Here is a 72,089-nt window from a genome sequence, read left to right as displayed (position 1 = left end):
TGGTGCATGCAGGGAAGAAGAGAGAGAGGGAGAGGAGGGGGAGAGAAGGGAAGGAAGGAAATTCCCCTGGCAGGAAGGAGACTAGTGATGCTTGACCCAGGTTGGATACTTGTCAGCTTCCCTCAAGTTTTGATGGGAAATGTAGGCGTCCTGGTCTTGCAGCTGTAATGGAGAGCCAAGCTGTAAAACCAGGACACCTACATTTCCCATCAAAACTTGAGGGAAGCTGACAAGTGTCCAACCTGGGTAAGGCGTCACTTGTAGCTTGGCTCTGATAGCAGCCTATTTACCTAACTGACTCTATGGTTGTTGCCTTCCTTCTTCTCTGCTGGCAGAGAAGGCCTGAGCAAGAGATATCGCCAGTTCCTTCTTCTAACAAAAGCCCCCACTAGGAATAAAAGTAGCTTGAGGGTAGAAAAAAGCCACAACAGGAAAATAGCCATCTACTTTGCACTAGTCTATTCCTTTAAATGAAGCTGTAGTCTGTAGCATGGCTGTAATCTGTTTTAAAAATCTCTGGGGGGGAAACAAGAATCATAGAACAGAATGTATTAGTTACAATTCTGATTTGTAAGATCTGGACTTAGCCAGCCATCTGTTTAATAAAGAATGGCCATTTAGGAATAAATGTCATATTCAGAACAAATTGTTTTATATTTAAAATGCTCATCACTGTAACTGTAGTATTTTACTGCTGTGGTGTAATGGATAATTATTGTTGCAGCTTTGTTTTGTTGGTTTTCAGATCTGATGCAGGGTCTGCTGTTTTGTTTCTGAATCAGAGGACTTCCTTTCCCTATTTGGAGCCAAATGAGACCTTAAGAATTAATAGTATAATTTAATATAAAAATATAAAACTCTTACAAAACATAAAATACACAATTAACTGTTCCAAATCCTCAAAATTCCCCTGAATAAATATTAAGAAAAAGCTCTTCAGAACACAACTTAGCACGCTCTACGAGCAGAACTACAAGTGACAAAAGGCACAGGTTGGACACTTGTCAGCTTCCCTCAAGTTTTGATGGGAAATGTAGGCATCCTAGTCTTGCAGCTTGGCTCTCTCTTTTTTTCACATTTACTAATACATTAATGAGCAATCCTATCGATTACAATATTAATAATAAATATTACTACTGCCAAAATATTGATAATTAATTATTAATAGGAATTATTGTTATGACTAGAAGTTATATTGACAGAGGGTAGAAATGTAACTATGTCAAAATCTATTTTATAAATACAGAGAAATAATTGCACAGCAAGACTTCTTGGGAAGGTAGAGTTCCCTCCCTAAACCCAGACAAACCTTCTTCTATTTCCTCTTCAATAATATTTTGTCCCCTTTTTGTTATTTATATGTTCATTTATTTATTTTAATATAAGATAAATAAAAGAATAATTGTGAGATACTGAACAGAAGAGAAAAAAATAACCCCACCCCAATTTCCCTCCCCCTCCCACCAATCCCTCCCCTTTGTCTTATTCTATAAGTTAATGAGACTTAAATAAGGTAAAATAGTAACAATCCGTAACTGTCATGCTCAGGTTAAGCAAGACAGTTATCAGCCTAAACTAACTACTTTAATTGTTACTTAGTGAAAGGAGCTTAGAACTATTCTAATTATTCTAAATTGGTCCTCCCAACCCCTATCCCATAACCTCTAAGAAGTATTTAAATTTACAAAGATACATATAACATCTATAAAGGTATATTAACAAAGATTACTACAGCTTCAGTAAGAGTCAGATGTGTTAGTTAAGGAATGTTAAGGAACTTTAATGGATGAAGGTGATAATGTAGGAAGCATTTTGCGCTTCTGCGAAGCTCTGTCATACTCCATGGGTGAAACAAAGTTCAGAGTTTGTAGGAATTGCTTCCCCGATAATTCATTTTCAATTATAACATGTTTTCCCTGTGATTGGACAAGCAGGTTTGTGTAGTTCACCCACCTGTAATTTATATTTGCCTCACGCAGCACCACAGTTATTGATTTCAAAGCTCTTCTTTTTTCTAAAATCTCAGCTGGAAGGTCAGTGAGAATGATGAGTGGAGTACCTTTATAAGATATAGAGTCATTCTTTCTTGCTTCATTAAGGATTTTCACTCGTACTCTTTGATCAGGGATTTCAATTAGCACATCCTTTGGACTTTCTTTTTTTGTGTGTTTAAGAGAGCCAATCCGGTAAACCTTTGTCATTATTGGTGAAACCTCCAATTGGAGTTGATGGGAGAGCCATGTGGCTATAAAGGCTGTAAGGTCGACATTACATGTAACTTCCTCATTCAAGCCCCTAATCTTGATGTTCCGCTGCCAGGAGAGCAAGTCTAATTTTAACATTTTTTCTTTAAGCATATCAATTGATGCCTGCTGCTCCCTCAGATTGTTTTCTGCCACAGTGCTCTTACTAAGTGCCATATCAGCTTTTGAATTCACTATCTGTAAGTCATGTCAGATTTCAGCGATCTGATCTGCTAGGGGCTTGATAATTAGTGACATCTGATTCAAAATATTATTTTCTAGCCTTGCTAGTTTAGTGTCCAGAGACTCAGATGTTAAATCCTGTGGTGAAACAGCAGTTAAAGGAGCGGTTGCCATTTTAGTTTGAAGTGAGATAGAGCTGGTCTCCGTCTCTAGCAAGTCTAATGACTGAAATAGATTTTTAGTTTTCCTTACTGTCTTAATAGATTGTTTACTCTTTTCTGAATCAGATTTTCCCATTGTACATGAAATTGACTGAGTCTGATGCGATGTTTTTGAGGTTTAAGGGTTCAGGGTTGGAGAGCAAGTTCAGTTGGCTTCCATATTCTCTGGTTCCGAAGCCAAGCCCCCACAGCTTGGCTCTCTGACTGTCCAATGGGCTTTTCAACTGTCACTTGTCCAACATTCCGCCAAGCTGCCTACCTTCCCCATCAAAACTTGAGGGAAGCTGACAAGTGTCCAACCTGTGCCTTTTGTCACTTAGACTGAGGGTGCATTGCACACTGTCACTGGATGCTCATCCCACAGAGCACAGGCAGCAATGGAAAAGGCTTGTGATATAGGAAAAGGAACACATGCCTCACAAAGTGAGGAACTAGCAAAAAGGGCCACAATCTGTAGATAGGATTATACAGGAGGAAATGGTCTTTCAGGCAGTGAAGGGTTTTAAAGGTAAGAACCAGCGCTCTGAACTATGCCTGGAAGCAAATAAATAATCATTGCTGAAACTGTATATTTACTATAATAACCCTTTGAACAACCTCTGCTATGTTCTGCTTGTTATCAGGAGACAATTGGAAGAGAATATTGAAATATGAAATGTTGTATTTTTCTATATAGAATTTCCCATACAAATTATGCTCTTGCACTTATTTCTCACTCTGACATGGATAACCCAGGCAAGCCCGATCTCAGAAACTAATCAGGGTTGGTCTTGGTTAGTAATTGGATGGGAGACTGCCAAAGAAGACCAGGATTGCAGAGAAAGGCAATGGCAAACCACCTCTGTTAGTCTGCTGCCCTGAAAACCCCAACAAGGCTCGCTATAAGTCAGTTTAGACTTGATGCCACTTTCCAGCACCACCACTTATTTCTCACATGACAGGTGCAAATATTACTTAAAAGAGAAGTAGCAATGGGAGATTTGTCAAGGGATGGTAGAGGAGTGTACATGAGCCCTCACCTCAGCCCAGATACCAGCCGGGGCAGTACCTCAGGAGCAAAGTCAGGGAGCTAGCCACACCTAGCTCCAAGGGACAGGCAGCCCAGGCGCCAGCTGGAAGGGCACCTTGTGAGCAGAGACAGCCAAGGCACAGCACCTGGAAAGGCCCTACCAGCCCAGTCCTGGTAGGTTGAAGGAGAATAAGGGAGGGAGAGAAGAAGGTACACCTGGAGGAAACCTCAGCTGGGACACCTTTACATTCAGCCTCACCCTGCTAGAGAGGCAGGGAAGGGTTAACGAAAGAGAAGGAACACCTGAGAGCAGACACAGCTGGGCAGTCTCAGGGGAGAAAAGGTGCTTGGAAGGAAGGGCAGAGGCAGCCAAGGAAAACCCTATAAAAGCTGGCTCAGGAGAGCATTCAGGGTGGGTTGAGTAGGAGCAATGGAGTGGAGCAGAAGGGTCAATGAAGGAGGAGATGGTGGAGATCAAAGGGGGTGAGTGGCACAGGTTGAGCAGGCCAGTGAGTGGACTGAGGGGGAGTCTGGGTGAGGTATACCATCCCTCCTTCCACAGAGCAGGGTCCTGCAGCATCCCTGGCACCCCTTTGATGTCAGGGCTGGTCAGACTGGTGCCCCCCCCCCCAGCGGTGGCCGCCATGAGCCCTGACAGAGTGATCAGAGTGCTCCATATTAAGGGTTTTATGTGTGTAAATTTAATTAATGTGAGTCTTCCTGTTCAATGATTACACACATAGAATTCTTCTTTTAGAATGCAAGCATCATGTGATATGTTACTGTTGGAATTTCATCTGTGCCCTTAAGTATTTGTTCAGGAAGATAATTCTACAATAGAGTGAGACTTAATGCAGGTTCTTCTCTTTCCCATCTCTGTCTAAGCTTATGCAAGTGTGCAATGCATGGAATATTTTTTCCAGAGATCAAGTACAGTCATTGGAAACTATGGGATGAATCCAGTAGAAAGCTCTAATGGCTGCAGACCTTTGCCACTTCCCCTGCTTCCAGATTATTCCTGGTGTCATAAGACTTCCTGAAGTAATAGTGACACAGATCAGTGGGCTGCAGTGAGGAGGGGGAAGGAGGCAAAAATCACATATTTTGTCACATATAAACCCAAGCTGTCTCCAAGAGGACTCAAGTCTGGCATCTACACTTCCTTGGAAGGGCAATATATGACACTTCTGCTCTCTTCCATCAACAAAGCTCTGGGGTGGAAGAATTAAGTGATTTCTTCTCCTTCTTCCTCCTTACTGAAGTTCACCAACCATGTGGTTATTGCTTTGGGTCCCATGATTCCAAGAATCAACTCCTTCAGGATTGCTGGTGGGAGAGGAAGGCAGAGAAGGTTCATGACCCATGTGCTTGATTCAACCCTGTGCTTCTGATGTACCTATTTCCCCCTCCCCTTCACCAAATATTTTAGTGGAAAAGCTTTGTTGGTCATAACTGTCTCTTATTGTCTACTGACTTGCAGTAAATAATTAGGAGCATGAACTGTAATAAGTCTAAATGAGAATGTGTAAAGGCAAACTGTCAGTAGTTGACTGAAAAAAAATGCTGGTTGAGAAGAAATATATGTTTAGTGCAGCTTCAACAGCCTTGACCTCAAATGTGTGGCTCTTTGCCCAGGGAGTGAAATCTAGCCTAACGATAAATCACCAGAATTTGTACTATTTGACTTTGTTAAAGAAATAGGCTGTTAAAAGCTAAGACCACCAACTAGGTTTTTGCTGCAGCATGCATCTTCCAGAACCAAACCACTGTAGCTTTTAAAATCAAAGTTATTATTGATATTATGGAGGACATTATTCAGCAAGAATGAAAGCTGTGGTCATTATTCAACAATCTGTGCTTAATTTTCGGTACTACCTTATCTAGTTTCTCTGACACATGTTTTGCCAAACTCTATTGGAAACATATTTAGTTGATCTCACATGTCGCAAATTTGGTATGAATATTATAATAAACATTTCCAGAAAAAATGTAGAGCTCAGATAAAACGTTACATAACTGTGCTATCAGAGGAAAAAATAGAGTTTAGCTTTTAATCCGGTGTTTCTAGACTTGAGAGAATAAAGAAGTATGCCCTTGATTTAGACACAAAAGCAGATGGATACTCTAATGTAAAAGAAGAAGGGCCTCCCCAAAAAGAGAGGGTTTCCCCAACAACCATTTCTCTGGTCTGACCAGTAAAATCGCTTTCTATCAGGTAACAAATACTGGGATCTGAAAAGCTAGAAACTCCAGATGCATCACCTCTAATCTGCTAATATCCCTGTCATGGAGAGGAGCCAAAGCCTCTACTCCAGTTGTTCAGCCTGCCAGTATGTACTACCAAAGCCTTCTCTCTTGTCTTGCAGGCGTAGCCCCAGAGAAAGGAACAGCTAACAAACAATTGATCTAGGATATATATAGGATCAGAAAGCTCTCCTATAGTTCCTGATTGATAGAAAGTGGAAACATTGTACACAGAAACACCAATTAGTCAGACTGGTTTGCCAGGGAGTTAGGCATAATTTTTCGACTTCGCCAATCACACGGCTGCTGATTCACACCCTTTTCTGCCCTTCCTCCTTCTGCTGGCCAGAACAATGAAACCAGACAGTGAACATAATGTACTATGTTGTTTGACACCAGCTCACAATGTATATGATTTGTAATAATGGGCGGACACATGATCAGAGCAAGGATGTAATCTGCTTTATTTAAGTCACACTACACAAGGCCATCCATCTCTGGAAATCACTTCACAAGTTCCATCTTTCCCAGGAGCATGCCTAGTTTGGCTTCTAAACATAACTATCTGCAACATGGCCGCAAGGTAGAAACTGTTAAACTTATATTACATGATTTTTTTTAAAAAAACAACACCAGTAGCATGTTACCACTCAGCACTGACATGTATCAAAGCATTCAGTTCCAAAGGCTTTATGGCAATCAATTTTTCAGAAAAGGGGATGGCAGTTTCTACTGATCCTGCTCCCACTGCAGCTCCCTACTGCACTTGCTGAGGAAAAGCTGACCTCCTTGATCAGAATTTCAGTGGGCACAGTGTACTGCAGTGTGAGGGGAAAGAACAACAGTTCTGCTCCTTACAGTCTGTGGGTGGTTGGATATACCCCAATATGCTTGGGTCACATAGCCTTGTTCTTGAAAGCTAAGGCACTGAAGTTTTTTCTTTCTTTCTTGCATTTAATTATGGTTTTAGTTCTTCCCCGATGCAAAAAGTAATCCCCTTGTATAATTAGACTAGCTCTAATGGCAGAGCTAGACATCTCAATCATTTAAGTACCACAGGTACTTAATGATGTGTCCCAAATCACATGTGAGTTGATTTTAAGGCAACTTTACTTTGCTAATTTTGGTCCACTGAACATATGGTAAACACATTCTAGACCTTGCTTTCCAATGTGCACGCAAAATATGCCAGTTCAAAATTTGCATGCTGAAGTGTTATGTGTAAACATGTCCATTTCTACTTGGAAAAAGCACTTGATTGCTTAAAAGCTAGGCACACAGAAAACATATGGCACATCAGTAGCTGTTTTGTTAGCACAAATGGATTTTGTGTAAACAGAATCAACGCTTAGCTCAGTGCAAGGGCAAACACTATTCTTATATATATATGTATCCCTGTCCGCCTTCAGCTATGTTCATACTTTGCTACCAAATGTTATATTTTTATATCCCATCATTATAAATGAGTTTATAAGCAGTTGTTGATTTGGTTTTGAGAAAATATGTCAACAAAATTATTTGAGTGACATGATAAGTTAATTAGTATAATTAACTAAGGATTTGTCTATGCCACACAGATGCAACTGCTTCTTAGGTTATTAAATATAACGGTTTTATCCTGGAGAGACTGATTTCTCCTTCAGTGCCTGAAGTCAGACATACCCGAGTCCTCAAGCTGAGATAAACAAATATTTGCAAAGAGTAGCTATGGCCAAGGGACTCCATGCTCACAGTTCTTTTTTTTCAGTTTTTTACTTTTGGCAGTCTATGGCCAAATCCTGTGCAAGGTTTCTCGGAAGTAAGTCCCACAGAGTACAATGGGCCCTTTTCTCTTATTTTATACAGTAAGCTGCCTTGAGCTCCTTTTTGGTGGAAAGGCAGCTAATAAATATTTTACATACATAAAATTAAATAAATCCTATAGCTGTAGACCATAGTCATAACAAGCACACTTACTCCAAATAACCATAATTAGGAAAGCTCACCTACTATCTCAGCTCATGTCCTGTTTTCCAGTCATGAACAGAGAGCTGATTTTTTCAGTGATGTTCATCTTTTCACTGACCTGTTCATGATTGATTGGCAGGTTGCCTCACTATATCCCTTCCTAACCTTGCAGTACAGAGCAGTTGGTGTTTCATGTATGCCATGTTCTCACATGCCTAATTAAGTTCTACTGTCCTTCCCATCCTTGCTGAACAATTGTTCCACTCAGCAGACAATTGTTTAAATGGACAAATAAATCCATCACCAATTATATAAATTAGTCATAAATGAATACTTTGTTTTAATAAAACCCTGCCCTTCAGTATTCCTCTACCTAGCCCCTAGTGACGTAAAGATTGCTGATTGGTTTGAATCAGCAGCATCTTTATGCATGCAGAGTTTTGCAAAACCCTGATATATAAACTGTTCAGCAGGCATTTGTGGCTGTTCAGCAAATGATCTCAAAAGGAACCAGATGTACTTTATTTAATTAATTTATTTATGTTATTTATAATGCCTTTCTTACTGAGACTCAAAGCGGATTACACAATGTAGGATTAATTTGATCAATGGCTGGGACACTCAATAAACAGTACAACAGGGTATGGAGAGCAGAAATCCTCATACAAGCATAAATCTGAATCCAGAGTTGAACAAAGCTGAAACATTACATAAGAAATTTGACATGACATATTAAACAATGCAGAAAGTAACCAGTAGGGGCATTCCTACATCAACAGACAGTGTAGTATAGTCTATAGTCCCTTTATCACAAGCATCTCTATGACCTCTCAGCATAGTCCTATTACCTGTGTAAAAAAGCTCTCCTGAATAATTCAGTTTTGCATAATTTGTGGAGAGCCAAGAGAATGGGAGCTTTCCTGAAATTGTATGTATGTGCAGCTGTCAATTTTGCCCATTTGCAGGGTGGTACATGCAGAAGGCCCTGTTCAGACAAGTGAAGCTGCCATGGCAGAACTTAGGGAGAACAATGGTCTGCAGTTATGAGGGGTCAAGGCCATGAAGGGCTTTGGTTCTAATAGCCAATATACAAGATACACACAATACACAATATTGTATTTCATTTTGTGGTTGGGAGTCAAGATAGATTGGATAGTTTCAAAATCTGAATCTCCACATTCCTGGAGGCATGAGAATTTTGTGATGAAACTTGCAGGGTTGCACAGAAATTTTTTTTCATGCAAAAGTTGGGGGAGGGGAAAGCGTTTTGGAGATAAAGGACAAAATGCACCCCCTTGTAAATTCATATATTTAATTTACTGATTTTGTGGTTGTTTGCAGCCACAGTATTTCTCCTTTCTACTGCTCCTTTGGCATCATTTTATGTTCTTCATCACATGGTCCCAACTAAGCATGGTTCATGTTGTGGGCATGATGCCATCATGACTTTTTGGAGGAAAGGGAATACACCCTGTTGCCTAAGCAATTGGGTCAAAGGTTCCTGACTTGTCATGTTGTGATGAAACCACCACAATGAAAGTTTGGCAAGATTTGGGCATTATTTTATTGTGAAACTATGCTGTTGCAGGTTTGTCTCAAAATGAAAAAAACCTGAGCCTTGAACCAGTTGCCTAGGAAACAGGAATTTTCACACCATTTGAGGATTCCCTGGGGGGGTGTATTTTACATCATTTTAAATTCACACTTGGAGCCAGCCTGGTGCAGTGATTAAAGAGTCAAATTTGGCCTGGGAGATCCACATTCATAACAATGAAGCCAGCCTGACAAAATAGAAATGGAAGGACATATATGCTGCCATGGAGAAGCGGGCTGGATGGCTATATGGAATCATGGGCACAAAAGTGAAAAGAATAATGTGATGTTCCCTTGTCCTTAAACCACAGTAATGGCACCAGATGCATTTATTAGAACTCAAAAATAACAAAGGAGTTTATTAACATTAATGGGGAAAGGTTGGCTAGGTGAAGTCAGGAGTTGAAGCTTTTTGAGGTAAAATTCAATATATATATATACATCTAGATCACGGAGGTAACATTCAGAACACGCATAGACTTCAGGTTTTAGGCTCTTCACGGATACTTAAGGCTTCTGTTATTAGGTTTTGTTTCCCTTGTTTCTTCCTCCAAGCACTTGAGTATACTTTCTTTTTAGTATTCTCCTTCACTTCTGGAGTTAGGAAGGCTGGTACCCTCTTTTTAGTATCCCAAGCTCCTTCTCTGCACAGACTGGGTGCATTCCTTTAGTCCTCAACTGAATCTGGAAATCTCCTTAGGCAGTTATCCACCACACCTGACCAGGGATTTCTCTTCTCTATAGAGCTGTCTCCCTGTCTAACTGGGAAGAGACAATCTCCTCTCCTTTAGAAGATCTACCCCTTTCTTTTTGGTCCATTTGGGAGTCAGCACTACTACCCAAATTTCCTGCCAACTTTCCCGGTTCTCCTTGAACGGCTTTTCCTGAGGACTCCATCTCTCCACTCCTTCACACACTCCAATCTCTCCCTCTGCCAGGACTCAAAAACCCTCCTCTCTCAGCTCAGCTAATCAATCAGAGGCCCTGGAGCAGCCTGCTATTCACAGCTCTCTGATTCTGAGAGAGGTTAACTCTTAACAATCCTGCAAAATGTGAGTCTACACAGCCCTTCCAGGAATCTCTAAAACTTGCAGACCATTACGAATACTTTAACTTTGATCTTACAGCTGTGAAATTAACATAAATTGTTTGGATGTTCTTGCTATACTTAAAACTATGAGGTGAAACCTTAGATCCAAGTTACATAGTTTTATCAAGTTGATAGCTCATCTCTATTGTCTAACATGTACTTTGATGGCCCATATTAATTGCTAATAACACTGAGACTTGTCTGCACCCTGCTGCCTGCCTTTCTATGCTTGCCCCTTGACTCACAATGAGACAAAACACTGTGAGGAGGCACCGTGTGTACACTAGAATGACCCTTTAGACTTGAGTTGCCAAGATTGGCTAGCACCACCACCAAACAGCTTTATGTTTGGCTTGTCCAAAGAAAGGTGGTCTGTAAACATTTTAATAAATAGCGAACTGAGAAAACTGGGTAACTGAAAAGCAACAACACAACGGTTCATCGGATCAGCATGAAGGACACCATTCCTGGAGCAATGGCACAAGTGGCCTTCATAGCAGTACTAACATACAAAGCCAAACAGATCTCTGGCACCATAGGACACATGCTTATCCCTCAAATACATTGTTTATATAGTACACAGGGGAGCTCGTACAACACTGGCAAGGCACAAAGGGACAGGATTCAGGATGTCTTCATGGTACAGCATCTTAAGAGCTGTTGGGAGGCCTCCAAAGACAAACTAGTAACCAGGTACTTCAGTATTTTTTTAAAAACACACACACAAACAGGAATGTTATGCAATTGTTGCTTCTGGAGGACAATCCACTGCTCTCATTGCAGTTTTATAGAAGCGACTTAGCTGTTTGTGTTTGAATTGTTAAGTATTTTTTTTAATTCCGTTCCCTAATGATTACTTGTGCAACATCAAAGACACATAATAGTACAGCTGAGTGTGCTCTTCATTCATCAGTTTTATAAGGAGAAGGATGCATGAAGGAAGAAAAAGGAGATATTGCAAAGATCTTTAAAATTTGTCAGATTAATACATACAGAAGTGAGTAGCTCAAAATGTACAGGATTTCCCTATACAGTGAAAGTCAGGGTAAAAATGCAGCCTTACAGACCTGTCTAGGCTAGGATGTGTAGTCACATATTTACTAACTGTGATTCAGCCTAAAACACACCTGGCTCAGCAATGCTCCAAATCAAATAGAGGAGCAGGGAGAAGCCTTCTGATCTGACCTTCATTCCATGTATCTGGTACATTTTCCTCTCATGCCTCTTCCAAAAAGCTCAGGGAGGCATACAGGGTTCTCCATCCCCATTTTTATCCTCACAACAACCCTTGAACTAGACTAGGTTGGGTGAGTGTGACTGGCCCACTAGATCATCTAGTGAACTTTTACAGCAGTCCAGAGATCTGGACCCAGGTCTCCCCAGGTCTTAGTCTGATGCAGTCCACTACACAATACTGATTCAAGTTTTAAGAACAGCATAAGAACTGAGTCCAAACCTCTTACAGTATGCTTCAAAGAAAATATGAATAAAATACAGGTATAAGCAGTTGGGTACCTTGGGGTTTAAAATACTTTCATGCATCTCTTACCTTTATTGTACCCAGATCTGGATTATAACAAGCTGAAGCTCTAATGTTAACTTTTAAAGTCCCCTAGAATGTGCATTATTTTAAAACTGAAATCTGGTAATTTCAACCTTTGGGAGCATTGGAAGGGACTGAAAAAAATCACTGTCATGGAATGCCAACCTCCCACCCACCCTTTAAAAAAATATATTTTGCTGCTCCTCCGAACAGCAGTGGGAACCCAGAGCAGGAGGAAGGAGGTTGCCTGCTATGGCTGGTAACCTGGCCTCTCTATTGGAGGCCTCAGATAATCTGATGACCTAAACTGTGCATGTGTAACCCATTCAAGCACTGTGTATCTCAGAAGATGAGGAACAGCTAGCTTCCATGTCTATAACAGTTGGAGGCTCTGCTGGAGTTCAACAGGGAAAAGCTAGTTTTTCCTGTTTTGTATTATACTGGTTGCAGCCTAGACAAATCTAGAAGCATTTCCTGGTTTTGAGGGAATAATACTACAAATTCTGCCTATGGACCAGAATAGAATTGTTTGCTTAGATTGGTCTGCAGGCGTCCCTCCACCTTAGCATCAAAATTGTCTTATGCCGACTCTTTATTGAAAGGAGCATTTCTATTCAGTAATTGTAATTCTGGATATTTGTCTCTTCTTGAGAAAGCTTAGAACTCAATTACTTACTTAAAATATTTGTTTCCTAGTTTTGTCTCTAAAGGGACCTTACAATAAAAAAAAAATAGAGTCAAGAGGCATGAACTAAAAGCCTTTTCCCTCATGCCCAAGGGCTCACAGCTCTGGCCACAACCAAAATAAATACCTGAAGACAAAAAGAGCAAACAAAAACTCAGCAAAATGTTCCAGCAGGAGACAATGTTCCCCCTAATCTGCTCTCCTCTTCCAACCAAGGCCCTATTTTTCAAAAAACCTCTGTCCTCCTACCATCCTCACTTCATTTGCTTGCACTTCCTTTTCTTCTGATTTGCTGTTACCTTCCCTTCCCTACTGAGTTATCGATCTCACCGCCCTATATCGTATGTTGTAAACACTCTGTACACTCTTTTGTACTAGGACTTCAATTGCAGCAATAAAAGTAACAGTAGGTGATAAAAGGTGTAGTGTGAACACCACTAGCTGGAGATTATAAGTCGGCCATGTACTTTTAAAAACAGAGAACAGGTTTTCCAATTTTTGGTTAGAAAGTACTGAAAACTACTGAATGTTAACTGCACAGCATCTATTAATGATTTTCATTTTATAACAGAGGCTGATACTAGAAGACAGAGACTGACTTATAAAGGCATGCTTCTGTGGGTGACTGCCCCTCCCCATGACCCAAGTTCAAGTCCAGACAGGAGTTATTTACATGTACTTTAAGATCTTACAGTCTTGCAGCCATGCAGAAATTCATACAACAGGCAATTAGGGATGGTTAAATGGTCTACAGAAAAGCACCAGCCTCTAGAGACAGAGAGCCATCAGTAAAGAAATATGGAGAATAACCCCTTTGGACTTCAAGGAATGATACTCCAGAATCACAGCGGTCCTCAGCCTTAGGCCAGCCACCATGTTCAGCATATAAAACTTTGGAATGATTTGAGGATCGAGTTTCAAAGGAATGGCTTAGGGGGATATAAAGTCTTGAAGACAAGTTTAATCAGCAGAGAATGAAATTAATTCTCTTATTTTACTTGGCAGAGGTGTTGCAATATTATGCAATATCATTATCACTGCTTTATAGTTAACATTGGCTGAGGACCGTGCTGGACTGGTTATGGTAAAAAGAAATGTAATGGCTGGGGGTAAAAGAAGCTTAATTAGTAATATAATTCTTTCTAGAAGTAATTCTGTTAATGTTGATATTTTATTTATTGCCTTCACTTATATCCCACCTTTCTTCCCAGCATGGATCCCAAGATGCTTACATCATTCTCTTCTTCTCTGTTTTGTCTTTACAACAACCCTGTGAGGTAGATTAGATTACGTGTGTATGACTGGCCCAAGGTTGCCTAGCAAGCTTCCATGGCAGTGTGGGGATGTGAACCGGGGTCTTCTGTATCCTAGCCAGACACGCCAACCACTGTCATGCTCTAGCTCTCAATTATTGTATCTTGCAATAATGCCTGAACATTTTAGTGATTTATTATCATTTTCATTATTAATATTGTCATTTTTTTCTGGTCTTCTTTTTGTACCGATGGAAACAGAAACTTTTCTGGTAAATGGCAGAAAGTGTAATTTTGCCTTCTCTCTTTCTCTACCCTCTTTCTCAAGCTCTCAACTCCCAGGATGTTATTTACATGCAATCCCACCTTTCCCATTGTGATGGACTGCACTTGAGGGCAGGTTTCTGAAGTGCAGCAACCAGAGAACTGGGAAGGTTTCAAGGGCAGTCCCTCACACCCATCTTTCTCCTTAGCTTATTTTTAAGGCTTCCGTGTCCTAGCACTGTTGGGCCAAAGTCAGCCCCCTGTGTGATTGCCCATCACCATGCTTAGGGCAGGAGTAGGCAGAATGATACAAAACTCTGTTGCAACCAAGGAGAGAAGCTCTCAAAAGCAAGCCACCATGCTCCTCTGTTTTGGGTCAGAATATTCACACCTTTTATAATGCTACTAGTTTGGTGTAGTGGTTAAGAGCACGAAACTGTAATCTGGAGAGCCGGGTTTGATTCCCCACTCCTCCACTCGAAGCCAGCTGGGTGACCTTGGGCAAGTCACAGTTCCCTGGAGCTCTCTCAGCCCCACCCACCTCACAGGGTGTTTTGTTGTGGGGATAATAATGACATACTTTGTAAACCGCTCTGAGTGGGCATTAAGTTGTCCTGAAGTGGTATATAAATTGAATGTTGTTGTTGTTGTTGTTGTTGTTGTTATCATTATTATTATTATTACTACTACTACTACAGTAAGGCATACGTGTCTTTTGTGGTTGGGTGTCATGCTCCAAACCCATGACTTCTCCTATGCATACCTCCTCATGTACAGCCTATGGATTTTGTGATGTCTTGTTGCAAAGTCTATTACCATTATAAACTATTAGCTAAAGTAAGGCTGTTCATTACTACATATACTGTTAGCTATGCCACAAAGCAATACCAAACAAAGGGGAGGAACCTCCAATGAAAAGCAAGGAAAAAGGGCAGAAAAACTGCAAATGGAGGGGAAAGGTACAAAGTCAAACCTATAATAGTGCTCAATAAACACATACAAGTAAATCTATGAAACCATCTAACACGTATATCATAACATTAAATCCACAGTCATCATCATGGTAAATAAATAGGTAGTAAGAAACAGGCAAGCCACTCCAAGGTACACAATGTTAATCCAACCGGTGAAGTCCAGCCAATTTCTGGTCTCCACACTAGCTGGTTACTATCATATACTATTAGTTATTGCTACAAGAATTACTGTAACTATTGCTGCAAGGAAAACTGCTGCTCCATAGTATCAAATAGTGGGTGATTAGCCATCAGATCTATCAGCACCTATATACATTTCTATCCTGCCTTGGTACCACAGCTCATTCTGCCTATGTACAGGCAGCAACCATACCTTGTAAATGAGGATTTAATTTCAGATGGCCACAACAGCTTTCCATCTAGTGAAATTAAGAAAGAATTCATCAATTATCTTTTCCCCCCCTCAAGATTCACCTTCAAGAGCAACCTAATATAGGGCAAACTGATAACCTTCAAGTATACTTTCCTCCCTCCTTTCCTTCTTCCTTGTTCCTTCTTTGAACTGAGATATCACATTATCTTGCCTTTAGTTTCTTTGTCCAGAACCAATGACCCAGCAATGCCCCATACAAAAAGCTAATACCTGAAGTTTCTATTAAGAAATATGTAAGGAATATATGAACATTCTCTTCTGCTCTGGGCTTACTGACCATGAATAGAAGGATTATGACTTCATTTTATACCACAAAAAGACAAGTGTTCTAAGGTTCCGCAGATGTAGCTTAGGCTAAACCATGGTTTAAAAGTGGCATTTAGCACAACATTGGCCCCAAAATAGATGAAATACTTGTATTCATGCCTTAGCTTAAATTAACATGCCAAAACCAACTCTGCTGAATGAGCCTGGGGATAACTGTATTGCATTTGTTGTTGGTAATGTTATCCTATTGCAGGGTAATTGATTTCTGGTGTGCAGGGAGAAGAAACCTCAAAAACATTTATCGTACATTAAAAGACCAGTATAATACAGTTATACAACCAGTAAACACTAGCTCAGAGTTAAATGATTCTGAAAAAGCACTCACAAAACAGAAATCTCAATTTAAAACTGGTTTTACTTTTACTAATAAACTCTCAGTTACTGATACAGTTGGGGCAGTGAATGCAGGCCTGAAATCCCTAGACTTTTGCAGATATACTGGCATGTGTGAGGCTGGTGTAGCAGGCAAATAGCTCACTTCCCCATATAAGCTTGGGAGAAAACAGGCCTCAGTTTTATTGATTACAGTTATTGGAACTTTGCCAGGCATGGATGCCTGGCATCGACTGACCCACTTGCCATTTGGTGGAACGCCCTCCCCAGCCCCCCTGGCTAGGCACCAAAAGTGGGATGGCAGAAGGTGTAACACCTATCCTAAGCACAGCCCTGATGATTTCCTGCCATCCAGAGGGAAGCTTGTCATGAGCCACTGAGCTGGGCATGTACCCTTCAGATCCCCCCCAATCCCTTAAGGGGGCCTCAAAAGGGGTGAGCCACACAGCCAGTATGAACTCACCCTAGTGGATCTGGCCCAATGCTCCCCAGACCACCAACAAATTGTGAGAGAAACCCCAGCTGATAGTGGCAACCATCTCTTTCATGACTTTTGCAACTGATTTACGTTTACAAGGTCTGCACTCCCTGCGCCCTCTCCTCCCTCCTCTACCTATATATCTCTGGCCAGTTTCTTCGTACCCTCCATGCATCTGATGAAGAGAGTTGTGGTTCTTGAAAGCCTATGCTACAATAAAATTGGTTAGTCTTTAAGGTGCTACTGAACTCTTTACTATTATGAAAAAACCATGGTGGAGTAAGATGGGTGTGGTTGCCTGCCAGGGCAGTGAGCAAATTCCTGCCCTGGGTTCCATATCCCACCAGGCCTCTTTGCTCCAGGGGTAATGTCACATGATGTTGCACAATGTCATGATGACATCACTCAGTGTTATACCAAGAAAGGACATCACAATACTCTCAGAACTGCACATCCGTTTTCCTGGGAGAGAGCCAGCCTGAATTTAGTTGGACTTACTTGTGAACAGGCTTACTTAGATTGCTTCAACAATGTACCTTACTCCTTCTTTACATGCTTAGAAAGAACTATTGTTTATACTTCACCAAAGTGTGATAGGCCTTTGAACTAGCAGATCTATACCTGTTCAACTTGTAAACAAGCTCAATACAGACCACTAGACCTTTATTGTAGCACACCAAGGGTTTCATAATCCTGACTGAGCTGCCAAGGTGAGACTAAAAAAAAAAACAAGTGTTATCAAGAACCTGAAAAGCTACAATACCTGACTGGTGGGCTATAAGGTTGCCAACAGCCTGGGAAACAGAGGCTTAATGTGTGGAAATGGACTGTTGAAGTTTTTCATGGCAAGGAGGTAAATAACATCACCGGATTAATAACATCTCATTGAGTCTCTCTGTTAAGTCTTTCTTCAGTTTGTTGGCAACAGTACATCCTATTTTGCAATCAGTTCAGTCTTGTTATGTGAATAGGCTTGTACTTAGGAATGCTCCACACCTACTTGACTCTGCCATGCTGTTTTTAACCTTTTCTATTACTCAGGCTCTCCAATGCCTTGCAATTCTCTTTTCCAAGGTTTTGTACCTGTACAAATTCCTGAATGTTTTGCTTCACTGACGATTGTCAAAATAAGCATGAACTGGCATATTGTTGTGTGATACTGCCCATGTTTGTATTCTGCTGTCAAACAAACAGGAATCTGGACCATGGAGCTGAACTTTAGGACAGTCTGAGGCCGTACCTAAGATCACTTGCAGATACACATGTGGAGATCACAGTTTCAGCCCTCCAGGTTTCTTGATGTGCTGTTCATTCCCATCGAGCTTGGAACAGGTTCATGCTAAAGCAAAATAACTTGTTTTCCTTTAAGAGTTGTATCATCTAATTGATCACAAAGCTCTTCCAATGGTTTGCGCTGCATAGCTTGCATTCTCTGATGGGCATTTTTGTTAGCCCTTTCTGAGCTCAGAGGTTTTTACAGCCAGTTATCTTGTAATTTAATTCATGTCAATTAGTGATCAGTCCAGACAAAAGCTCTGTTACGCTCTTTGTAAATGTAAGCCCTAGTAAATCCTATGTGCACTCTATCAGCACATCTGCTCAGGGTTCCCCCTCCCTCCTTTCCTTTTCTACATAACGAAGCTGCTGTCTGTAGCTTATATCAACAGGTCATCCCAGGAGCAAACCCTTTTACATTCTGACTTAATTTTAAAATGTCTTTTCCACTCGAAAGTAATTTATCCTGATTATAAGTGGGAAGGACTGCACCGGGAAAAAAGGGCACCTCTGTTCAGAGCTAAGAAAATCATGACACTTTAGCAAAGTCTTGGCAGAATGATCATGAGCTGGGACTTGCCCTGCTGCCCTCACTAACTGTGCTGAATGCGATCTTATTTCATGTGTTTGGCTAACACAATAGTTCTCAAAATGTGGCTTTGGACCTGACAGAACTAATTCTTTTTTGAGATTATACAACATGAGCTGGTAGAACTAGTGTGGTAAGATGGTTCTTGCAGTCTCGAGAGACTGGGGTTCAAGTCTCCACACAGCCGTGAAGGTCATGGGGCGAATTTTTGGCCAGTTATTCTGCCTCAGCCAAACTAACACCACAGAGTTGTTATTAAGACAAAAGGAAGAAAGAAGATGAAAGAAAAGATCCTGAATTTTACCACTGCAAGGGTTCACATATCTAAATGTCCCCCAATTTAAAACACATTCCCATCGAAGTAATTAGTACATTAAGCATCATGCTGCATCTTTCTTTCTAAGGTTGTAACTCACAGTACAGAGAATGTATTTTAATGAATATTTTAAAAATATATACTTCCCACATCTGCAGTCTGAACTACACTCCAAAACTCTACTGACTCATTCTATTGCTTTATTTTGCATAATGCAAAGATCAGCCTAGAGATTTATATTTCTCCATCACGTGTAAGATAGAATGTCCTAATTTCCAAATGCTGAAGAATAGGTAAGATTTAAGTTGCCCCAAGAGTTTGCCCATTTCACTACAGGGAATGTTGTGAAAATTCCATTTCAAACATGATAGAGAATAATCTTGAAAAAGAAATACGTTTCTGCCTCATATTCTCACCATAGTTCTGTTGTATCTGACAATCAGCAGCTAAAGGACAAATCACTTGCTTTGTGATCCCTTCCAGTATGGCTGAGCCAACAAAAAAACCCTGCTTAAATCCATATCTAACAATCAGTTCAATAACTGTGGCTGTGCTTCATCAATTGACAATGCAGAGTAGTAACTTTGCCAAGTTTCAGAAGTGGTTCCCCTCTTCTTCCAGTATGGAAAACAAGCACTTAATGATAATTTTGGCTCAGCTTCTAAATCAAACGGGCCATTCCAAGCTTTCCCCATACCCTTTCCCTTTCACCAAACTTCCCTTCCAACAGAAGTATTGAGGAGCAGCACTAGGCTTGCTAGCCATTGGCTGCCATTAGCTGGCAACTGGTGAGAGTGTGGAGGGGACATGTGGGGCACTGTTGGCTGCTGGTGTTACATCACATCAAGGGAAAACCTGGAAAAGACCAGTCCATTTTAGGAATCACCAGAAATTCTATGGTTTTACCAATGAGTTTCCAGCAATTCCTAAAGCAGACTTAGGTCAATTCCAGGTTTTTCCTGGAAGTGACGTAATGCTGTTGGCCAAGATTGATTTTTTAAACTCCCCCCTCTCCAATCAGCTGCTGGAGTGGCAGCAGGAAACAAGATCCTGATGGGAACTTGGCAGTCCTAAAGACTTCACCTTGGGCATTCATTAAGCCAGAAAGACTTCAACAGGAATTTTATGGTGCAAAGAACCCTGGGAATTTTGACAGGACTTCTGAAAATCCCAAATCGGAAGCATCTTTGCAATAGGAATTTCCTCTTGGTAAAGCTTTCAGGCCTAAGGACAGCCTGAGGAGCCCCCTGTCTGTTTATTCTTCATATAAGGTTTCCAGAAAATGGCAGGAAATTTTACAGGTGGGGTCTGGGGAGGATGCAGCTTTAGGAGGAAGTGACAGCATTTCTGGATGACATTCTAGGAGTTTTCCTAAATCTCTCTGGTCAAGATTATAGAGACTAGGCGAAATTTCTAGAGCACCTACACCAATACCATTTTTCTCCCCGTTTTCTCCCACTCTTCAAATTATTGAGGTTGGGGACTGCCCACTGCCACCAGGCATATGACAAGTCTATCCTCATATCAATGCTGTTGACAGGTAAGACTTTGGGAAATAATGGGCATGAAGGTCACAAGAGGAGCAAAACCAGCTTCAGGGATTGCTGGATACAGTGGAGGGATGGCTGCAAAATGTTCTATTCCTGTTCTTATCTTGTGGTGGTGGTGATCTCTTTACAATAAGATTTTTTTAAAAAAATCACAGAGGAGCATTCAAACAGGAGATGACACACTTGCAGCTTAAAGTGGTACAGTCCATTCTATTAGCTAAGCCCTCTTCATCTTCTTATTGCCTCAGTCTGGTGCACAAATAGACCACAGCTGTTTCTGCACTTCCTAACATCGTGCAACCCTCATGGAACGAGGGCATCTTCATGACTTGATTTCTGATGTTATTGCACCACAATTTCATCTTTGTGGCTCAATGACGTCAGAAATCATGAAGATGCCCTCATTCATGAAGCTGTCCTCATTCTGTGAGGGTTGCGCAACATTAGGATGTGCGGAAACAACCCACATTTCTGAATAAGAGATTCAGATCTACTTAAGAGATCTAGATGGCAATGCAAATGAACAAGGAGTTAGCTAAGCCCACACAAATGTCTGGACAATGCTAGTTAATTCCACTCATTGCATCTGAAGATGTGGACTCTAGTTCATAACAGCTTCTTCTGGAATAAAATATTGTTAGTTTTTGGAGTGCCACAAATCAGCTTATTTTTGCTGAAGCAAATTAATACAGCTACCCCTCTAGAATTTTAAAATGCAGTAAACATGCATTTTAAAAATCTTCCTGCCTTTATGGTGACAAGTAAATGAGCCCATATGGTAATTGAAGCAGGAATTTCCACTAGGTTGTTGTTAGTAGTAAAAGGTGACATGACCTTTTGTAGTTGGTGAAAGGGGCCTTTCATTGAATAGGGAAAATTGTGCTATTGATTGATACAATATGAAAAAATGACATGAATAATTAGTGCAATTCTTCAGTTTCATTCATTGTTTAGAAGTAAAGATAGGAACACTTTTAGATGCGTATAAATCTGCTGTGTTGATAACTGGTGTTGATGGCCTTCTCAGTCTCAAAGAATAAGAGAGTTGCTAACAGATGCTTTGAGGCAGAAGTAATTTCTAAATAGTTGCAGCCAAGGGGGATATCCAGACACATGGACAACAGCTGGAATTTTTTTTTAAAAAAATTAAAACTTCAATATGCATTTAAATTGCAACACACCCCAGCCTCTAGGGATGGAGTGGGTTAGACAACCTGATACAGAAATAAATACATAAATAAAATGTACCCATATATTACTGACCTTTCAATACTTGCTCAGACATAATACTCTTTTAGATGATCAGACTGAAACTGCAGTGCATCTGATGGCAAGTCTGCAAATTTGACAGGATGGGTGCTAGAGTTATCCTTACATGAGATAAGTGCCAATAACCAAGCTGTGCCAACAAAAGACAAATGGACTGACTTATTTACTTTGCTGACTTCTATGTGTTGTCCAGGTCTTTGTTGACTCCATCCCATCCCAGAACACACTGTTCCCGATGAAAGATTGATAATGTGCCACCTCAGAACAATGGATCCCTGTGGACTGCTCACAGCCTCTCTTAGGCCCAGTTAAGGGAGTGGCATGGTCATGACGACTCCTCCACGGCTTCATTCCACATTATTCCCATAATAAAAGAATGCTGAAACTGTAACAGAAGGTGGTCAGAATAAAGCTAGGGTTGTTTTCTCCGTATGGTCCATACTTTGATGCTGTCATTGTTCTTCTGATGGGACTTCAGCCCTACTTTTCTGTGTCACCTGACTAGCACACAGAAGTGGTTCCATGCTGTTCCTGTAATATAAAATACCAGCACATGGGTCACGGTTGTTTGCTTCCCCCTTTTGTAAATAAATGTTTTACCAAGACTTCAGCAGAACTGACTATTCAAAACTTGATAGATTTTCTAATTTTCCTATTGTGATTTTTTTTTTTTTAGAAATTTTGAAGCCAAATTCAGAAATTGGATTTTGTGAAATTTTCATCTCATAATGTGAATACTTAGTGCTTCTTGGCAACTTTTAATTATTCTGAGTCAGACCATTGGTCTGAAGGTCAGAACTGTCTACTCTGACAGTGGCTTTCCAGGGCCTCAGGCAAAAGTCTTTCATATCATCTATTACCTGACTTTCATAAGTGTGCATGTAGGAAACTGAACCTGGGACCTTCTGCATGTGAAACTGATACTCTGTCACAGAGCCACTTCAAATATAATATAATATTTCATGTCATCAACAGTTAAATATTATGATTTAAAATATTTATATCCTGTGTATTTAATCTGAAATTTTACAAGAAAGTCAAGAAGTCAATAATATACCATCTGCAATACAACAACCAAATATAAAACATACATCATCGTATCAAAGTATCAGTGGAGAATAAATTAGATTCTTATAATACCCTTGAAAGCAAACCCCATATAAAATTGTTTAAAACTTGAAGAGAAAGCAGCCAAACCAACAAGACTGGAAGCAACATGCATAATTAAAACAGCATAAAATTCTTACAACAGTGACTGAAACCAATTAAACAAAATCAGTAGCAAAAAAACGTAAGGACAAAATGAACAGAGGTAGCTCTTTCCTTTGCAGTGGCTGCTTCCGAGCAGTGCCTGTGAAGAAGATCATTTGAATTTATGGGTAGGTATATATATGAGTGGTTGGTTTAGTACCTTTACATATCACCTCTCATTTGCCATAAGGTTAAAATACAATTTAAAATCAACTATTGAATATTATCATTACATACAATAGTGATGTCTGACCCTACACAGATCATGGAATTAGTGCAATGGGTACAGACATGAAGTGCAGGGAGGTAAATGCACACATGGGAAAAATCCAAAGGTAAGCAGGGGAATGTTATTTTCCCTTGCTACTCCCATTTTGAACATGAGGTAGGGTCTTAAAAGTGGATGAATGGATATTGTACCTGTGCATGGAAACATGTAGGAGCAATCTTTTCTAGAGAGCTGGCTTGCCTCACTGGGCCAGGTCATTATTATGTCCAGGCCATTCCCAAACCTTAGAGGGATTACATTGCTAAAAGGAATGATGCAGCATATCCCTGTTCCTGTTGCTGCAGTGGCCAGGTGGGCCAGGCTCTGCCACCACACCTGACCAAGAGTTGCAACTTGTCACCTCTGGCTAGACATGGGCATGAATAGAAAAAAAAGAACATGGTGTTCATTGTTCATTGCCATCCACGAACAACGAACATTGATGAACATGACCTGTTCACAAACATGTTCGTTGTTCGTGGGGGGCAGCAGGCTCTCCTCCAGCCATCATCCAAGTTTGATCAAGATCCCTACTGCACCACTCCCAGCAACCTGACCTGAACAGGCCCTAGGAAAGGTACCAATAATAAATAATAACTTGGCCCCAGAGCCTGGCATCAGCCCTGGAACCTGAAGGGATAGATCCCTACCGCACCACTCTCAGAAACCTTACCTGAGCAGGCAACAGGAAAGGTACCAGTAATGAATAATAGCTTGGCCCAGAGCCTGGCAGCAGCCCTGGAACTTGAAGAGGCAGATCCCTATCCCACCACACACAAAGAAAATTCAAGCTTCAATGCACTCTCCCTGTCTCTCTCTCAAAATGCCAACAACAAATGTCTCTCCCTCTCCGCTGTCTGCAAAACCAGAGCTGGGAGCCCCCTCCCCTCTGCTCTTTGCTTCCTTGTAACAAATTTGGAGTTCCACACTTGAAAGGAAGACCTATCAAGCTAAATTGGTCTTAGATTGGGGTTTCCAAGGCAACAGCATTAGTTCAGCCAGAGTTCAGCCAGTCCCTGCCTCCGGTTGCCAAGGGAATTGAATGGAGGTGCCAGACTGTCTGGCTTGACGAACAGCAATGAAGGAGGCTTGCAACGACCACCTGTTTGTTTAGAGTTTGTTTAGAATGGGGCCCCACGAACAGCTTGCTCGTTCGCAAACAGCTGATTGGGCTGTTCGTGGCTTTTTTTAGTTTGTATTGCTGTTTGTGCACATTTCTACCTCTGGCTACAGGCTGCTGCAACTCGTCTTCCTTCTCCACTCTTTGTAATTGCAAAGGAAATGAGCTGTAAGTCAGGAAATCCCCACTTCAGAAGTTACCTTTCATCCACCTTTAAGATTAGTCACCTAGCCTGCATTGTTATAAAGATAAGTGAAGTCCTCAATAAAGCAGTCCCTTGCAACCTACCAGGCCTATCTCCCCTCCTCTGAAGTGCACAAAAATCTTAACAAAACTCTTGCCCCCAATCCATGACTATCTTACAAGACTCCAGATATTTTTCCAAAGTCAACATGAAGCTTATGTAGTGAAGAAACTCTAGAGCCAATCATCCATCACTCCATCTACTGCACTGAAGAATTGGAAGAGAAGATCCCCTCCCTCCATGATTCCTCATGATCACCCACTTCTCTTGTTATTCCGGCATACTCTTTACAAACACTTACCTCCTTGTGGTCAAAAAATCCCTCAGGCTAGGTCCTTGATATCATCCAGTGATAGCTTAGAGTTGCTTCCCTCTTTCCTACAGGGAAGGCATTCCTTTGTAGGAAATAATGGGAAAGTGATATGTGTAAGAGTGGAATACACCCCATGGTTCATCAGCCAATGACATCACTGAACAATACTAAAAGGGTCCACAGTCCTTGCTGTAGTATAAAGTCAGACCTAGATTCTGTCCTGTTTCTCTTACACTAATGAGTCTAAAGCACGAAGACTTGCTTGTTAATTGTTCATGCCTTAGAAATGTATCTTTCCCCTATATGTGTCAGAAGCTCTCAAGTTGCTCATTCTGTGAAACTGGGAGTACATGCAGCATGTATGTCTGTGTAGTGCAATCACAATGCATGATGTGGAGAAGTCCATTTTATTTAAGAAACACCCTGTTCACCTTTATTTTCTTTTACCCATTTTCAAAGTAATTTGTTCCAAATCTGCCTATAACTGCTTTGATAAGTAAAGTGGACTGAATTGAGGTATATCATCAGATGTGTTCCTTCAGCTTATGAAGTCAACTGTGTGTGTAAATGATCTAAATTTTCATATAATGCCAAGTGCCAGTCATTATATTATGTTTACAGAAGAATGCTGAAGGGAGTTTAAGAAATGGATCGAGGAATATTTAAACAGGAAATGTCTTTCCAGATTCTGGAAACAGCACAGGAAGAGCTGATTTGGTTATTTGTTCACAAGGGTCCAAATAACTTTTCTGCATCTCACACTAAAATCCTCATGGAGTTCATTGTTTGAAAACTATGATTGAGTGTGTTGAGAGAACTGACCTAAAAAAACACACTGGGCTTTATATAAACATGCCGCGCCAACTTTAACTGTTGTAAAGAATAAGCAGTGGAGATGTTTAGAGCAATGCATGATTAACTCTTACATTCTTTGAAGGGGGTGCATGTTTGTGTCTAATCAATTTGTGCTGTTTTTCTCACCCCAGCTTTGCTTTGTGGGCAAGGGCTACCAAGAACCACCACCACCAACTTCCACTGGATCTCCCCTCTCACAACCCAGAACTAACCCACACTTCATATAGAAACACATCTCTTGCTATTAACCTAAATAGGCTAATAAATGGCTATTTTTGGTGTGCACCTTACATTTTGCTCTGTTCCTTTCCTCATTTATACCCCTCCCCTCTGCCATGGAGTTTAGAAGAGTAAACATATTCCTCCCATATTATTTTCACAAAACCCATGTGAAGTAGCCACACTTCCCACTTTCCTTTTCCCCTCAATAAAAGAGCGGCCACCTTTATCACTGTACACTTGGCCTGACTAGGACCTCAGAATTATATACCTCTATTGTCCCCCATCTCAGCAGCCTTGTTTATGGATTTTTTTTTAAAAAACCCTCACTTCTATTATTAGTATTTTCTATATAGTTGAAATACTGCAACTAGAAGTTATCAGAAAACTCTTTTTGCAAGTCACAGCACCCAACTTGCCTAACAAGCATGCTCTGTAAATGTTCTGAGTAAATTGGTGCTGATGGCACTTTCCACTACCACCAACACCACAATATTGTAACTTCAGATATGCTGAAAACTGACCCCACTGCTTTCTCTTTAGGTTACAGTGTACGTATATGACTTGCTGCATCTGTTTCAACATAATGATTCAAGGAGGCATTGTGGATTTCAACAAGGACCTTCCCTAAGCCTCAAGGAAACATCTTTATACTATGTTCACCTCATGCTTTATACATACTATGGGGTACTCTTTAGATAATGACTTCATGACATGCCTAGCTTTTGATTGCAAGAAGTTATAATGAAAAGTAACACTTTCCTCAAGTAGAAAAGGGAGCAGAACATACATGCTGATTCAGCTAGAATAGAAAAAAATGTATAGCAACCCCCCCCCCACACACACACAACAATCTATAACAGAATAATTTCCTAGGCATGATAAATCATAAAGTGTGAGAGTGATAGCAGTTATAGGCAACACTGTCTTTTTACCCTAATGGGGGGATCACCTTGTGAGTTGGGAGAATTAGCATTAAAGAAGATGCAGCAAGGGGGGGAGGTAAATGGGATTTCTCCTCCTACGTATACCAGGACTATTCCCTTAGAGAACTCTCAAATAATCAGGCAGATGTACAACAGGAAAGGCTTCTTTATTTAAAGAAGAATAAAAGGCAATCAAGCAAGCATAGAACACACACAGCACACATACGTGACTAGCTAGAAAACAGAGAAGAAAGTGGGAGAGAGTAGTTGGGATGGGGTGATATTTACCAGTTCTGAAGAGAAGAGGGGTCTGTATGAGCAGCAAGGAAATGACCAGTATTTCACAGAGAGAAGAGGAGGCTCAAGTAAACTTGAGGATGGGTGTTTAGATCCAGGACACATGCACATTGCACACACATGGCTAGACAGCCCAGTTATTGAGCAAAACATGCCCTGGATCAAGAACATCTTGCTTCAAAGACAATGTCTTGATGGCTTGTTTGGAGTTTTGGACAATAAGTTAGGAGAGGCTTTATGGCGCTACCTGAGGTAGACAAAAGGTGTGAATGGGGCTTGATGACCCAGCAGTTGCTGGATAAGGAGAGCCATCAGGTTTGCTGAAGAGCTCTGATTAGGGTAGGTGGTTGGAGGAAGAGAAGCAGGGCATTGATGGGATTAACCAAGAGTTCTTGGGAGACTTGTTTGTTCTTAGGTATGTGTCACCCTCTGGACATGGAGGGGTGTCACCTAGCCAGCTGCCTGACTTAGCTTTTGGTAGTTTTCCAAGCTCCAACTGGGCTGGCTACCACTCTGGGCTAGGAAGTGCCATGTGCTTACGGCATAAGAGGCAGGAATTTATGATATTACATTCATAAACTGCCCTTTTAGCATGATAGGGGTCTGACTGCTAACAGCCTTTTTGAAATGGAATACAGAGGAGAGTGAACAATAAACAGATAAACAAGGACAATTCTTTCATCTCTTTCATCATCCATTCATCTTTTGGTGACCTGTTCCACAGATATCTATCCATTACTATGAAGCTCAAACTATTGACACTTGGGCTGCTAGGATGCATCTTTTTATGGACATTTCAGTCTTGCCAATCATGTGTGGCCTGCTTTTGCTTTATTTGTTCCCCACTTCCCCCTTGTCATCATTCCCTAAATTACTCCAAGCTTCTTTCCAGAGCCTGGATCCCTATTGCTAGTCATGCTGGTTATATTGCTCCCTTCCCAAACTGCAAACTGTCTGCCAAAGACAAAGTAAGGACAACAACATCCAAGCATCTGTAACAGTACTTAAGTGACTTGTCTCGACCTCCCCATTGTTTTATGGATGTTTGTACTTCTGTCCAAGTAATAAATCTAGCTCTTCAGACCTTAAGAGAAAGGTAATATAAGGACTATGATTTCATGATAATCTTTCTGAGCTGAGGCTGAACTATTTGCAGTCCTTCTTTAGTGTGAAAGGCATTTAAAATATCTTTATGCCAATGAAGACTCTCTTGCATGAATAGATGAAAGTTCCAGCCTACTACATTACCTGACACAATGCTGCAAATAAAGCTAAATACCAACGATCCTTTTTATTATACTCTTCTTTCAAATGCTTCCTTGCTTCTGTATGCTATTTTGATAAATATGTCAAGCATATGGTACATTGTGCCATTTGGCACCATTAGTGGTATTCAGTGAATGCTTTTGTTGGGTTTTATGTTGGATATGGTATAAGAGTCTAAGAGGGTATTTCATAACATGTTAAAGGTCAGTGAGAAAACTTCATGTGACTGCTTGAATATGAAAAGCAAGTCCATGCCTGGCTGGTTTATGTAGGCGGCAGCACCCACAAAACGGCCTTTGGGAGGGGTTTCTGGTGAGGTTGCATCCCAGCCACACTTGCCAGTGGCTGTGATAGGAACACTACAAACAGCAAACGGCTAAACTAATGCCCACCATGATTCTGATCACAGTGATTCAGAGAAGGGCTAATGGTGAGTAAAGCCCTGCACGTGAAGGCAGGTTAGACAGGCCTGAGTGACTCTTTAATGTGAAATAGTTTTAGCATCACATTAGAGAAACTTGCAAACATAAGTCTCTAATGTGTTATAAAAATTGTGTTGCATTATAGAATTAGCTGATTTGTGTTAGTCCTCATAGGTGGATGCATCAGTCTACTGCAATTAAAGCAGTAAAATGTTTGTGGCATTGTAAAAACTAAAGTGTTTTCCATATGGAGACAGGCACATATAGTGTCCCCGTTGCTGTTGTGACGGTCAGTACAATGCAGCAGCAATAGGGCTTCCACATGGCAGGTTTCTCCATAGTTTCTCTGCTCCAGTTCTTCTTCTCTTTGCACCACCAGGATTTTCTAACTTTTTAAAATTGGCAATTGAATATTATATCAATCTTATAACAATATATGTAATGGATCCTCTGAGTTTCTAGATTTCATTTTTTTAAAATGCTCTAGCCCCTTTCAGTACACAGTGCCTTGCTCTTTATATCTCCACAATGAAATGTGTTAAATTCTTATTTAAAAAAATAAAAGAAAGCTGGAAATTCAGAGAACTTTTTTCACATATTGTGATAATTTTATACTGTCTGAAATAATGATATTCATTTGCTGATTAAAAAGCAAAAAAGCCCTCACTGGTGGAAGAGGAAATAGCTACTCTGTGGGAGGGACTGGGAAAAATCAGGACTTTCCTGTCCACATAACATCCATCCAGGCTTTGCTACAACTTGTCGCAATATTTCAGAGCAAGGCAGGTCTGTGAAAGATTGAAGATAAGGCAGCCTCAGGAGGTGCATGAATGCTGTGGAAAATCAGGAAAAAAACTGCTTCCCAACAGCATCAAACCAAATTAGAATTCTTTAAGTCACATTACAGAATCTTCCTGAATATTCTTTATTGTGCTTTTTCAAAGACGCCTCAATCAATAAAATGCACACTCAGGTACCTACCCCCCCCCTTCCCTGGTGTCCATGCTTGGCAAGATAAAGGGAGTGCCTTTCTCACAATCTCCAAATTGTGAGGTTGCAGAAGCAGATATACAGGGCATTTTATATATAAAAAAGGTAACACCAGGGTCCTTGGCCTCCATGGGTTAATGAGTGGAGTAAACTGAAGATCACAAAGATCACAAATGTCAGTTAAAGACTGAGGTAGCAAGTCCTCATGAATATAGAGGGCCTAGATCCTAAACAGGGTAGGAATCCAGTCATTTCATCATTCCCAGAACCAGCACAAGTGAATTCTTTCTTTCCTGTTCTGGCACTGGGGCTGTTTCCCACCATCTAAATTACAGCAACTGTCTACACCTATTGTCCACAGAGTAGAAAGCCCTATGATGCCTGAGCCTGATGCAAGGAGCTCATTTGAGGCAAGAAGGGACACAGAGAGAACCAGACCTCCATTAGCTCCTTGTTCCCCCCTCTCCCAACTCCCAGTGTAAGAGAAACTTACTGGAATGGCTACAAGCTGTAAGAAGCATTTTTGTCCAAGCCTGACAGTGGTAGCTGTTACAGACAGCTACAGGCAAGAATGATACAAAATACTACCTATAAACAAATGTTTCTTTGAGTTCTTTTGGCTTTTTCACCAAGTAGCAGATTACATCATGAAGTTAAAAAAAAGTCCCAGTAAATCATTTGCTTACCATGGCCCAATCTACTAAGCTCTGCTCCCACACAAACCTGATGGAAGTTCATGGAAGCTTCCCTGGAGTATTGCTTGATACAAGGCTGAATATGCACAAGGGATATAAGCATGCACAGATGTGTGTGTGTGTGTGTGAAGTTTTGTGAAGAACTGATTCATTCTGAAAACTGAACATTCTAATAGCTGTTCTGTCTTTCATTTTGAAAATGAAAGCAGAAATTTTTTTAGTCTAGGGGGCTAATTACTGAGCGTGCTTGTACAAGCAGACAAACTCCTTCTTGAGCTCAAGCCAAGATAGAGGAACAGGCATGGAGCAGGAATAAAGACTGACCCTTTGCTTGGAGCAATGTTCCTCTTGGAAAGACTTCCTCCCACTACTGCCTGTTCATTTATAAAAGCAAGAGAGCATTTTCAGTTTGTACTGATTATGTTCCAAATACCGGGAAAGGCCGCAATCTTCTTTCCACTGTTGAACTGACACTTAAAATCACCATTCCTCTCTTCCGCTCAGACACCTTGTGCTTTATTAAGCTGCTTTCTTTGACAACAGCTGTTAACAATTCCTGTTTGTTTCCTTAGTGGTTAGGAACATGTGCATGTGGAATGAGACACCACTGGGAAGGATGAGACACATAAATGGCACAGTCCAAAGGAAGAGATGCACACCAAAAACATTCTCTGGACTATGCCCCAAAAGTCTCATATTCTTTTTTTCCAAAATGCTGCCAAATGCTCGACAACATCATAGGTAAGCTGACATCTTTGGTTTCTAATATCTCTTTCTTTCTTTTTAACCATTGTTTAGTCATCTCTTGTTGGACCAAGCTGGATAAGATCCAAGAGCTGTGTCCCAGTGGGATTTTCACTTTGAGGTGGCTACAAATTCAATGGCGGCAGAAGATGTACTCCTCCCTTTCTCTGCATGCTCTCTGCATGCTCTTTCCGCAGAAAAAATGCCCCCTTGCTACCTTCTTTCTCCTTTATAGGGAGAAAAGCAGGTTAGAAGTGGTTTTGACCAGGCAAAGAGTGAAACAAATTTGCAGCCCCATGCAGTTGAATTTGACTTTAAAAGAAAAAAAATGTCAGGTGACTGCTGTCTTAACTTTTAGCCTGTCCTTTAACAACCGGCAACATAAATGAAAAGTCAACTGAGTTGGTCAATGTAAATCAGTGTCCATTCATAATTATTTCTATAATAAAATATAGGCATCTTGCAAGCAGAAATCTAACACAGCAGAGAACAATCTGGGCTAGAACAGTTGTTCATTGTGTGCAATGGGTTTTTTAACAAAAATTCAGGGAGATATTTTATGTGGGAGAATATTCAAAAAGGACATCCTTACTCACAGCCTGAAATAGTACAGACCAATAACCTTAATAAAGGAGTGACTCAGTACAGTCAATATCATGACATTTCAATATACATGCAATGGGTATATACATGCAATATGCAAGACTTAAAGATAAAGAAAGAAAGAAAGAAAGAAAGAAAGAAAGAAAGAAAGAAAGAAAGAAAGAAAGATTTAATAGTGTTGAAACACAGCATAGGCAAATTCCATGACTGATATATTAAACAACATAGGAACTACCCAGTAAGATCATATTTATAGCAATAGTAGTGAAGTCTATCGCCTTACTTATCCCTTTACTGATGGATCCCATGGACTAGAGCCACTTCATTGGATGCATGAAATATATCCACAGATGATAAGTTTGATTCTGTTTGTTCAGAGCTCTGTACAGAACAAGATATCCTCTCTCCCTAATAAATCTTTAAGATATCATAAAAGGTTTTTTTGCTGCAGAGCACTAAAATATATTTTCACTCTGGCTGCATAAAACGATTTTAATTATTTAAGTTTTGTTTATCCTTGTGCTACTTGCTGTTAAGATTTGCTGTTACTACATTTTTTTTCTGTTAAAGATTTTTAAAATGTATATTGTTTTATGATATTCTAAATGGTTCTATAATATAATGGAAATTGTAAACTGTCTTGGAAAAATTAGTTGAGGCTATGGGACTGATTTTTTAAAAATCCTTTTAAAAAATTTATCCAAAAGCTAATCATATTTACTAGGTGATTCCAAAGTGTAATTTAGTTGGAGAAAAAGAAAACTTTCAATTTATCCACTTTCCCCACACCATGAATAATGTTTTAAATCTTTATTTTGCCCCCTCCCCTTATCCTTTCCTCATTTGAAAGTTTCACGAGCTCTTTGATCATTTGGAATTTGAGGTTTTTTTTTAATAAGGTGAACATGAATTATCGTACTGTGCACTGAATCTTAATACAAGAGCGTTGACCCTCTCTTGATTGTGGACAAACGTTGGAATAGCTGTGTGTGTGAGGAAGAAAGCTGCAGGTGATGGAAAAAATACACTGAATTTTAGTCAGCCAGTTTTATGAAAAGAATAAACATATTTGATTTTATTTGATGGGAATTTAAAATGTCTAACAAGGTACTCCTGGTTTCAAATTAACTTCTAAAGAAGGTAACAGGATACAATTTTTAAAAACATTATAGCTCTAAGATACGTTTGATTAAGTACTGTAAAGGTCATATGCTTGCCAAGGCAGTCATTCTGGGAATCCCCTTCTTCCTAAAAAGGAAGTTTTTACAGTATTTTAATCTCTTTTCAATCACATTGTGAATGGTATCCCTTTCTCTTGACTAAAGGTGAGCATTTTGGTTTGAGGAAAAATCAAATGTCATCTGAAATATAACTACTTGGAAATAAATTCTGTGGGAACTGGCTTCACAGCCTTGTGTGAATGTTCCATCCACACTTATCAATGAGCAGAACCACAAGTGACAAAAGGCACAGATTGGACACTTGTCTGCTTCCCTCAAGTTTTGATGGGAAATGTAGGCAGCTTGGCGGAATGTTGGACAAGTGACAGTTGAAAAGTCCATTGGACAGCAGTCAGAGAGCCAAGCTGTGAGACCAGGATGCCTACATTTCCCATCAAAACTTGAGGGAAGCAGACAAGTGTCCAATCTGTGCCTTTTGTCACTTGTAGTTCTGCTCAGTGAAGGGCATATCAGTGAAGTGAATGCTCTTTCCTGTTTAATAGCAAGGGAGATTAGAAGCAACTTGTTTACTAGCAACATAGGAGGGGCCTTTTAATAGAAACAGCTTTTCTCACTGCTTCATAGCACAAAAGTAATGTAATGCTATTCCCACTTCACCAGAGTATTCCCGTTCAGAGCTGCTGTTCTGTAGAGGCCTAACGATGAGCAGTATCTCTAGACAGCGGTTGAAGGGAACATTGCCTTCCTCCGCCCATTTATATAATGCTCGACCATTTATGTAGTGCTCCATTTTAATAGAATGATGTTTAAAATCCCCCCCCTTAAACTGCTATGACCAAGTAAGAAGTACCACAGCTGTGTTGCAATCATGAGAGAAGCTGTATTTGCCTGAAATTCTTCCTTCTAGAGATAATACAAAGAGTCCTGTTCTGCATATAATATGATTAAGAAGAACAGATATTCAATCAGTGAAGGAAGATATAAACTTAATAAATTCACTATAAATACAATTAAAATATATATGAAATATAGTATATTAACAGAACCTCCTTATCCTGACAGCACACTAAATCATAAACTGGCCACCAGAAAACATTTCAGCAAGCTCTCATCAGGAGATGTGTATAATCTTATAAAATAACCATATAAACATGTATCCTACTGATTCGATAAAGCAATTCAGTGCACCATGGTAGAACTGATGTGGTGAAAAGTGCCGTCAAATCATAATTGACTTAGAAAGACCCCTGCTGGGATTTTCAAGTCAAGAGACTAATAGAGATGGTTTGCCATTGCCTGCCTCTGCATAGTGACCCTGGTGTTCTTTGGAGGTCTCCCATACAATTATGAACCAAGGCTGACCCTACTTAGCTTCTGAGATCTGATGAGATCTGCCTTGCCTGGTTTATCCAGGTCATCTTCCTACAAATCAGTGTCTTCAGAATGACTCCATCCATTTTATACTAAATTCCCTGAAATCTGGTAAGTTATACAACTCTTTCACTGTAGAAGCATATACAGTTAAGTCTTCCCAAACAATCCATCCAATTTATATAATCCCAGAGACAATTTATATAATCCCAGAGCAATCCCAGAGCCAATAGCTATAACCTTTAAGATGCTATCTTAGTACTGGGTTAGGTCCTACAGAAGAGCTTGCTGAATAAAGTGGGGTGAATTTTCTCTTTCTTCCCACAGAAGTCTGCTGCTTGTCTCAAAAATCTTCCCTGAGGGTGGGTGGAAGGGGCTGTTTCACAGTACAAGGGGTTGTTCTGAGGAAGAATAGGCAATTTCAAATGATTGCCCCTTCTCACTGCAGCCTCTTGTACTGTGGTACAATTTGTTCACGGAGGCCTCCGACCTTCAGGGAAGATGCTCAGGCTACTGGGAGAAGGAAAGATTTGCTTTGCCAGTTCTTTCTTGGATCCAACCTGTCAACTATTTTCAGTACATGCAAGTATTTTTTAATGAAGCATTAAGGCAGCCATTACAAATTATTCCCTTAAGCCAATGATACTCACTCCATGGGCCACAGAGAACCCCAAACTCAAATACTTTCAACCAAAAGGAACACATTTCCTTCCATTCCTAGTATGAAGAGAGGTCACAGCTTGAGAGAGGTCACAGCTTGCCCATTCCTCTGGTAGCTGTTTCAAGGTGGGGGCTAACTGCCAAGTACAGTCCCACCAGGCAAAAGCCTTGCCTACTTTTATGAAACTTAGGGTAGATGCCACATTGGGGAATGGTGTTAGAAAGGGTTGCCAGTATTGAACAGAACAATTTCCAACCTACATCGAAAGTTTTACAGTCTATAACAAATAACGGATACTTCGCTCTATATTAAAGTAGTAGATCAAATGTGAACAGTACCAGAATTCCCCCTGATACATGAAGATACTATGTTAACTTTCTATTGTTTAAAGAGTGATATATTATCTATGTAATGGTTATTGTTTATTTGTTATCTGTTAATAAAACTAAATTAAAAAAAAAGAAGAAAGGGTTGCCAGGTCCCCTTGCCCTCCCAGTGGGAGGGGGGATCCGGTGCTTACCTTTCTCTTCTTCCTGGCAGTCTCCTCATACATGTAAGGCCCCAAGCTAGCACAATGACATCACAGGGGAGGGCACATGCACTTCACAGTGGGGCTGATTTGGCCCATTTGGGGCCCCAGTCATCCCACTGCGAGGCATGGAAGCGCTCTCAGGGTGGCACAATGATGTCAGTGATGTTGTTGCGCTGGTCCCAGGACAGTGCCTGAGAGGCCCATTCCCTGCCTCCCCCCTGGCCAGATAAGCAGTGGCAGGGGTGAAGGGTGGGAGTGCGAGATCACCCGCCTCCACCGGGGGAATGGGGTCCCTATGCTCAGAAGAGCTACAGGTGGCTCCTGAGCCACTGAGAAAGTTTCATTGTCTAAAGCTATTGTCTTTGTAATTTTCCTTTTGGATTTAGATAGCTAAATCAGATCACATCTTCATGGCTTCCAAATATATAGACTGAAATAGAGTGATTTTTCCCCTTAAACAGTATCTGGGATTTACGACCTGATCCTAATTAAATGGTTATTTAAGTCTTACATTCCACTGATTTCAGTGGGTTTTACATTCAAGTAAGCATGCTTAGGATTCTTCTAATAAAAGGATGAAAATTCTTTCTATTCATAAATACCCCACCTATCAGTCCAAAAAAGCATTGCATGTAAGTCACAGGCATCTGACTATGCAGCCCAATCCTACATATACTTACTGAAAAGTAAAACATACTGTTTTCAGTGGCCTTATTAAAGTATACATGAGATAACAGCTTAAGTCCAATTGTTTTGATGGGCTTTATAGAACTTTCATACTTTCATACTCAGTGCTGTTTTGTTTTGTTTTTAAAAACATGCCAGTACTCACCTATATGGCTGCAATAGTACCCCCCCCCCAATTCCACCTTCTGGACTTCATAGTTCCCCTGAAAAGGTGCCCATACTCAGTATGCCAATACTGGCAACCAGTAAAAAAGCCCTCTTCATACCTGTCTGCCTTGAATCCCAGTGAGAAAGGCAGACTATAAATGAAAAACATCAACATTATTGGGCTGACGCACCTTTCTCCAGTCCAGTGAAGATGTTTACTTGATACAGGGCTATAGACTGACAAGGATAAATACTGGCACATTCTGAGGTAATGTAAATGTAAGTTTGAGGAAGGAAGTAGTAACTTGAAAAACAGAACAATTCAAAATCGATGACAGATGCCACCTATTCTTGAGCATGTCAAACTGTTTGAAAGTATTACAAACACAACCACGCATTGCATGGGGAATCCATGACTGAAACTCCTGATGTTGTTATTGTTCTTTAAGGACATTCTGTGGGCTAAAAGTTGGAAGTGTTTGACCCCTTTCTCCCATGATATTTTTCTGAATGAAATCACTTTCCAAAGCTGCTGTCATCTCTGCGAGAAAGCCTCTTTTTCAAGGCTTAACAACTTTGCTTCAAGTCTATTTGTTTGCCCGATTTTGACTAGGAAAATAGCATGAGGAGGAAAGAAGTTAAAATTTTTGCCCCCAGTGCTGTTGTTCAAATAAAATTGAGAATCTCTCTATCCCAACCCCCACCAACTGCTTTAAAGTAAATATATTGGAAGACGCCATCAGGGAGCTCACGTGTAACTTGTAGCTTGGCCCCCATTCATGAATTAATGAACCCTGCTAAATTTGGCCCAGCTCATGGTGACTTCATAGAAATGTGGCTGGTCATACCTGCTGAGACTATGGCTCAATGTTTTAATTACTGGATATTATTATTATTATTTTACATTCCCTTTCCATTCTGCAATATGTTTTCACTAAAATGCTTGACTTCTTGTATGTGTGCAAAGTCCATGCCAGTAAATTCTGTTGGTAACAATTTAGTAAATGTTCTTTCTGTTATTAAAAATTTCTAGGAACGAAAACACAACATGCATTAGTTAGAAGAGGAGGGGGGAAAGTTCTTGTTAAAATTTTCTGTACCCATTGCAACACCTTTGTGTTCTGTTTTACCATTCAACCCTGTTCTCCTTTTCTTCTTCATTGACTGAAGCCTGATTCATGTGTGCATGTACATCACTTGATTTCTCAGTGCTTGATTTGTTGTACAGATGCATGGCTGGTAGTAATTGAATATGTAAATAGACTCAACTGAAAAGCACCATTTTTGAGATGATGCGAAAGTTTAGTCTGTGACCTTATATCTTCCAATATGAGTTTTCCATGTAACATGTAGAAAACATGGCGGCAGCAGACAAGATAAACTTTTTTTCCCCAAGTAAGAACATTTACAGTGTGATCCTGAGCAGAACTACAACCTTCAAAGTGCATTGAGTTCAGTCACTCTGATGAGAATTGCAAAACTGAATGGGGGCCATATTGAGGAGTACTGTTGCAACTCTGGGGATATAATTATCTGTTCTTGCCAAATCTGGAATGGATTAGGTCCCTTTCAACATTATAGTGAATGTCTTTAGGTTGATGGTTTATTATTGTGAAGAGCAAACCTTTGAACACTTCTCTCTTCAGTCATCCTTTACTGCAATGTGGAACAGCAACATCTTGTTTAGGCATCATATCTGTAACCGCAAACCTGGCTCCATCCCCAAAGATCTTTCTGGATCATCATGTCTTGCTTCAGTCCTTATATCACACTGCTTTGGTTGACTCCAGTTAATTTTTGTAGTGAAGCCTTGTTATCCCATGTCAAGAATTCTAAACCCTTCTTTTCAAAAAGAGACACTAGCATGTGGTCATTGGTGCTTACTATCTAGATAGTTGTGGCATTTTGTGGCATTTTGAAGACAGATGGATCTATTGTGGCATAGTGTTTAATAACAACGACAACATTTGATTTATATACTGCCCTTCAGGACAACTTAATGCCCACTCAGGGCAGTTTACAAACTTAATGCCCACTCAGGGCAGTTTACAAAGTATGTTATTATTATCTCCTCAACGATCACCCTGTGAGGTTGGTAGGGCTGAGAGAACTCCGGAGAGCTGTGACTGACCTAAGGTCACCCGGCTGGCTTCAAGCGGAGGAGTGGGGAATCAAACCCAGTTCTCTAGATTAGAGTCCCACTGCTCTTAACCACTGCACCAAACTGGCTCTCTTAATGAAATATAGCCTACTCCACCAGGTTCTATACATTAGGACTTCATCAAGGCTAAGGGTTTCTCTTTCACCAATAAATCTGTTAGCCTTTTATAGGCCATAATAATGATTTCTGGGTTTGCCACAATGTTCTAACAGGGTTGCCACTCTGGAAACTGTCACCACCTGAATCAGTTTCTTGAAATTTTGCACTTTTAAACTAGTAGTACATTATAGAAATCAATCACCAGCGTTTCTAATATAGTACTGTTTACTGATGGGGCCCAGTGGCCCTCCAAGGCAGCAGTCCACCAGAGACTCAGGCAAAGGGTCTCACCAACTCCCACCTCCACACACGCATCACATGATGGTAGGGGTCCTAGGTCCTCTGGTGGGGGCGGGGGATCCCCCACACTCACTCTCTCTCCCCTGCCACTATTCACCTGGCTGGTGTGTGTGTGTGTGGGGGGGGAAGACAGGGGAATAGGCCCCCTGGGTGCACTTCCAGGGCAGCACAATGAAGTCACTCCTGGAATTGATGTCATTGTGCCGCCCAGGGATTTCTCCTGCGCTTTACAGCAGGGCCAACTGCGGCCCCAAATGGGCCAAATTGGAGCCCCCATCAGCCTGCAGTGAAGTGTGGGAATGCTTCCAGTCCCTGTGTGGGAGTGACATCATCGCGCTACCCTGGGAGGATGCATGAGCTTTGCACGTGCACAAAGGCACCATAAAAGGTGAGTGCTACCCCCCCCCCACACACACACACTTCTGCTAGGAGGGTAAGAGGACCTGGCAAACCTGTCTGATGGAGGGCTAAAAAGCTATGGAGAAATGAGGCACAATTGTGCTCTTCCTTGATGGCTACAGACCCCCTAAGTCAGCAGCGCAAAGACTACCACAGGACAGGAGGAGGCTCTGGGCAGTGGCCCAGTGGGATTTTTCCTGTTACAGGAAATGGCCAATATTCCCATGCAGGAACCTTTCCATTTTGTATCTGTTTCCAGAATCTTTGTGATGTTCCACAACTTTGTGATATTTTAGTTGGTCTTATGAAAGATGATACTCTATTCCTGGTTTTGGATTTTTAATTGACATTTTCTGTTATTTCCCTGGCCATTTCAGTGTAACTTTCTCTTTAGACAGGCTGTTGCCTACCTACTTAGCTTGTCTTCCAAACGATTGCAGTTGGGAAATGTTTTGCCAGCTGACTCTTGGTCTGAATATTTCAGAAGTCCTTTTGCATTCTTGTATTATAGAAAGTCCCCATAATCTCTCCCATTTTCTTGCTTCCTTCTTGCCTTCCCACCCATCATTTAGGCTTGCAAACCTACAGGTGGGGCTGGAGATCTTCTGGAATTTCAGCTGGTCTCCAGTCTACAGAAGTCAATTTCCCTGGAAAAAATGGCAGCTTCAGAGGTTATACTCTATGGCATCACATCTCTGCCGAGATCCCTCCAGTTCCCAAACTCTAGCCTCCACAGGCTCCAGCCCCTCCAGGAAGTTTCCAACCAAAAGTTGGCAACCGTACCACCAGCCAACCTACCTTTATCTACTCTCCCCCTTCAGTTTTTCCTCTTTCCCTCCACTTGGCAGCTTCTTCCTGGGAAAAATCTGCACTGTTCCAGCCATTGAGTCAGGCCCAGGTCCATAATGGGGAACCCGCAAGGACTTGTGGGGGTGGGGCCACTTCACTTTACCCAGTATCCCCTTCCTATGCTATTTCCTGTTTTCCTTATCCTGGCAACCTTCATATCATCATCTTTTCCTGCTTCTCTGCTTTCTTTTCTTCTTCCCACCCACCTTTTATCTGCCTCCAATCTTCAACTATATTTATTATTTATTTGCTTCATTGATATATCACCTTTGTTCACAATGGGGACCCAAAGCAGCTTACAGCATTCTCCTCTCCTCCATTTTAACCTCATAATAACTCCGTGAGAGAGCTTTGAGAGTGTGTTTGTAGAAAGATCTGTCTTCACTGTTCATGGCTCCAGTATCCAGATTTGTTTGTTTGTTTATGTCATTTGTCGTCCACCTTTATCACTGATACTTAAAGTGGATTACATAATGTGAGATTAGTACAATCGGTATCAAAGACATTTCCATATAGTGTCAGGGACATTTCCATAGACAATGCCATAGGATAAATAAATACAGTTTACAAAGATATAGCATTAGCAAGGATCCAATATAGAGTTGAAAAATTGCTGAATAGAACATAATCAATTCTAGGACTGACGTTAGACAGTATGGAGCACAGGTAGTATATAGGAGTACAAATTTAAAGCAACTGATAATAAGTAAGGCAACATAGTGGTAAAATCTATGGCTCCTAACTCATTAGTGAAATAGAGAGTCCAGTAGCACCTTTAAGCCTAACCAACTTATTGTAGACTAGGGTGAAAGAGCTCCTTTCCTATGAAGAAAGGCTGAAGAGTCTGGGACTTTTCAGTCTAGATACAAATAATTTGGTTAGTCTTAAAGGTGCTACAGAACTCTCTACTAATTTGCAACTACAGACTAACACTGCTAACTCCTCTGGATCATTAGTGAAAGTATCTGAGACTCCCTCTTACAATACCGCCCTCCTATCTGAGTAAAAAGCCTTTTTGAATAATTTGGTTTTGCATCGTTTGAGGAAAGCCAGGAGAGTGGGTGCTCTCCTGACCAACTCAAGCAGGCCATTCCACAGGGTAGGGGCTACCACAGAGAAAGCCTGTGTATGGGCTGCTGTTGATTTTGTCCATGTGCAGGCTGGCACCTGCAAGAGACTGTTGTATCCACAGATTTTGCCATGTTGAGAATTAGACATAATGACAATAGGTGCCCCCTCAAGGGCTTGGGAGTATCTCATTTTGCTTCCCCCCCCCCCACTATTTCCTCTTTCCCTTCCCTGGCCCAAGGTCACCCAGTGAACTTCCACGGCAGAGTGGTGATTTGAACCTGGATCTTCCAGATCCTAATCTGAAACTAGATACTACACCACACTGGCTTTAATGGGATGGCTGCTGTTGAAAAGCAGCAAGCAGCAAGACCTGGGTGAGTCAGGAAAGTTGCATAGTAGCAAGGGGCCTGGTGGTTGCTGCCAGGCCTGACCCAATGAATTCCCCATCAAAAGCCAAACAGCCCTGAAAAGCTCCCCCCTCCTTTTACTTACAGAAGCTATGGCTTGAAGGCTGGGAGTACTGTTGTGGTTGCCTAGCAACAGCCATTGAAGGCATTATTTTCTTAAAGCTTCAGATGCTGCTTTTATTATTTTTGGGAGTTTTAACCCCCTCCCCCCTCCCATGTATTTTCTTTTAAATTTCAGTTTTTTCTGTAAACCTTGTTTGATCTGTCATGTTTGTTCCTGACCACAGTCTCTGGATTTATGTATCCACTGATTTGGCCATGTTGAGAATTCAATATATTGATATCTAAATTGACATATAAAATTTATATTTATATTTAAATGAGAACACCATTAACTAAACAGGACTGAACATATTTTTGGAACTGTATTGATATGCTTGATTATAAAAAATAACTACATATATTTTAAGTTTTCACTTACAAGTGATTCTTAGATCCAGAGGAGTTCGCCGTGTTAGTCTGCAGTAGCAAAATAGCAAAGAGTCCAGTAGCATCTTTAAGGCTAACCAACTTCATTGAAGCATAAGCTTTCAAGGGCCACAGCTCTCTTCATCAGATCCATGTGATTCTTATGAAGCAATTTATAAAAGCAGATATTAGCAGAACGAAGTAATTAATTGTCATAGTTTCAATTGATATGAAATATCCTTCATCTTAATTCTTCCAGCACCATGCCTCTGTGAAGCCAAACAAAATCTGTGAGTGAGAACTTCTAAACAAAGTGATACCCTTCTCAATCCATAGGCTTAGAAAGGTATAATAACTCTGCATACAGTCATACAGTAGAACACGAGTCAGAACCATAGTCTAAATCATTGCCACTAAGGATTTAAGAAAGTAAGGCTTTATTTAAATAGGCAGCTGGCTGAAGCCAAAAAACTCAAACATAGGCTTGCGCTTTCATTATGTTTCATTTAAACTGGACTGCCATCCATGCATAGCAGGTGTATGACACACATACCATTGTGCTGCATTGAGAAGCAAGATGTTGTGTGAGCGTGCATGTGCACGCATGTGCATAAAGAGCCATAAGTCAGTTCTTTTTCCTCAGGGGGTCTAGTATTTTAATCAGGCCTTCAGATCATACTAGCGAGAATGAATTAGTTCTGTTGAATGAATTTCATGTTGTCCACATGTAAACATATTTAATTCCTGTTGGGGTAATGGGAATTATTCCGTCAAGGTTAAATGGACTGATTATTTTTCTTCCTGGCATTTGAAGACTGAAAAAAGTTAAGTCATTAATAAACACATAGAAATGAGAGATTAAGGGAAATAAGTGTTGACTTTTCTTTCCTATTCTTAATGTTTGGACCTGAAGGCCTAAAAAAATAAAATGTTTTTGTGTTTTCTGCCAAATGAACATTGTCACTGCCTGAGTCATTCTATCTGACATCCAGTTCTCAGAAGTAATGGCAGTAAAAACATGACATGGAACCATGTCAATGTATCTGGTACTCAGCCCCTCGAATTATATATGACACATCCAAAAATGATTAAAGAAAGTAACCAATGTGAAGGTGAAGAGGATGTGGAACACTGCTTGCTACTCTTGCATTTGTGGTTTTTGCTCATCTAACCAACATACCATTCCAACTATCATCTTCCAGATGCCATTCCAATAAAAATGTTGCAATATGTGACTGTTCAAGGTGTCCTGCAGAGAAGGTTGAATATACTGTTTGCCTGATTGTTCTCTGGGATACAGAAACTGGCTTGTCTTAACTACAATACATCACCTTTATTACAGCACCTTTCAGCTGGATCCAGCAGCAAACTAACATCACATTATTAGCCAGGGGCAGTTTGGCCCAAGTCAGGACAATTCCCAGTGGGTCCCTTCCCTGGAGACCCTTTGTGATCAGCAGTAATCCTAATCAAGAAGAGAATAGTTAGCTCATTTCTGGCCAGCTGTGAAACGGACAACAGGCAAAGGCTCATTTGTTGTCTCTTGTAAACATCTCAACTGCTGTTAAACCTCACCCAAATGCTTGGCCATTGATCCATGCACAAATACCAAGTACCGAGCAAAGCTAAAGGGATTCGTGGGCTGGGAAGGTGGAGAATAGTTAGTCCCTACATGTACACATACTGAACAAACCACTGGAGGAACTTTGAGGGTGCACTAATATCTGACTTATTAGGAATTAGTTGTATTTTATTTTGGTAGCAGAGTTACTTAGTCAGAAGCATTTACCCAAACTTGCAATAATTAATCCTCAGACAAATGGTAGAAAGATCAAACTTAGTTTATTGTGGTAGATTCCATCCATAGCAATATATTGAAGTAGAGAGAAAGAGTCCTAATCTAAAGAGTCACTTGCCCTATTAATAAACCACGGCCAGAATTTGGCAGCAAGGCTGCAGGTGGGTCTGTGGATTGAGGCCTTCATGGCAAGAGCCCTGGGAAACACATCCTTCTCCTTTGGCAGACCAAGAAACAAGAAAAGAGAAAATCTCCCAAGAGACACAGAGACAGAGGAGAAGTCAGGAAACGTTCCCACCTTAGACAAAGAGAAGCAGCTTTCTCTCAAGAGAGTTATAGATACACACAGAGAGATACACACTGACTCCCCAAATTTTGGTTGCTCACAGCTTGGAAATCGGGGAGGAGGAGGGTCGAAGAGTTGAGGGATCAGGACAGGAGACACATCTAACTCTCTAGCAGATAATATAGTCTTGTATTTGTGCAGGATATTATTAATTGAATATGAATTAAATGAGTAGATCTTCTTCCCATGTATTTTCCCTGAGAAATCCTTTTAATAATGGGAACCAAAAGACTGTCCATTTAGACCAAGAACAATACATAGAACTTGCTGTCCTTCCCTTCCCTTCCCTTCCTTCTAAGTATATTATTTGAGGGGGGGGGGGAAGTAATGTGAATCTGAAAGGTTGCATTTTTATAGGCATACAGACGTATTTTTTTACAAAGAGGTCCCTCAAAAGGCCTCCTATCTAGAATTTATACAGCTTTGCTGGAAATGGAAAATTGCATAGGTAATACTTTAAAAAATAAGCCGAGAGATTAGACTATGGGGGATCAAAAAAATTAAGGATTTTAAATATGATTAAACATAGTAAGCACATGTGTGTAATATTTAACTAAATATGGAAGTTATGTTGCTCAGTTGTATTAAAGATATCATTGGGAAGCCAAAATGTTAAGCAGTAGGATATGTGAACTGTGAGACAGGCTGTGATTGTGTATCCTGGGCTAATTTTCAGTTTTTTCCAGGACCTCAGACATTAGAAAAGACCCATCGCTGCCTGGACCCTGGAGAGCTGCTGCCACTCAGAGTAAACAATACTGAGCTAGACAGACCAACGGCTTGACTCAAGGTAACTTTGTATATTTGCTTTGATGTGCAATAGGCTTTTTATCAGTTCCTTCTTTTCCTTTAAGTTCAAAAGGAATAAACATCTATGTACCCTTGAACTTTGTTTTGCATTCTGAACTATTTAAAATAGAAGTATGAATACTTATTGAACACCAACTCCCTGTATGCTCACCTGAACCACTTACGTTCAGTCAGCTTTCTCCTCAAGGGGCCCTCCCTTAGGACTGTGAGATCATAGTCTTTTTTCCATAATGGGCTTTGGGATGGCCTACCAGAGCAAGTGAGGACGATGCCTTCACTCTCTATGTTTAGAAAGTCATATTGGAAAACAGTGTAATTCTAGAGAGCATTGGGAGGAAATTTAATTGTTTCATCAGATTTTGCAATGCTCATTTTGGTTAGGAGTGTGTGATTTGGTTCTGGGAACTAGCAAAAAAAGCTGGATTTATGCTGATTTGACATAATCCGGCTTTGCTAGTTCCTCAGGTTGAACCCCTGGATCTAATCCGGGGGCCACACTCTTTTGGGCCAGATTATCCAGCTGCCTTAGGGATCTACAGGCAGCCACTGCAGGCAGACAATAGCCACAGCAATCAATGAAAGGGCAGCGGTCATGAATGGCAGGCAGCAGCATGAGTGGAGCTGGAGCCAATCCTGTGCCACTTCAGGAGAGCAGCACAAGACTGGCAGCAGTGAGCAAGAGGGCAGTGGTGGCATGAGGACAGGCAGCAGTGAGAATAGAGCTGAAGCCAAGCTCTGCAGTGCTGCAGAAGAATGGTGGGAGGCTAGTGGGGCGGGGGCGGGGGGGAGGCAGCAGGCAGAGTGGATTGTCATCCAATTCTGCCCCTCCACACTGCCCAAGGTCCAAAGAGCCCCTTCAAGCTGCCACCACCAGCCATCTTTTAAATGCCATGGCTCAGCAAGCCTCACTCCCTCACTGTACATTTTTACAAATAGCCCAGGTAAGTCTGACATTATGAAATCATTATCAAATAATGAAAATTATAAATATCTTGGAATATTAGAATTAGATAACATCCTGCATGTGAAAGTAAAAGAACTGACTCAAAAAGAATATATCAAGAGTGTACAAAAAATTTTGAAGTCAAAATTAAATGGTGGAAATACAATCAAGGCCATAAATACATGGGCGATTCCAGTGATCAGATATCCATCTGGAATAATAGACTGGACACAAATTGATTTAGAAAAATTGGATAAAAAAACCTGAAAACTAATGAACATGCATCACTCTTTACACCCGAAAAGTGATGTTTGACAGGCTATATTTACCACAAAAAATGGTGGAAGAGGACTGTTACAAGTACATCAGGTAGTGGAAGAAGAAAAGAGAGGCCTGAATTATTATATCAGTAGAAGCTCAGAAAAATTACTTCAGGCTGTGAAAGCAGAGAACATGTTAAAAACAACTGAAACAAAGGCTGAATACAAGAAGAAACAGTTTGAGATTAGATTAAATGGCTGGAAGAACAAACCCTTACATGGACAACATCTAAACAATATTGAAGGAAAAAGGGACAACAGTCTAACTTGGGCATGGTTGAAAATGGGTACAATCAAGAAAGAAACTGAAGGTCTGATCTTCACATCACAAGAAGAAGCATTGCAAACGAATGTTATCAAAGCCAAAATTCAGAAAATCCATGAAAATCCAAAATGTTGACTTTGCAACTTTGTGTCTTATCTCTGAAAGCAGCAAAATTGCACAGATGGACTACAAAGCTAGACATGACAGGGTTGCAAAGCTGATTCATTGGTCATTGAGTAAAAAGTATAATCTGCCAGTATCAAAGAATTCATGGGAACATCAGGTGGAAAAGGCGTTAGAAAATGATCAAGTCAAGATCTTATGGGATTTTAGAATACAAACTGATTGACACCTTGAATACAATAGACCAGATATAACAGTTATGGGAAATCGAAAAGTTTGAATAATAGACATTGCAATTCCGAAGGATGCCAGAGTCAAAGAAAAAGAACAAGAAAAATGATTAAATATAGAAATCTGGCGATAGAAATCACCCAACTATGGAAGAAGAATGCACCATTAGTCCCCATTGTCACTTGGGCACTGGGAACTATTTCAAAAAATTTTGCAACTTATATGAAAAAACTGCAGCTTTCTGACATAACACCTACAGAATTGCAAAAGACGGCATTGCCTGGAACAGCGTACATATTGCACCGATACTTAGGTCTCTGTCGGAAACTTGTGTCAGCTTAGCAAGGCCAATCAGTGATAACATTTGATCTTTATTATTTCTTGTGTTTCATGTAATTTGAATAATAACAACAACAACCCATAAGGAGTTCTTAATCCACTTTGTAAACAAGATCAGATAATCTGGAATTTGAAGGCATTTGAATCAGGTGAATGTAAGTAATGTAGAAGTGCAGTTAAGAACACCACAAATGGGGACATTTAACATTCAAGCCTCACAATGAGCTGTCAGTAGGTCGTTGTGCTATGGCCATGCAGTTATAGCTGTGGATACGTCAGAGTAATCTCCCAAATACTACTGAGATTCATTTCAATGGCTCTGAGCAGGCAGTCCCAGGAAAGACCCATTGAAATGGGTGGATGACGTACAGCCACTGTAAAGAGTGGTTTGCACTTTCTGCTTTCATGCTAGCCAAAGCTGAACATACATTTTTTTTTTTTGAAAAATTTTTTATTGGGTTAGAACATTTTTATTTTTACATTACAATCAATTTTCCCCTAATTTTTCGTTTCTAACCCCCTCCCTTTCCCCCCCTTTTGTTGACTTCCAACAGCTTTCCCACCCTCTGTCCCTTTTCCCTTACTTCTATTAAATTCCTCTGTCTAAAACAGATATACATTCTCCATTATATTAAGCAGTGCATCATTAACTCCTTTAATTATTATACACCCAAACTATACGTCTTTAGATAAACAATTTATCCCATTTTCCAGTTTTGAATAATTCTATATAAACCTATATATCATAAACCATAAAAATTTCCCACATTTAAATCAAACAATTTGATTTATTCTCTATATATTACTCATTTCAACTTTTTATGGTAATTCTATATAACTCCTCAGATACTCAATCAATTTAACTCTTCTATACATTCAGTTTGGTGCATATAAATCTTGTCAAAGAAAGAAAATATTGTTAGTTAGTCAATCCTCATGTTTAAACCTTATCATTAATTATTCTCTATCAGTTGACCTATACATATCTATATATATCTCAATCAATTAATCTAACTGCTTATAAATTCACATTTCTCTTCCTCCCCCGGTAAAGTCACCCCTCTCTTTTATACTTTTATTATATTTCAGTAGTTCTCAAACTGCCACAGTTTTCCTCCCACCTCCCATTTCTTCTCCAGGTATTGTTTCAGCTTCTCCCAGTCTGTGTTGAACTGCCCTGAGTCCAGATCTCTCAGTTTTCTTGTCATCTTGTCCATTTCAGCCATATACAGCAATTTGTAGATCCAATCTTCAATAGTTGGTACTTCTTGTACTTTCCATTTCTGCGCATACAAAAGTCTAGCTGCTGCAGTCATATAAAAAATCAACGTCCTATGATGGGCTGGAATTCCCTCCATTCCCAAGTTTAGCAGCAGGAGTTCTGGGTTCTTATTTATTTGAAACTGTAAAATTTCACTCATTTCTCTTATTATTTCCCCCCAGAACTGCCTAGCTACCTCACACGACCACCACATATGATAGAGGGAGCCCTCATGTTTCTTACATTTCCAGCATTTATTAGAAGTATTCAAATTCCCTAGCGCAATCTTCTTTGGTGTCATGTACCAACGATAGATCATTTTGAAAATGTTCTCTTTAATATTGATACATGTCGTTGTCTTCATTGTAGTTTTCCACAAGTATTCCCATGCCTCCATTGTTATTTCTTTATTGAAATTTATAGCCCATTTCACCATCTGTGTTTTAACTATCTCATCCTCAGTATACCATTTCAGCAATACTTGGTATACCTTGGATATTCTTTTCTTGTCTTCTTTAAGAAGGGTCTGCTCTAGTTCCGAGTTCTCTGTTCGTATGCCCCCTTTTGCAAAGTCTGAGTTGTATAAGTCTCTAATCTGTCTATACTGAAACCAATCATAGTTAGGTGATAGTTCCTCTTGCGTCTTTATTCTAAGTTTAGATACTTCAATCTTAGTTATTTCTTTGTACGTTAAACATTGTTGTTCATTATCCACAGCTCTCGGATCTATCACCTCATATGGAACCACCCACAAGGGGGTTCCTTCTTGTAGGTAAGTTCTATACTTCTTCCAGATTGTAAATAGACTTCTCCTTACAAAATGATGCAGGAACATCGAGTTGACCTTTACTTTGTCATGCCATAGGTATGCGTGCCATCCAAAAATTTTTTTATATCCCTCTAGGGCTAATAGTTTCTTATTCTTTAATGTCATCCACTCTTTTAGCCAAACTAGGCAGATTGCATCATGGTAAAGTCTCAGATTGGGCAGTTGCATTCCGCCTCTCTCCTTTGCATCTTGTAAAACTTTTACTTTCACTCGAGGCTTCTTGCCTGCCCAAACAAAATCTGATATTTTCCTCTGCCATTTTTCAAATTGTTTAGAGTCTCTGATGATTGGTATTGTCTGTAACAAAAACATTACTCTTGGTAACACATTCATCTTAACTGCTGCAATCCTGCCCAACCATGACAGGTTCAATCTATTCCATTTGATCAAGTCTCTCTCTATCTGAGTCCATAATTTTTCATAATTATTCTTGAACAAATCTATATTTTTTGCAGTCAGCTCAACTCCCAAGTATTTCACCTTACTAGTTACTTCACAATCCGTTGTTTCCATTAACAATTGTTGTTTCTGCTTAGTCATGTTTTTGCATAATATCTTTGACTTCTTTTTGTTAATGAAGAAACCTGCCAAATCTCCAAACTCCTTGATCTTGTCTATCACTTTTGGCATGTTCTCCAGTGGGTCTTCTACAATTAACATTATGTCGTCTGCAAATGCTCTGACCTTATATGAATAGTCCTTTATTTTTATTCCTCGTATTTCCTCATCTTGTTGAATTTGTATCATCAGAATCTCCAATACTAAAATGAACAACAATGGAGATAACGGGCAACCTTGTCTTGTTCCTTTACTAATCGTCAATTTTTTGGTCAATTCATCATTCACTACAATTGCTGCAGTCTGGTCTCTATAGATTTCCTTGATTGCTCTGACGAATCTTTCTCCCAGTTGTAGCTTTTCCATAGTGGCAAACATAAAGTCCCAGTTTAAATTGTCAAACGCTTTTTCAGCGTCTACAAAGAAGAAACCAACCTCTTTGTCACAACGCTTGTCATAGTATTCAATAGCATTGATCACTGTCCTTAAGTTGTCTCTTATTTGTCTGTCTGGCAAAAAGCCTGCTTGTTCCTCCTCTATGACTTCCGAGAGCCACCCCTTCAATCTCTCCGCCAATATCTTCGCAAAAATTTTATAGTCATTATTGAGTAGTGATATAGGCCTATAATTTTTCACGCTAGTCAGATCTTGGCCCTCTTTTGGGATCAATGATATATTCGCTTCGCTCCAAGTGTCTGGGATTCTTTGATCCCTAAAAACTCCGTTCATCACCTCTTTTAGGAATGGTGCCAGTTCATTGGCCATTGTCTTATAAAATTTAGCCGTAAGTCCATCTGGCCCTGGCGCCTTTCCTAGATTTGCGGATTGTATTGCCATATTTATTTCCTCATCAGTTACTTCACTGTTCAACTTATTTCTCCAAGCTTCCGAGATCTCTGGAAGTTTGGTTTTCTCCAAATATGATGCTATTGATTCTTTGTTTACTTCTTTTTTATTATACAGCTTAGCGTAAAATTTATAAAAGGCTCTGCTAATGGTAGTCTGCTCCAAATACGTTTTGTTTTCTTCACAAATTTTATTTATTATTTTCTTTTCCCTTTTCTTCTTTAATTGCCATGCCAAATATTTCCCAGGTTTATTAGCACCCTCAAAAGCTTTTTGATTCAGTCTTTTAAGGTTCCACTCCAATTCTTTGTTACTCATTGCTGTTAACTGTTCTTGAAGAATTTTGATTTCCTGATGTATTTTCTTTTTCCCTGGTCTCTTTTTTAACTGTACTTCTTTGGCCTTTATTTTCTCCTCAATCTCTTGTCTTTTCTCCTCTTTCTTTTTCCTTGCTCTACCATTTAAGTCCATTAGTATGCCCCTTACAACCGCCTTGTACGCGTCCCAAACTTTACTGGTTGGTACTTCTTTATTCACGTTGTATTGTATAAAAAACTTAGTCTCTCTTCTCAGTGTTTCCATATTCTCACTTTCCTGTAACAGGTCCTCATTTATTCTCCAGGCTTTCCTTTTTCTCCTTTTTCCAAATTTCCACATAATTGGGTTGTGATCTGAGCCTACCATCGGCATTATTTCTACCTCCTTAGTCCATAGCGCTAAGTCCTTTGAGGCCCAGATCATATCAATTCTTGATAATGTAAAATGCCTTGCAGAATAAAAAGTAAACTGTTTGGTTTTAGGATATTCTCTCCTCCATACGTCTTCGAGAGTTTCTTGTTGAATCAACTCAAAAAAAAGCTTTGGCAATAGTCCTCTTTTCTTTTGTGCTTTTGTAGTCTTTTTGTCTAATTCCAAATCTGTCACTCCATTGAAATCTCCAGCAAGAATTATCTGGTCATATACAAGATCGTCTAGGTGCTTCCTTAAGTCCTCAAAGAAGCTTTCCTTTGCACCGTTAGGTGCATAAAGTCCGACTACCAACACTCTCTTTAAGTTCCAATTACATTCCACTGCTACAAATCTAGCTTCCACATCTCTCATAACAAATTTTGGCTGCAGCTCCTCTTTTATATACAACACCACTCCTCTTTTTTTCTTGTTGGAAGCCGCTACAAATTCTTTGCCCAATTTTCCAGATTTTAAATATTTTACATCCTGTTTTCTAATGTGGGTCTCCTGCAAACAAACAATATCACATTTTTGTTTTAGTAGCCAATGAAAAATATTTTTTCTCTTATTCGGTGAGTTTAGTCCATTTACATTCCAAGATAATACTTTACACTCCATATTCATGGTTTTGTTGGTAAGTCTTTTTCATTGTCCTTGATAAATCTCTCCATCTCCCGCTCAGATCTGATGCGTTTTTTTGCCCCTCCAAACTCAAAGGACACTCCTTCCGGTAACTCCCATCTGTATCTGATATTCATGTCCTTCAAAGTCTGAATTAGCACTCTATATTTTTTCCTGTCCAATAACACTGATCTGGGCAGTTCCTTCATTATAATAATCGTCTTGCCATCAATCTCCAATGGATCTTGAAATTGTTTGGTCACAATCCTCTCTTTCATATTTCTAGTTGTAAACTGCACAATCACATCCCTTGGTAGTTTCCTCTGGGTTGCAATTCTCGAGTTCACACGATACGCCACATCTAGGATAGCCACGATTTCCTCCTCCTCCTTCCCCAGGTAATCAGCCAACACCTCAGTCATCTGTTCTTGCGCTGACTTCCCTTCCACTTCTGGCAGACCACGAAAACGAAGCTGCTTCTCCATGTGTTTAGTTTCTGCAACTGACATCCTCCCCTTCACCAGCCTCATCTCTGTTTGTTGCGTGTCTATTAAATTCTCCATCGCGTCTTCTACTGTTTTAACTCTCTGCTGCGTTCCTTGTAATTCACTGCTAATCGTTTCCACACCTTTTTTCACTTCTGACAGCTCCGACTTTACTGTCTGTGTAACTTCCTTGACCTCTTTAATAAGCTCCAATTTCGTATCCTTAAGTTCTTTCATCATGTCTATAAGTTTTTTGTCCAAGTTTTCTATTGCCGATTGCCACTCTTTTTTCGACATCGTGGGGCTTGCTTTAGCTCGCTCCCACGAATCTGCTCTCTTCCTCAGCTCCGTGGCGTATAATTAAACGTTTTCCTTTTTTTTTAAATGTCCCAATCTTTGCCAAAATTAATTTTTTATATCCAAAATGTCGGGCGTCTTTTCTCTATGGTTTCTCTATGTTATTATAATCCAAGATGGCCTACTTCCTCTTCCGCTGAAGCCACGACCCTTCCACTTTGAAAGATGGCGATTCCCCACTTCCTGTCCTTTGGCAAGGGCCGCTTCCCTCCAGCCACTCTATTGTTGTTACGCACTTCCTGTCTCCCGTCTTCCCACAGCAGGTCTCGCGATGGTGTCTTTTTCCCACAGCTCCAAAACCACAGGTATTCAAAACAATAGTCCGATTTTTGTAATAACTTCTTTAAACTTAGTCTCTTTTAAAATACAACTCCTGCCGAGTCTTCACCTCCTTTTCGCTAGTCTGTTGCAGTTTAAAAGTCTACTTTCTTTCCTCTCTGTTTTTGTCAATCTGTCCCGTTTCAAGAGATAGCGATCTTTACCTTCTCTCCAGCTTTCTCGGGTTGTAATCGCTGTTTCGATCTTAAATTCTCCTCTCGACTTCCCTCCCCGATCGAAGCTTGGGTATGTAGGTCTTATGCCAGCCGAATTGGCCCCAAAATTGCCGCAGAGATTATAGCCGACCCGTCGCAAGGTGGGACCTCAAGGATCGGGGGGGAGACTCCTTGTGTAGAGCCCCCCCTCGTCCGAGATCTAACTCACCCTAGGGTCTTGAGCGTTCTTTGCCTGCTCCCCGCCTGAGAGCAGTCGGCCGCGGGTTATTTTCACCCCTCCGGCCGGTTAAAACGGCAATCCGGTCAGCTCCACAAATGGAGCTGCGTTAGACCTCCATGAATCCCAAACCGGAAGTGCTGAACATACATTTTGTATATTGAAATCTCCCACAAATTTCCCCACAAATAGCTTACTGTCATTTTTCAGCAGTACAAGTTCTACAGTTATGATCACACTAGTATGATGCTTAGGAGATGAGAATAATGGAAAGAAGGCAAGCAGAGAGCAAAATGCTCCAATACTATTTATTTGTTATCTCTTTGCAAGCACTGCATTCAATTTGAGGGATTAATAATTGAAGCCTGTTCCGGCACAGTGAATCTTCTGCCTGAACTATTTTTACAGCTCTCCCTGTGAATAAGGAAAAACATGTACTAAAAGATTCCTGTATGGGATGAGCCAAAATAGCCACTAATAACAAAAAATTGCCTGTTACCTTTATCATCAGTTTCATGTTGCCTCATTGTTTCTGTCTCTGCAAGGTCTTGTTATTATTCCATAACTCAATTTTTATACTTTGTGTATGCCTTAGAGAGTGCACAGTGAGCCAACTATATGTTATATGCCACTGATGCAAAAGTAATGTTGACAAGCATAGTATCTTAATGGGAAAAAGGAAGCAACTGATATGAATATAAATGACTTACAGGTTCACAGAAGGGAGAAAAGAAATCAAAATTTAGAATATCCAGATCTAACCAGACAGCTTATGAAAATCAGTCTCATTCCTACTTTCCTATGTTCAGTTGTTCCTCTAGGACTTCATATTCATTTGCAATGATAAGCAATGATTTCATACAAATTATATGGCTTGTAGAGCCAGTTTGGTGTAGTGATTAAGAGCTGCAGGACTCTAATCTGGAGAACCAGGTTTGAGGCCCCACTCCTCCATTTGAAGCCGACTGGATGACCTTGGGTCAGGCACAGTTTTTCTGCGCTCTCTCAGCCCCACACACCTCACAGGATGATTGTCGTGAAGTTGATAATAACACACTTTATAAACCGCTCTGAGTGTGGCATTAAGTTGTCCTGAAGGACAGTATATAAATTGAATGAGGTTGTTGTTGTCATGTAGGAACCCTCCCTAACTGGGGCTGTGAGTAGCTGAAATTATCTAGAGCCCCCCAGTCTGAAATTTCAGTCTTAACATAGTTTGCCAGTGTGCTTATCCTGCTTGTCCTTCCAAATTTCTTAAAATTCCTGCAGTTCCAACATGGTCGCAGGTCTGAAGGACCACATCATCCAATATGACCCTTCCTGTGCGCTAACAGCAAATGGTCCGATTTCTACTAATGAGGTGCTTACAGTTAGTATCTGGAGTGGGTAAAGAAACAGAGTACTCTTTTATATATACATTTACTGACAGTTTAGGAAATATTTTAAAACATTCTTCTCCAAAAACTGCTTACAAAGAAGGATGGGAAATATAGGCTCCTAGAGAAATGTAAACTTTACAGGTTTCCAGCCTCCTTTACATTCTCAACTAACTTTAATCTGCATTATATACTTTGAAGTAATTAACAGATTTAAATGCTGTAATGGCAAATAATCAAAGGCCTGTAGAGAACTGACACATCTGCTCACAATGGGAGCAAGCCTTAGTAGGTTTACTCAGAAAAATAACTTTCACTTTATTCAACAGGACTTACTCTGAGGAAAGTGTTTTTAAGATTGTAGTCACAGAATCCTTTTATCCTTTTCCCCATGCTTATGGAAGCTCCTTGTCTATGGCAGTCCCCATATAGAAAGTTTCCAGTAGCATGTAGAATGGCAGCTCTTGCTCATTCACAGGGGTTCGTTAAAGGCTGCCACAAGTAGGACAGAACTATGCATCAAGGTGCCAATTTCTATGTACAATTCTACAACCAAACTTGCTCCTTGTGAAAGCGTCAAAATCATATGCACATATGGTCTTTACCACCAGCTGTGTAGAGGAAGTACCCTATGAATCAGAAGTACATCTTCCTGCATTTACAGCGGAAATTTATGGAAGCCTCATGATTGTGGGAGTCTGTCTGTATGTGTGGGTTGAGTTAGGTTTAGGGTTGTTTTTGGTTCATATGATACTTCCTCCATGCAACTATAGATGTGTCGTGGCCCAGTCTGGGCTCAGTGAGTGTGGGGACTCCTCAGGAGGAGAGAAGCCTCATGTAGACATAGCCATGACTCCTCAGGAGAAGAGGAGCTCCGTGTAGCCAGCCCTAGCCCTGACTCAGCAGAAGCCAGGGATCAGGAACCACAGCTGCTGGCTAATCAGAGTTCACAGCCAGCAGCTGAGACAGGGCCACCAGCACTCTCTAGCCCCAATACCACTGGGGAAGCTCAGCCAGGGACTCCACCCCCCCCTCAGGTTCACCCACACCTAAAGAGTGCCGGAGACATAAGCAGAGGATAGAGCTGCAGGAGAGATGGCGCAGGGCTCACCTTCTGAGCCAACACCAACTGCTGGAGAGCAAGGATGAGTAGCATCAGGAGTGAACCCCAACAGCTGGCTGCAAACCACACCCTGTACCCTGCCCTTGCACCTAGACATGACGCTATTGGAAACTGACCTCGGACTGGACTTGACTTGGCTTTTTGGATTCTGGAGGCACACCTGGGTTGCACTCATGCTCTGCTTTTGGACTGGACTGGGCTTTTGGATTCTGAACGCTCCCTTGGCTTTGATCTAGTGCATTTACTGTGGACTGGACTTGGACCACTCTGCTTGGGCTAGCCTAGCCCACAACAAGATGTGCATTAGTCTGATGACAGCAAAGATGAACTTGATATCTGCAAATGGAAGTAATTCAGTACACTATTGCATGTTCTGAGTTTGGGAATGTTGTGATGAGGCTCTGCAACTTTTTTTTTTAATTTTACTTCATTTATACCCTACCTTTCTCCCCAAATGAAGACCCAAAGCAGCTATTACAGTTCTCTTCGCCACCATTTTATCTTCACAACAACCCTATGAGGAAGATCAAGATGGTAGCCATGTTAGTCTGTCTGTAGTAGTAGAAAAGAGCGAGAGTCCAGTAGCACCTATAAGACTAACAAAATTTGTGGTAGGGTATAAACTTCCATGAGTTGCAGCTCACTTCTTCAGGTATCTTCTGGTATCTGAATAAGTAAGCTGTGACTCTCGAAAGCTCATACCCTACCTCAAATTTTGTTAGTCGTATAGGTGCCACTGGACCAGGGTTCCCGTGAACATGTACTCACAATTGTCACAACACAGAGCAGAGCTGAGAAGCCCCAGTGCACACAAGGCGCTGGGAGCTGGAGGAGGAGCTGCAGCAGGCGCCCGTGCGGCCTTTCCCAAGCCCCTCGCCGGGCTCTGGAGGAGGCACTGCAGCAGGCGCCCATGCTGCCTTTCCCTAGCGCCTCACCAAGCTCAAGGAAAGAGCCGCAGCAGGTGCCCATGCAGCCTTTACCGGCCCCTCGCCGGGCTCTGGAGGAGGCACCACAGCAGGCTCCCGCGCTGCCTTTCCCTAGCCCCTTGCCAGGCTTGGGGAAAGAGCCGCGGCAGGCACCCGTGCAGCCTTTCCTGACCCCTCACCGGGCTCTGGAGGAGGCACCGCAGCAGGCGCTTGCACTGCCTTTCCCTAGCCCCTCACTGGGCTCTGGAGGAGGCACCACAGCAGGCGCCCGTGCAGCCTTTCCCCAGCCCCTCGCCAGTCTTGGGGGGGGGGAAGAGCCGTGGCAGGCACCCACGTGGCCTTTCCCTGGCCCCTCACTGGGCTCTGGAAGAGGAGCTGTGGCAGGTGCCCACGCAGCCTTTCCCCAGCCAGGGAAAGGCTGTGCGGGGAAAGGCTGTGCAGGCAGCTGCTGCAGTGCCTCCTCCAGAGCCCAGCGAGGGGCTGGGGATAGGCCACACCGGTGCCTGCTGCAGCCTTTCCCCAGCCCATCACTGGGCTCTGTGGGAAGAGCTGCGGCAGGCGCCAGTGTGGCCTATCCCCAGCCCCTCGCTGGGCTCTGGAGGAGGCACTGCAGCAGCCGCCCGCACAGCCTTTCCCCGGCCCCTCACCAGGCTGGGGGGGAAGAGCCGCGGCAGGCACCCAGGCAGCCTTTCCCTGGCCCCTCGCCAAGCTCAGGGGAAAGAGCCGTGTCAGGCACCCGTGTGCCCTTTCCCTGGCCCCTCACTGTGCTCTGGAAGAGGAGCCACGGCAGGCACCCAGGCAGCCTTTCCCCAGCCCCTCTCCGGGCTCTGGGGGAAAAGCCATGGCAGGTGCCCATGTGGCCTTTCCCAGGCCCATTGCCAGGCTCTGGAAGAAGAGCCATGGCGGGCTCCCGCACGGCCTTTCCCCAGCCCCTCGCCGGGCTCTGGAGGAGGCGCAGCGGCAGCCACCCACACGGCCTTTCCCCAGCCCCTCGGAGGAAAGAGCTGTGGCAGGCATCCGCAGGCCCGTTGCCGGGTATGGAAGAGGAGACACAGTGGGCATCCCCAAGGCCTTTCGCCTGGCCCAGTGCTGGAGGAAAAGGTGGCAGCGGCAGGCACCCATGCTATTTCTCACCAGCCCACTGAGCAGCCTCTCTGGCCCAGCGCGGGTGCTGGAGGAGGAGGAGGAGGAGATGGCGGTGGTGTTTCACACTCCTAGGGTTGGCAGCTCCAGGTAGGGAAATACCCTTTTTTTTTGTGTGTAAATTCATCACTAAGGAAATCTATTTTACATGCACACAAAAAATTGACTTCCTAGTCACAAAGACTTGCATGGCAAGGAAAATTCATGACAGAGCTAGAGTCTGAATCTGGAAATTTTACACGTGCTGGTAAGACAGGCTGTCCTCTAGTTAAATTACTCAGTGGGGAGTGGGGAGCTGCGGCCTCAGTTTTACCAGTATTTTTGTACATCAATAGCATTCTGCTTATATCTTCAGGGGAGAATAGATCATTGCAATACAGTGTAATAAAACAGAATGGCAAGCAAGGAGAAGGCAGGACTTCAATGCTGACTTTACGCTTTATGACTTGATTTCATTTCAAAGATTCCATGACCATAACTCACAAAGAGAAAAGGAAAGAGTTTTAAAGCCATGAAGCCTCTAGGGTGACTAAAGGCCAGTTCTAGGCTGTTCCAATGAGCAGCTCTCAGCTGGAAGCTAAATAGGTTCTCCCCCTGCAACTTCAGCCAGCTTCCTTCTTCTTTCTGCAGACCTGGCCACAGAAGAGACAGGAAATGCCAATAGACAGAGCAGAGGTAGAGGGAGGGATGACTGCACATCACATTCTGTTTAGGATTTGCTTGTGGGCAAAGAGGAACCCTTACTGAAGCTCATCTGCCTGATGTTGCCCAAAATGCAAAGAAAACTCTGGCAATACACTGATGCACATGGAAAGAAATGGTGTCTGAGCCATTTGCAGGCATGCTTCACAACACCTTTTTACATAAAACATAGAAGGGAATATCCAGAGAGTGAGTGCATTGCAGGGCTGGATGATGTACAATTCTTCTTCTCCGTAGATCCAGAGGAGTTAGCCGTGTTAGTCTGTAGTTGCAAAATAGTAAAGAGTCCAGTAGCATCTTTAAGACTAACCAACTTTATTGAGGCATAAGCTTTTGAGAACCACATGCCTAAGTGGGTGTCATCAACATATTGATGGCACCCAATACCAATGCCTCAGACAACCTAAATCAAAAGTCTTTTAATCAAATGGATTCTGGTTTTCGAAAAGGCATGCTCACAACTTGCAAGTTGCTGCTCACAAATTGGCTTTCTGGCTCACAACACTGCACCGCTTAGAGGGAACATTGCACTGGACTCTTGCTCTTTTCTACTCCTATGAGGAAGGTCAGGCTGAGAGTGTGCGACTGGCCCCAGGTCATCCAGCAAGCTTCCATGGCAGTGTGAGGATTTGAACCTGGGTCAAATCCAGATCCTAGTCTGACATATTAACCAACACACCATACCAGCTCTCTAACTAGGTGCCATTATCATTGACTCAAACCTTGGTGTTTCAGTAAGGTCTGCATTTTGCGGCAATGTCATTAGTTTACTCTCAGAAGATTTTGCAGTTGTGTATGTTATCTTTTTCAGAAGTGAGAGAACGGTGGCTGAGTTATACAACCCATGTGTTGCATGAAAAAGATCTCATGTTCAGTCCCTGACATCTCCAGCTCAGGCACCTCTGATGGTGTTGGGAAAGACACTTGTGTGCCTAAGACTCTAAGCAGGTGCCGCTAGTCAGAAAAACGCAATATGGAGCAACAGACACTAATGATATGGCTGTCTCATCCATTGCTGAATTCTGACCTTGGAATGAAGTATTGTTTGAATTTCAAACTGGTTTTGCAACTATATTTTTTAGTGACAAAGAAGGGTAGTATGCTTTATCTTTGTGAAGAACATAAAGACTCAGATTAAGACCCAGATTTTAGGGCTTAGAGACTTAGGTTTTAATTCTCAGTCCAGTTTCCTGGGTGTAAGCTCAACTGAATAAAACGGGAGTTGTTTCTGAGTAGACCTGCTTAGGACCATTCCTTTAAAACTACTGGTCTGCCTGAACTCCACATCTCTGTGCCATTAAACTCTATGGCAAATATACTCCCATGGACTTTGCCGAAAGCTGTTTACAAAATCGATAGACAAAACAAGCAGACTTTATCTGTAGAATAAAGGTATTGCTCGTATTGGGAGACACAGGGATTGGAAGCAGCTGCAGTGAAAGTGAATTATTAGCATCTGTGTTTATGTTGTTTTTAACTTGTACAAATGAAAGCATATGTCTTCTTGTACTTTTGTTCCTCGCCAGCTGTTTTGCCCTGATTTGACCTAGTTGCATTCATTGTTCTAAACCATTTTTCATTTGGGGCAACATCAATTAGTATTAAAATGTTCACATTGATGCTTGAGTCCAATTTTATGTATTTGTTTAGAAAATGCATGTGCCACCTCTCCAGAGACCTGTTTGAGGTGGCCCATAAAGTAAAAATAATATGGCAATAAATCATAAAAAGAATATATATAACACTTGTCACCATTCAGATCAGCTGTAGTAAATGCCAACAGGCTACTAGGAGGATAAAAACAACATAAAAAGAATATTCAGCAGCCAAAAACAGTATCCATAAAAAAACCCTCTGACTAGAAGTGGGTCATAAAAACACAACTAAAATGATGGGGCCCTTCAGTTAAAAGCCTATAGAGAGAGAAATGATGATTAGTGAGTACCAATGATGTTACAATGATTTTTTAAAGGAATTTAGAGGGGAACCAGGAAATTATGGGTCAGTTAGCCTAACATTTGTTCAAGGTTAATTAGTAGAAACTGTAATCAAATATAGAATGATTAGGCACATAGATGAACAAAGTCAAAATCAGCATGGTGACAGCAAAGGGAAGTCATGCCACTAAATTTTTGGAGTTCTATGAGAAATTGAACAAACATATAAATAATGGTGACCTGGTGGACGTTATATACATTATATACTTGGACTTTCAAAAATCTTTTGACAAGCTTCCTTACAAAAGAATCCTGAATAAGCTTGGAAGTCACAGGATAAGAGAATGCATCCTTTTATGGATTAAAAATTGATTAAATGAAACAAAGCACAGAATGAGAATAATTGGACAATTGTCTCAATGGAGAGAAGTAAGCATTGGGGCTGGTGCAATTTGTTGGTACATTATCTGGAACTGGGGGTGAACGTTGTAGTGGCCAAGTTTGCAGAAGACACAACATTATTCAGGATGGTGAAAACTGAGGTGGAGTTCGAGGGTGATCTCTACAAATTGGGTAACAAATGTGGCAATAAAGTTCAATGTTGGCAAGTGTAAGGTGATGCATGTTGAACAAAAAATATGAATTTCAAGTATATGCTAATAGGGTCTGAAGTTGCTGAAACAGAGAGGGAAAGAGACCTTGGGGCCATAGTGGATAGCTCAATTGGCTTCCAATTGGTTTCCAGATCAAATTCAAGGTGCGGGTTTTAACCTTTAAAGCCCTACATGATCTGGGACCATCCTTCCTGAAGGACCAACACTCCCAATATAATCCCCCATGAAGTCTACGTTCTTCATATTGTGGCTTACAGGTGGTGCTTAGCCCCAGCCCTGAATAGCTCATCTTTCTTCCACCAGGTCAAAGGCTTTCTCTGTGGTGGCCCCATTCTGCTGGAATGCTCTGTCCAACAATATGTGTGTCCGGTAGAATCTATCAAGGTTCTGCAGAGCATGAAAAATGAGACTATTTCAGCAGGCCTTTAACCAGCTATGATGTATCATGGAATCTTTGCCACATGGTTGTATGTGTGTGTGTTTGTGTGTGTGTGTGTGTTTTTACATTTAGTTGTGTTCTTGTGAGACCCCTCAATTGTAGTAACATGTTTTTAGTTTTAATATATCCTTTCCTTTCCTAATACAGCTCTTTTGGTCACAACCTTCAGCCTAATCCCACATTTTAAAAAAGGGATGAGGGAATCTCACTCCACTCCCAAAGGTTTCTTAATTTTAAGATGGATTGCTAAAAAGTAGGATGCCAGTGACCTGGTAATGTATGGGTCCTTATCTTGTAAAAGAAAAGTAAGACTCTAATTAATATTTGTGAGCTCATTTTTCTCAAGTATCCAGGTGATCCATCTCTGCCCCTCCTCACTGAAACTGGGACATTCAATAGCTAGATGAGCCAAGGTACCCTTTATTTATTTATTTATTTATTTATTTATTTATTTATTTATTTATTTATTTATTTAAGTTATAGTCTGCTCTTCCTGCAAGCAGGCTCAGAGCAGATGACAACAAAGTTTAAATCTACATCAAAATTTCCATTTAAAAATCATAAAAAACATATATTTCAGTAGTAAAAAACAGCACTAAGAGGCAGCCCATATTGCCTCCCTGTATTGCAGAAGCATCTCCATTCTGAAAAATGGAGAATTTGAGAGAATTCTCAAAAAATGACCTTTCATTTCTGGGGTTAATACAGCATTCAATCTATGAGCCAAGAAAATATCTCGATATTGAGGAACCCTCATGGGCTTTAAATATGCTGGTAAGGTAACTGGAGATTCAAGTCAGTTGTAGGCAAGGGAACATATGCTTCTTGCTCGCTGATTTGTGCTTCTGGAATCTAGTATCAATAACTATTTTTTGACTCTTTAGAATGTGGTTTTCTTGCTTCCCATTGAATGTAGTAAAATTGGAGTAAAGCATAATTGTTCCAGTCTCTGATTGACCAGCCTCTTCCATTTCCTCTGGAAGGGATCTTCTCTTAGTCTAAAAAGGAGTTTAGATCTATAGGTAAAAAGAATCTTAATTCTGAGTCTAAATGCATCCAGCCAAACTACTGATTCTAATGAAGGAACTGCAAATTCTTGGCCAGTAGCTATACTGGATACACACTTTGGTAACCTGGTTATTTTTCTCAGGAATTTTAGTAGGAAGGAATCAATAGTCTCAGATATACTTTCCACCCAAAATCCAGAGCCATAAAGTATCATTTGATTAATTTTACCCCCCAAAGTCCTTATAGCTACTGGGTAATATTTTCCTCCTCCTGTGAAAAAAAAAAGTCATGGCATTTAAATATGGTGTTATCTTATAAGAAGTAGATTTAAACTGATTTTTCCAAGATAAGTCTTGGGATAATGCCATTCCTAAATATCTAAATGTTATTACTTGTTCATTGTTGGTATTTTTCATCCTCTAGTCCTTTTTTTCAGTTGGTATCCTCTTGTAAAGACAACTACTTTGGATTTCTCAGCTTCCATCAGCACAGTATGAGCTAAAACTAGTCAACATATGTTTCAACCCTATTGATGTGTGAGATAATAACACAGTAACATCGGTATAAATTAAGACTGAAAGATTATTTTTATTTTTATTTAATTATGTCATTTATAGTCCGCCTTTCTCAATGAGATTTAAGGCAGAAGGTCACCATAAGTCAGCTATGACTTGAGGGCAATCTCTACTACTACTACACAGTATGAGATTAGTACAGTTAATATCAAGAACATTTCCAGATACAATGCCATAGAGTAAATAGCTACATGTTCACAAAGACAGCATTAGCAGGAATCCAGTACAACATATTGATGAAGTCTATGATTCCTAACTCATTCGCAGATCATCTGAGATCCCCTCCCTACAATACAGCCCTCCTATCTGAGTAAAAAGCTTTTTTGAATAATTTGGGTCATTGTTTGAGGAAAGCCAGGAGAGTGGAGGCTCTCCTAACCTCCACAGGAAGGCCATTCCACAGGGTAGGGGCCACCACAGAGAAAGCCCATGTATGGGCTGCTGTTGATTATTATTATTAAGATCTTGATTATTAAGGATAGGTGCGTTGTGAGTAGGTCCTGAAACGGCTTTAACAACATCATTGATGTAAAAATTAAATAAATAAGGGGATAAAAGAGTACCTTGTTGGATACCTTTAGAGGTTGGGATGGAATCTGTAGTCTGGCCTTCAGGGCTACATCTGATTTTCATTTCTGTGTCGTAATATAATCTAGTCAATATCCACAGCAAACATCTGCTGTTCGTGGCTTCCTTTAGCTTGCTATAGTCTAGTTTTAGATATGCTATCAAATGCTGAGCGTAAGTTCATCCATGCAGGCTGCATATAGATGATTATTTACTATAGAGATATAATACTTTTAAATCAAATAGGCCAAAACCAGGCAGTGATCAACCACAGAGCATCCTTGGCAAAACTCTTCTCAAAATTTCTGACTCCTCCATCCATTATTTCTATCTTATGCTTAAATAAGCCTCATATAGTTTCCTAACAGCTGAGAGGAGGGTAATGGGGCAACAGTTCTGTGGGTCCTGCCTTTTCCCTTTATTTGTTTTTAATGCTGTAAACTGCTTTGGGCCTCAGAGGGAGAAGTGTTATAAAAGTCGAGTGAGTGAATGAATTAATGAATGGATGGATGGATGGATGTGTCAACCCAGTTTCTGTGGCAGTGAAAAGAGAACAGGTCTGTCATTTTGGGGTACTCTTAGACCCCAGCCTAGTGCCAGATAAGCAGGTGGGATCTATGGCCAAAGGTGCCTTTACCAGCTTTGACTGGTCAGTTAGCTGTGGCCTTTCCTAGGCAGAAAAGATCCGGCCACTGTGGTTCATGTCCTGGTTACATCTAGATGAGGTTACTGTAGTGTGCTATATGTGAGCCCGTTCTTTAAAAATATTTCTAAACTTCAATTAGTCTAAAATGCTGCAGCCAGGATGCTGACTGGAATGGGCTGTAAGGAATATACCACTCCAGTCCTGGTTCATCCACTCTAGCTTCCAATTTGTTTCTGGGCACAGTTCAAGTTCCTGGTGCTGACATGGGCAGCTCAGTCCTAAGAGTGGGGGTGGAAAGTGCACAGGGAGGAAACTAAAGCTTGTGAAGGTGTAAATGGCTCTTACATGGACGTAAACCCCTCCCCGCCAGCGCCCACCCGAAGTGCACCACCGCAGATGGGTTGCTGCCAGCTTGCACACTTGGCGGCCAGGCAGATATGTAAGTGCAGCGCAAGTTCCCGTGCTGGTGCTGGAGGGGTGGGGGGTGGGGGCGGGCTACGAGTTACTCCAGACCCGGGAATGCTCCCTGCAGCGGCAGAAAGTTATGCCACAAAAAAGGAGGCATAGCCCACAGGCGCCCATTGAATGGGAAAACTTGAGCCCCTCTCCCGGTGCCCGCTCCTGCAGGGGCCAATCCGCACGTGCTTCCAGGGTGGGCGAGCCTCCCTCTCTGCACCCAATCACCTGCTTATGCATCTTACAAAACCTTCAGCTGTGCTGCTCATGACCTTAGGTAAGTGTGCATGCAGCCAGAGGCTCTGCCTGTCAGCCTCCTGCCGTGGGGACTTTGTGCACGAGACAAGAGAGTGGGTACTTACGGTGGCAGGCCCTGAGTGCACTGGGGGGACTTAGCAGGAAAACTGGGAGAACTATGCACTCACTCAAGGGAAGAAGGGCAAAGTCCAGTATGCCTAGCTAACTAAAACAATAACCACTCAATTCTCCTTGCAGGTTACCTGAGTCTGAAGTTCCAGCCCGGTAAGCAGTGAGGGAGCACTTATAGGAAAGAAGGAGATGGGGCAGCGGCTAACCCGGCTTGCTGATTTGTGTCGGCTGCCCCCTCACCTGAACTTGCCTGACCGCTAGCCTCTTCAGGTGAGGTTCGGTGGGAGAGGGGGCAGTGGTGGCAGCCCCTGCCCGCCCCAGAGGCAGTTGCCCAGAAAACTACTCTTGACACAGTCATTGGGGGGGGGGCTACTGGCTACCCATCTGGGTGCTCTGTTCAGACTCCCTCAGTCAGGGACCCTCCTGGCAGAGGAGGAAGTGTGGCCATGGGTCAAGTTGACCAGGTGTTTGTAACTACCTGTTGACTTTTTCCCTTACAGGATAAAATCATCCCAAGGCACAGCGCCTCCTTGCCAGAGGGTCATGCATCATCTAGTTGCTAGCTGCACCTATGGGGCTGTCGCTGCTGCGCTCTGTTATGTGCATCTTCCCAGATGTTGGGGAGTGAGATTGGCCTCAGCCATGTATCACATATATTTCTTTCCCTTGCAGGCACATCGTAACTTGTCTGCGAGATGACAGAGCATGTCTGCTTCAGCTCCTTCCCCCAACCCTCTGCAAGTGCCATACAGATCCAGCCCAGGGAGCAGTTTCCCAAGGCAGTCCACATCTCAGCCTCACTCCTGGGAGCACAGAACAAGGGCTGCACAAACTGCCTTGGCTCCCTTTCCAGCCAAGTGACGTTGGCACTTTTTCCAGTTTAATAAAACATGTTGAAAAACAACAAACTGCTGTGTTTGCATGCTTGCTTGACATTGCCAGTAGCCGCCCCCACAACTCCCCATTGGAATGTCCTCTCACACATCCCCACAAATGTTTCCCAGCTCAGAGCTGGGATGGATGGGGTGGGCTCTGCTGCCAAAAGGAGCAGGTGTCAAGTGGCGTCACATCCAGCTTCCCTTCCCCCTTCCTCCCCTCAATGTAACTTCAGGAGGGGTGGGAATTGAAGTGTGGCCCATGAATGTCTAGTGGGGGGCACTGAGGACTTTCATTCTCTGATAGTCTGTGCTGCTGGCATCTGATAAGCCAGGAAGATGGTCGCTGCGTGCGGGAAGTTGCAGCCAGGGGGTGGGGGATGTGGAGTTACATCTTGGAATCTCTGGGCATCCCCCTCCTTTTCACTGTTTGCCGAAGCAGGGATGGACTTGGGAAATCTGGCATGGGGAGGGGCTGTCAGTCCATGCCGGGGGGGGGGTATCACTCCAGGACTGGGGCATGGCTGTCAAGGTCCAACCTGCGTTCTCGAATCATGAAGATGCAATGTTGTGTTTAAGTGGTGCCGCTGGAAGTTTGTGGGCGCTTTTCATTCCCCTCGCCTCCAATCGGCCTTCTGGCCTCTCACATGGTTTCCAATGGGCGTTCCTGTTACTCATTGAAGAACCCACCTCCCCCACACCTGCCTCTCCAGAACCTTGGGGCTGAAGGGTTGCCAGTCTCCAGGTGGTAGCTGGAGAACTCCCAGAATTAGAACTGATCTCCAGGCAACAAAGATCAGATCCCTACTATCTGGCCCTACTTTTCAGGGAGGGGGAACCTGTTTCTTGTGGTGGTGACGGTGGTGGTGGTGATGGGGGGATTTGCTGGCACACCAAGCTGCAGCTACCAGCCTGGTCCTCATCAGAAATGGGGGTTGGACGGGCAAGAGGGTGGGTGTCTGGATCTGCACCTTCAGTCTTACCTTTGCCCCTCTCCCTGGCAGGGATATCTGCTCCCAGATGGGGGGGGGGTTTGGTGGGCAGCAGGGATCATGCCCTCCCCATTGGCTGTGCCTCTGCTTGCCCCTCACCCACTTGTCAGGGAAGCGGTGCGGCCATTGGCTGGTGTGGGCGGGGTTGTCAAGGGAACAGCAGGCAAGTGCTCTTGGCAGCAGTTGCACCTCGCCTCGCTGAGCTTGGCTGCTGGCGGGACTCTCCAGCAAAAATCCATAGGGAAGAGTGGAGTGGCACCCCATTTATGTCCATGCACAAGTGAAGGCACTGCCTTACGGCTTAGGAATGAGCTGTTAAAGCCTTATATGGTTTGGAACCAATATACCTGAAGAACCACCTTCTCTCTTATGAACCTAGCCAACCACTGCGGTCATCTTAGGAAGCCATCTCTGACCTGACACTTAAACTCTGGAACTCCCTCTCTTTCTGTTGCCATTTTCCACAAGCAGATAAAGACCTCTTTTTTGTTTCGGTTGGTATTCCTTCAGTGATCCCACCTTCCTCCCCAATGTTTTAACTATTTTGTATTTATTTGAAGCTCTGGTTTTAATTTTGTTTTAATGATATATCTGTGTGTTGGTTTTGTTTTTAAGATGATCTTAATCTGTATGTTTTAATTGTTTAGCCACCATGGTAGTCCTATTGGGGCAGAAAGGAAGGGTAAAAATAGTAAAATAAATAAATAAATAAATAAATAAATAAATAAATAAGAATGACCGACAGACAGAAGATGATAGATAGATAGATAGATAGATAGATAGATAGATAGATAGATAGATAGATAGATAGATAGATAGATAGATAGATAGATAGATAGATAGATAGATAGATATGAAAAAGGCAAACTATGCTGTAGACCATTAGGAAAGATACTGAAAATAAAACAGCCAATATTATAATACCTCTGTATAGATTTATGGTGAGGTCTCATTTGGACCACTGTGTGTGCAGTCCTGGTCACCATATCTGATAAATGACATTGCAGAGCTGGAAAAAGTACAGAAGAGGCAACCAAGATGATTAGGGGGTTGGAGAAAAAGTTCCTTTGAGGAACCTTTCCTATGAGAAAAGGCTGAAGTATTTTGGATGTTTCAGTTTAGAAAAGAGTTGAGGGTCAACATGATAGAAGTTTATAAAAAAATGAATGTGGTAGAGATGATAGATAGGCAGAACTTCTCCCTCTTCCAAAATACTAGAACTCAGGGCTATCCAGTGAAGTTGATGGGCAGCAGATTCATGATAGACAAAAGGAAAAACTACTTTACTCAATGAATAGATAAAATGTGAAATTTGCTACCGGAGGATATAGTGATGGCCACAGGTACAGATAGCTTTAAAAGGGGATTCATGCAGGATAAGGATAGGTCTATTAGTGACTACTAGCTATGGTGACTCAAGGGAACCATCACATTCAGAGGCAGTAAAACTCTGAATACCAGTGTCAGGAGGAGGCAATTTCCCAGAAAGGCCTCCGATGCTATGCCTGCTTGTTGACCCTCCACACTAACTGGTAGGCTACTGTGTTAGACAGGGTGCTAGACTAGATGGGCCACTGGTCTTTTATGTTCTTATGACTGCACTTTGATTTTTAATGAAGGCTTGCTTCATCTGTCCCTTAAGTTTCCCCTCAAAATCTGTGTTTGACTGTTGCACTGAATGTTTCATGATTTATGCATGTCTTTTTCAGAGCTTAGCAATTTCATAATTGATTGTACTTTATCTTAATGTGTACATCGCATCAACTCTTGCATAATGAATGATGAAATCTTTGAGAGAGGGAGAGGGGAAGAAGATTATCCAAACCTACCTGCAGAGTGTTTTCCTTAAACCCCAAATTTCCAAACTGTGGAATGCAGCTTGATGCCATTAGCTGACTCCTTCTTTAGAATCATCAATCAAACACTGGCCGTTCATTATGAATCTTTGACATAATAAAAAAAAAGTTCATCAGCCTGCATAGATGCCATGAGCCAGCTGCGGTTCAAGTTGTCAGAGGGATATTTTTTACCCAGACTCTGACCAACAAGCAACAATACTGAAGTCTATTTTTGATCAACATTCATCTATAATTCATTGTATTGACAAATGTATAATCTCAGCCCTGCATGTGTCAAGAATGCAGAGGTAGAGGCATTTGATGGAGCAGATCAGTTGATGCTGAGTGTCACTTGCAGTGCTCCCATGACATCTTTCCTCAGCTTGAGAACTATCTTTCAGAGCCTAGTTTTGAGGGAAACATTTAAAAACAACCAGGAGGAGGCATTTTCAGAGAAAATTGGTGTCTATGGAAATGTTAAACATCAAACACACACCCCAGCATTCACTCATTCTCTCCTTCAAGTGCTTTTTTTTACAGTGCATTATCACGATGAAAGAAACACGTGGTTGAGGATCCTGTGTTTGCCTTATAACATCTAGCTCATGCTTGGGAATGATTTGGTAAAGAGGTAAAACATGATCTAGGGCTCCACAGAAGCTGTCTTTCTTTCTTTAGACAAGAGCCTGAATTGTCTTTTCACAGTTGTCTTGGAAAGACGAGACATCCAGGAAGACCACTCCAGCTTCCCAGTGAGATCATCAATCATCTTTCAAGTATACTTATCCCTCCTATATCTGCAATGTTGTTTGGACTCATATGTGTCGCTGATCAGGTGAAAATAGAAATCCATTCACTGGATAAAACAGGCTTGTTTTGTCTTGTTCCTTATCAATCAACCCTTATCAATCAACCCTTAGAGTACAAAAAAAATGTTTTATAAAATCATATGATTTGATTGTCCAGTGTATTGTTTTCTCAAATATTTTAAAGTGGAACTATCCAAACTTTGCATTGTTGGTGATCTTGAAAATCTCTTAAGCTTGTTTACATGATCGCCTTTCCAGCCACACTTGAAAACTGAAGAGGTTTGGGAGAGTTTGACCTCAGGCAGGAATCCAGGTGTTATGATGGCTCTTTGAACCAAACTGAAGAGCTGAATTTAATGATTTACCCATGTTTGCTTCACAGAAGTGCAGCAACTTTAGATCAATTTATTGAGAAGAGTGAGAGATCTAAAGAAATGGCTTCTGAATTGCTTATTTCTTATCCTGCAGTATTTTGGAAAAGAGGAGAAAGACGTAGGGATACCATTACCCTGCATCTTTTCTCCTTGAAGTTTAAATTAACAGAAAACTTAAAACAGTCTCTTTCAGAAAACATATCAAGGGTGATTTATAAAAGAAGCCAAGGAAATAAATAATAATTTTTAAAAACTCAGAAGATAGTCAACATTGTGGTAGATATAAATATTCTATATCCACTGATGAGTTTTCAAAATAAATGATGTTATAGCCTCCTTTCAAATCTAGCAAGAGCTTTAAATCAGTAGAAAGTGACACACAGAATATAAAATTCTGAATCAGATGAAGATCAAAACCAAAATTGGTTACTTAATCCAGAGTAGCCTCACTAAAGTTTTTTGTTAGCTGAAACTTCAGGATCTAAAAGTATGTAATTTAATTTCTTCACTTATTCTGGAGTACCATGGGTATTGTGTATTTATTTATTTTAGTATTTATTTCCTGCTTTTATATTAAAAAATAACTAATTGAGGCAATTTACAATATTAACCTGCATATAAAAAAGTGAGAAAAGCACTTGAAAGCTATAATCACAGAAGACAAAATTAACTTTAAAAGGCTTTCTGGAATTAAAAAAAAGGTTTGCTGCTGAAACTGGAAGGCCTCCAGAAAAGGAACCATCTGTGGTACAAGAGGGAATGAGTTCCAAGGAAAAGAGGCAGCTGCTGAGAAAGCCCTCATGTAACATGGACCAGATTTCTCCACCTGGGAGTTCCTGCAATTAGGCTTCCTCGGAGCACAGTATAGACAGGTGAAGGCAGCATGGCCCTTGAGATATGAGAGTCTATCCTGGAGTTCCAGCTTACCACTCCTCTCTAGCTGCCTGCTGATTCCGGGAATCCCATTCCACTGACCCAAGACAATTTACGGTTGAGCCAAGAGAAGGATGCTTCCTGTGTATTATAGCAGACGTTTATTTAGAGGTGCCGTAAAAGCGGTTATCTTTCCCCTTCCTCATGGGAGATGCTCAATACAGACAAAGGGAGGAAGAGGGGTTGTAAAAATCACACTAAAGCAGGAACAAGGTCAATAAAGGATTCAAATATCCCTCGCCCCCTTGGTGGCAGTGTAGACTACAATTCCCATCATTCAAAGCCTTAAAGAGGCAACAGACATTTCTGATAGAGTTAATACAAGCGTCTAAGCTGTGGCTAACAGCACAGAGTACAAAAGTCATTCATTTCGACCATTCAATGTTTGTAACACTTCACACTCTGGTGCTGGGTAACATTGGGCCGGTCGCTAGCTCTCAGCCTGCAAAG

This window comes from Eublepharis macularius, chromosome 1 (genome assembly GCF_028583425.1).
Source record: "Eublepharis macularius isolate TG4126 chromosome 1, MPM_Emac_v1.0, whole genome shotgun sequence".
Classification (NCBI taxonomy): domain Eukaryota; kingdom Metazoa; phylum Chordata; class Lepidosauria; order Squamata; family Eublepharidae; genus Eublepharis; species Eublepharis macularius.
The sequence above is the reverse complement of the archived record's forward strand: the minus strand, read 5'-3'. Positions refer to the sequence as shown.